This window comes from Martes martes (genome assembly GCF_963455335.1).
Source record: "Martes martes genome assembly, chromosome: 18".
Lineage (NCBI taxonomy): Eukaryota > Metazoa > Chordata > Mammalia > Carnivora > Mustelidae > Martes > Martes martes.
Window position 1 is genome coordinate 17070210 of NC_137906.1, and position 67102 is coordinate 17137311.

Here is a 67102-nt window from a genome sequence, read left to right on the forward strand (position 1 = left end):
CGTTTCCCTCAGGTGCAGAGAGCCTTCGGACGACCCAGCGGAGCAAGCGTTCGGAAAGCCCCGGGCTGCACAGCCGGCTCGCGGAGAGAGACGAACGGCCGCGCCGGCCTCCCACCAGCCTCTCTGGGGTGGCTCTCAGCAGGAAGCCCTGCCCGAAGCGGTCGGTGGAAGCGCAGAGCTCCTGTCAAGGGAGAGTGTCAGGAGGAGGCAGTGGCCCAGCAAGCCCCACTCCGTCCCGTGAAGAGAGAAGCGCTTGTGGCCCCTAGGAGCACAGAGCAAGGGCCAGACCCTCAGCTCCTTCTGCGCGCGTCACGGAGCGGTCCCTGTCAGCTCCCCCTTCCCCTCAGTCCCAGAGCCTTCCCTCAGACGCAGTGGAGGACGCCCACGCTCTGCCGGCTCGGGCCTCCACCCCGGGGACGTGTGGGTGCCGCCCGCGCCTCCGGTCCGGCGGCGGGCTTCAGGGAGTCAGGCACTTTGGAAGCATGGGCCGGGCACGAGAGCGAGACAGCGGGGCCCTGAATTCACAGCAACACCGTGCTCCGGGGAGAACGACGTCCGGGGAAAGACGAGTGCGGAGAGAGAAGCACGCAGGAGAGTGGAAGCGTCCCGCTTCGGGAGGCCGGAGCGCCCGGGCCGTGGGGCCGGGCTCTCCCGGGGCAGCGCTCCGAAGCGGAGGTGGGAAGCTGGTGGCTGCCTCGGCCTCTGTGGCATGGCCCGCGTTCCGGCCCCCTGGAGCTCCCTGGGAGAAACAAGAGAGGGGGGCATGCCAACAGCACCACCCCGCACTCGTCGCTCCACGGAGAAGCATGCCTTCGGAAAGCTGAGCCTGGAAAGCTCGAGTGAGCACCACAGCCTTCCCTCCGAGCGAGAAGCCTGGAGCCGAGCGGCCTTGGGCGTGCAGGCCTCTCTGGCCGAGAGCGAGAGAGTGGGCGCGGCGGGTGGAGGCGGAAGCCCAGGGAAGGCTGCCTGCAGGGCCTGGGGTCGGGGGCCGACCGAGATGTCGGCCCCTTCTCTCGGCCTCACCGTAGCCCCGCAGAAGGGCTGCGAAAGCGGCTCCTGCTGCGACGGTGAAGCGCCACATGGAGCAGGACAAACGGCCTAGTTCGGAGGGCGCGGGAGAACGTCTGACAGCAGCCTCGTTTCCCTCAGCTGCAGAGAGCCTTCGGACGACCCCAGCGGAGCAAGCGTTCGGAAAGCCCCGGGCTGCACAGCCGGCTCGCGGAGAGAGCCGAACGGCTGCGCCGGCCTCCCACCAGCCTCTCTGGGGTGGCTCTGAGCAGGGAGCCCTGCCCGAAGCGGGCGGTGGAAGCGCAGAGCTCCTGCCAAGGGAGAGCGTCAGGACGAGGCAGTGGCCCAGCAAGCCCCTCTCCGTCCCGTGAAGAGAGAAGCGCTTGTGGCCCCTAGGAGCACAGAGCAAGGGCCAGACCCTCAGCTCCTTCTGCGCGCGTCACGGAGCGGTCCCTGTCAGCTCCCCCTTCCCCTCAGTCCCAGAGCCTTCCCTCAGACGCAGTGGAGGACGCCCACGCTCTGCCGGCTCGGGCCTCCACCCCGGGGACGTGTGGGTGCCGTCCGCGCCTCGGGTCCGGCGGTGGGCTTCAGGGAGTCAGGCACTTTGGAAGCATGGGCCGGGCACGAGAGCGAGACAGCGGGGCCCTGAATTCACAGCAACACCGTGCTCCGGGGAGAACGACGTCCGGGGAAAGACGAGTGCGGAGAGAGAAGCACGCAGGAGAGTGGAAGCGTCCCGCTTCGGGAGGCCGGAGCGCCCGGGCCGTGGGGCCGGGCTCTCCCGGGGCAGCGCTCCGAAGCGGAGGTGGGAAGCTGGTGGCTACCTCGGCCTCTGTGGCATGGCCCGCGTTCCGGCCCCCTGGAGCTCCCTGGGAGAAACAAGAGAGGGGGGCATGCCAACAGCACCACCCCGCACTCGTCGCTCCACGGAGAAGCATGCCTTAGGAAAGCTGAGCCTGGAAAGCTCGAGTGAGCACCACAGCCTTCCCTCCGAGCGAGAAGCCTGGAGCAGAGCGGCCTTGGGCGTGCAGGCCTCTCTGGTCGAGAGCGAGAGAGTGGGCGCGGCGGGTGGAGGCGGAAGCCCAGGGAAGGCTGCCTGCAGGGCCTGGGGTCGGGGGCCGACCGAGATGTCGGCCCCTTCTCTCGGCCTCACCGTAGCCCCGCAGAAGGGCTGCGAAAGCGGCTCCTGCTGCGACGGTGAAGCGCCACATGGAGCAGGACAAACGGCCTAGTTGGGAGGGTGCGGGAGAACGTCAGACAGCAGCCTTGTTTCCCTCAGCGGCAGAGAGCCTTCGGACGACCCCAGCGGAGCAAGCGTTCGGAAAGCCCCGGGCTGCACAGCCGGCTCGCGGAGAGAGCCGAACGGCCGCGTCGGCCTCCCACCAGCCTCTCTGGGGTGGCTCTGAGCAGGGAGCCCTGCCCGAAGCGGGCGGTGGAAGCGCAGAGCTCCTGCCAAGGGAGAGCGTCAGGACGAGGCAGTGGCCCAGCAAGCCCCACTCCGTCCCGTGAAGAGAGAAGCGCTTGTGGCCCCTAGGAGCTCAGAGCAAGGCCAGACCCTCAGCTCCTTCTGCGCGCGTCACGGAGCGGTCCCTGTCAGCTCCCCCTTCCCCTCAGTCCCAGAGCCTTCCCTCAGACGCAGTGGAGGACGCCCACGCTCTGCCGGCTCGGGCCTCCACCCCGGGGACGTGTGGGTGCCGCCCGCGCCTCCGGTCCGGCGGCGGGCTTCAGGGAGTCAGGCACTTTGGAAGCATGGGCCGGGCACGAGAGCGAGACAGCGGGGCCCTGAATTCACAGCAACACCGTGCTCCGGGGAGAACGACGTCCGGGGAAAGACGAGTGCGGAGAGAGAAGCACGCAGGAGAGTGGAAGCGTCCCGCTTCGGGAGGCCGGAGCGCCCGGGCCGTGGGGCCGGGCTCTCCCAGGGCAGCGCTCCGAAGCGGAGGTGGGAAGCTGTTGGCTGCCTCGGCCTCTGTGGCATGGCCCGCGTTCCGGTCCCCTGGAGCTCCCTGGGAGAAACAAGAGAGGGGGGCATGCCAACAGCACCACCCCGCACTCGTCGCTCCACGGAGAAGCATGCCTTCGGAAAGCTGAGCCTGGAAAGCTCGAGTGAGCACCACAGCCTTCCCTCCGAGCGAGAAGCCTGGAGCCGAGCGGCCTTGGGCGTGCAGGCCTCTCTGGCCGAGAGCGAGAGAGTGGGCGCGGCGGGTGGAGGCGGAAGCCCAGGGAAGGCTGCCTGCAGGGCCTGGGGTCGGGGGCCGACCGAGATGTCGGCCCCTTCTCTCGGCCTCACCGTAGCCCCGCAGAAGGGCTGCGAAAGCGGCTCCTGCTGCGACGGTGAAGCGCCACATGGAGCAGGACAAACGGCCTAGTTGGGAGGGCGCGGGAGAACGTCTGACAGCAGCCTCGTTTCCCTCAGGTGCAGAGAGCCTTCGGACGACCCAGCGGAGCAAGCGTTCAGAAAGCCCCGGGCTGCACAGCCGGCTTGCGGAGAGAGCCGAACGGCCGCGCCGGCCTCCCACCAGCCTCTCTGGGGTGGCTCTGAGCAGGAAGCCCTGCCCGAAGCGGTCGGTGGAAGCGCAGAGCTCCTGTCAAGGGAGAGCGTCAGGACGAGGCAGTGGCCCAGCAAGCCCCACTCCGTCCCGTGAAGAGAGAAGCGCTTGTGGCCCCTAGGAGCACAGAGCAAGGGCCAGACCCTCAGCTCCTTCTGCGCGCGTCACGGAGCGGTCCCTGTCAGCTCCCCCTTCCCCTCAGTCCCAGAGCCTTCCCTCAGACGCAGTGGAGGACGCCCACGCTCTGCCGGCTCGGGCCTCCACCCCGGGGACGTGTGGGTGCCGCCCGCGCCTCCGGTCCGGCGGCGGGCTTCAGGGAGTCAGGCACTTTGGAAGCATGGGCCGGGCACGAGAGCGAGACAGCGGGGCCCTGAATTCACAGCAACACCGTGCTCCGGGGAGAACGACGTCCGGGGAAAGACGAGTGCGGAGAGAGAAGCACGCAGGAGAGTGGAAGCGTCCCGCTTCGGGAGGCCGGAGCGCCCGGGCCGTGGGGCCGGGCTCTCCCAGGGTAGCGCTCCGAAGCGGAGGTGGGAAGCTGTTGGCTGCCTCGGCCTCTGTGGCATGGCCCGCGTTCCGGCCCCCTGGAGCTCCCTGGGAGAAACAAGAGAGGGGGGCATGCCAACAGCACCACCCCGCACTCGTCGCTCCACGGAGAAGCATGCCTTCGGAAAGCTGAGCCTGGAAAGCTCGAGTGAGCACCACAGCCTTCCCTCCGAGCGAGAAGCCTGGAGCCGAGCGGCCTTGGGCGTGCAGGCTTCTCTGGCCGAGAGCGAGAGAGTGGGCGCGGCGGGTGGAGGCGGAAGCCCAGGGAAGGCTGCCTGCAGGGCCTGGGGTCGGGGGCCGACCGAGATGTCGGCCCCTTCTCTCGGCCTCACCGTAGCCCCGCAGAAGGGCTGCGAAAGCGGCTACTGCTGCGACGGTGAAGCGCCACATGGAGCAGGACAAACGGCCTAGTTGGGAGGGCGCGGGAGAACGTCAGACAGCAGCCTCGTTTCCCTCAGGTGCAGAGAGCCTTCGGACGACCCAGCGGAGCAAGCGTTCGGAAAGCCCCGGGCTGCACAGCCGGCTCGCGGAGAGAGCCGAACGGCCGCGCCGGCCTTCCACCAGCCTCTCTGGGGTGGCTCTGAGCAGGGAGCCCTGACCGAGACGGGCGGTGGAAGCGCAGAGCTCCTGCCAAGGGAGAGCGTCAGGACGAGGCAGTGGCCCAGCAAGCCCCACTCCGTCCCGTGAAGAGAGAAGCGCTTGTGGCCCCTAGGAGCACAGAGCAAGGGCCAGACCCTCAGCTCCTTCTGCGCGCGTCACGGAGCGGTCCCTGTCAGCTCCCCCTTCCCCTCAGTCCCAGAGCCTTCCCTCAGACGCAGTGGAGGACGCCCACGCTCTGCCGGCTCGGGCCTCCACCCCGGGGACGTGTGGGTGCCGTCCGCGCCTCCGGTCCGGCGGTGGGCTTCAGGGAGTCAGGCACTTTGGAAGCATGGGCCGGGCACGAGAGCGAGACAGCGGGGCCCTGAATTCACAGCAACACCGTGCTCCGGGGAGAACGACGTCCGGGGAAAGACGAGTGCGGAGAGAGAAGCACGCAGGAGAGTGGAAGCGTCCCGCTTCGGGAGGCCGGAGCGCCCGGGCCGTGGGGCCGGGCTCTCCCGGGGCAGCGCTCCGAAGCGGAGGTGGGAAGCTGGTGGCTACCTCGGCCTCTGTGGCATGGCCCGCGTTCCGGCCCCCTGGAGCTCCCTGGGAGAAACAAGAGAGGGGGGCATGCCAACAGCACCACCCCGCACTCGTCGCTCCACGGAGAAGCATGCCTTAGGAAAGCTGAGCCTGGAAAGCTCGAGTGAGCACCACAGCCTTCCCTCCGAGCGAGAAGCCTGGAGCAGAGCGGCCTTGGGCGTGCAGGCCTCTCTGGTCGAGAGCGAGAGAGTGGGCGCGGCGGGTGGAGGCGGAAGCCCAGGGAAGGCTGCCTGCAGGGCCTGGGGTCGGGGGCCGACCGAGATGTCGGCCCCTTCTCTCGGCCTCACCGTAGCCCCGCAGAAGGGCTGCGAAAGCGGCTCCTGCTGCGACGGTGAAGCGCCACATGGAGCAGGACAAACGGCCTAGTTGGGAGGGCGCGGGAGAACGTCAGACAGCAGCCTTGTTTCCCTCAGCGGCAGAGAGCCTTCGGACGACCCCAGCGGAGCAAGCGTTCGGAAAGCCCCGGGCTGCACAGCCGGCTCGCGGAGAGAGCCGAACGGCCGCGTCGGCCTCCCACCAGCCTCTCTGGGGTGGCTCTGAGCAGGGAGCCCTGCCCGAAGCGGGCGGTGGAAGCGCAGAGCTCCTGCCAAGGGAGAGCGTCAGGACGAGGCAGTGGCCCAGCAAGCCCCACTCCGTCCCGTGAAGAGAGAAGCGCTTGTGGCCCCTAGGAGCTCAGAGCAAGGCCAGACCCTCAGCTCCTTCTGCGCGCGTCACGGAGCGGTCCCTGTCAGCTCCCCCTTCCCCTCAGTCCCAGAGCCTTCCCTCAGACGCAGTGGAGGACGCCCACGCTCTGCCGGCTCGGGCCTCCACCCCGGGGACGTGTGGGTGCCGCCCGCGCCTCCGGTCCGGCGGCGGGCTTCAGGGAGTCAGGCACTTTGGAAGCATGGGCCGGGCACGAGAGCGAGACAGCGGGGCCCTGAATTCACAGCAACACCGTGCTCCGGGGAGAACGACGTCCGGGGAAAGACGAGTGCGGAGAGAGAAGCACGCAGGAGAGTGGAAGCGTCCCGCTTCGGGAGGCCGGAGCGCCCGGGCCGTGGGGCCGGGCTCTCCCAGGGTAGCGCTCCGAAGCGGAGGTGGGAAGCTGTTGGCTGCCTCGGCCTCTGTGGCATGGCCCGCGTTCCGGTCCCCTGGAGCTCCCTGGGAGAAACAAGAGAGGGGGGCATGCCAACAGCACCACCCCGCACTCGTCGCTCCACGGAGAAGCATGCCTTCGGAAAGCTGAGCCTGGAAAGCTCGAGTGAGCACCACAGCCTTCCCTCTGAGCGAGAAGCCTGGAGCCGAGCGGCCTTGGGCGTGCAGGCCTCTCTGGCCGAGAGCGAGAGAGTGGGCGCGGCGGGTGGAGGCGGAAGCCCAGGGAAGGCTGCCTGCAGGGCCTGGGGTCGGGGGCCGACCGAGATGTCGGCCCCTTCTCTCGGCCTCACCGTAGCCCCGCAGAAGGGCTGCGAAAGCGGCTCCTGCTGCGACGGTGAAGCGCCACATGGAGCAGGACAAACGGCCTAGTTCGGAGGGCGCGGGAGAACGTCTGACAGCAGCCTCGTTTCCCTCAGGTGCAGAGAGCCTTCGGACGACCCAGCGGAGCAAGCGTTCGGAAAGCCCCGGGCTGCACAGCCGGCTCGCGGAGAGAGACGAACGGCCGCGCCGGCCTCCCACCAGCCTCTCTGGGGTGGCTCTCAGCAGGAAGCCCTGCCCGAAGCGGTCGGTGGAAGCGCAGAGCTCCTGTCAAGGGAGAGTGTCAGGAGGAGGCAGTGGCCCAGCAAGCCCCACTCCGTCCCGTGAAGAGAGAAGCGCTTGTGGCCCCTAGGAGCACAGAGCAAGGGCCAGACCCTCAGCTCCTTCTGCGCGCGTCACGGAGCGGTCCCTGTCAGCTCCCCCTTCCCCTCAGTCCCAGAGCCTTCCCTCAGACGCAGTGGAGGACGCCCACGCTCTGCCGGCTCGGGCCTCCACCCCGGGGACGTGTGGGTGCCGCCCGCGCCTCCGGTCCGGCGGCGGGCTTCAGGGAGTCAGGCACTTTGGAAGCATGGGCCGGGCACGAGAGCGAGACAGCGGGGCCCTGAATTCACAGCAACACCGTGCTCCGGGGAGAACGACGTCCGGGGAAAGACGAGTGCGGAGAGAGAAGCACGCAGGAGAGTGGAAGCGTCCCGCTTCGGGAGGCCGGAGCGCCCGGGCCGTGGGGCCGGGCTCTCCCGGGGCAGCGCTCCGAAGCGGAGGTGGGAAGCTGGTGGCTGCCTCGGCCTCTGTGGCATGGCCCGCGTTCCGGCCCCCTGGAGCTCCCTGGGAGAAACAAGAGAGGGGGGCATGCCAACAGCACCACCCCGCACTCGTCGCTCCACGGAGAAGCATGCCTTCGGAAAGCTGAGCCTGGAAAGCTCGAGTGAGCACCACAGCCTTCCCTCCGAGCGAGAAGCCTGGAGCCGAGCGGCCTTGGGCGTGCAGGCCTCTCTGGCCGAGAGCGAGAGAGTGGGCGCGGCGGGTGGAGGCGGAAGCCCAGGGAAGGCTGCCTGCAGGGCCTGGGGTCGGGGGCCGACCGAGATGTCGGCCCCTTCTCTCGGCCTCACCGTAGCCCCGCAGAAGGGCTGCGAAAGCGGCTCCTGCTGCGACGGTGAAGCGCCACATGGAGCAGGACAAACGGCCTAGTTCGGAGGGCGCGGGAGAACGTCTGACAGCAGCCTCGTTTCCCTCAGCTGCAGAGAGCCTTCGGACGACCCCAGCGGAGCAAGCGTTCGGAAAGCCCCGGGCTGCACAGCCGGCTCGCGGAGAGAGCCGAACGGCTGCGCCGGCCTCCCACCAGCCTCTCTGGGGTGGCTCTGAGCAGGGAGCCCTGCCCGAAGCGGGCGGTGGAAGCGCAGAGCTCCTGCCAAGGGAGAGCGTCAGGACGAGGCAGTGGCCCAGCAAGCCCCTCTCCGTCCCGTGAAGAGAGAAGCGCTTGTGGCCCCTAGGAGCACAGAGCAAGGGCCAGACCCTCAGCTCCTTCTGCGCGCGTCACGGAGCGGTCCCTGTCAGCTCCCCCTTCCCCTCAGTCCCAGAGCCTTCCCTCAGACGCAGTGGAGGACGCCCACGCTCTGCCGGCTCGGGCCTCCACCCCGGGGACGTGTGGGTGCCGTCCGCGCCTCCGGTCCGGCGGTGGGCTTCAGGGAGTCAGGCACTTTGGAAGCATGGGCCGGGCACGAGAGCGAGACAGCGGGGCCCTGAATTCACAGCAACACCGTGCTCCGGGGAGAACGACGTCCGGGGAAAGACGAGTGCGGAGAGAGAAGCACGCAGGAGAGTGGAAGCGTCCCGCTTCGGGAGGCCGGAGCGCCCGGGCCGTGGGGCCGGGCTCTCCCGGGGCAGCGCTCCGAAGCGGAGGTGGGAAGCTGGTGGCTACCTCGGCCTCTGTGGCATGGCCCGCGTTCCGGCCCCCTGGAGCTCCCTGGGAGAAACAAGAGAGGGGGGCATGCCAACAGCACCACCCCGCACTCGTCGCTCCACGGAGAAGCATGCCTTAGGAAAGCTGAGCCTGGAAAGCTCGAGTGAGCACCACAGCCTTCCCTCCGAGCGAGAAGCCTGGAGCAGAGCGGCCTTGGGCGTGCAGGCCTCTCTGGTCGAGAGCGAGAGAGTGGGCGCGGCGGGTGGAGGCGGAAGCCCAGGGAAGGCTGCCTGCAGGGCCTGGGGTCGGGGGCCGACCGAGATGTCGGCCCCTTCTCTCGGCCTCACCGTAGCCCCGCAGAAGGGCTGCGAAAGCGGCTCCTGCTGCGACGGTGAAGCGCCACATGGAGCAGGACAAACGGCCTAGTTGGGAGGGTGCGGGAGAACGTCAGACAGCAGCCTTGTTTCCCTCAGCGGCAGAGAGCCTTCGGACGACCCCAGCGGAGCAAGCGTTCGGAAAGCCCCGGGCTGCACAGCCGGCTCGCGGAGAGAGCCGAACGGCCGCGTCGGCCTCCCACCAGCCTCTCTGGGGTGGCTCTGAGCAGGGAGCCCTGCCCGAAGCGGGCGGTGGAAGCGCAGAGCTCCTGCCAAGGGAGAGCGTCAGGACGAGGCAGTGGCCCAGCAAGCCCCACTCCGTCCCGTGAAGAGAGAAGCGCTTGTGGCCCCTAGGAGCTCAGAGCAAGGCCAGACCCTCAGCTCCTTCTGCGCGCGTCACGGAGCGGTCCCTGTCAGCTCCCCCTTCCCCTCAGTCCCAGAGCCTTCCCTCAGACGCAGTGGAGGACGCCCACGCTCTGCCGGCTCGGGCCTCCACCCCGGGGACGTGTGGGTGCCGCCCGCGCCTCCGGTCCGGCGGCGGGCTTCAGGGAGTCAGGCACTTTGGAAGCATGGGCCGGGCACGAGAGCGAGACAGCGGGGCCCTGAATTCACAGCAACACCGTGCTCCGGGGAGAACGACGTCCGGGGAAAGACGAGTGCGGAGAGAGAAGCACGCAGGAGAGTGGAAGCGTCCCGCTTCGGGAGGCCGGAGCGCCCGGGCCGTGGGGCCGGGCTCTCCCAGGGCAGCGCTCCGAAGCGGAGGTGGGAAGCTGTTGGCTGCCTCGGCCTCTGTGGCATGGCCCGCGTTCCGGTCCCCTGGAGCTCCCTGGGAGAAACAAGAGAGGGGGGCATGCCAACAGCACCACCCCGCACTCGTCGCTCCACGGAGAAGCATGCCTTCGGAAAGCTGAGCCTGGAAAGCTCGAGTGAGCACCACAGCCTTCCCTCCGAGCGAGAAGCCTGGAGCCGAGCGGCCTTGGGCGTGCAGGCCTCTCTGGCCGAGAGCGAGAGAGTGGGCGCGGCGGGTGGAGGCGGAAGCCCAGGGAAGGCTGCCTGCAGGGCCTGGGGTCGGGGGCCGACCGAGATGTCGGCCCCTTCTCTCGGCCTCACCGTAGCCCCGCAGAAGGGCTGCGAAAGCGGCTCCTGCTGCGACGGTGAAGCGCCACATGGAGCAGGACAAACGGCCTAGTTGGGAGGGCGCGGGAGAACGTCTGACAGCAGCCTCGTTTCCCTCAGGTGCAGAGAGCCTTCGGACGACCCAGCGGAGCAAGCGTTCAGAAAGCCCCGGGCTGCACAGCCGGCTTGCGGAGAGAGCCGAACGGCCGCGCCGGCCTCCCACCAGCCTCTCTGGGGTGGCTCTGAGCAGGAAGCCCTGCCCGAAGCGGTCGGTGGAAGCGCAGAGCTCCTGTCAAGGGAGAGCGTCAGGACGAGGCAGTGGCCCAGCAAGCCCCACTCCGTCCCGTGAAGAGAGAAGCGCTTGTGGCCCCTAGGAGCACAGAGCAAGGGCCAGACCCTCAGCTCCTTCTGCGCGCGTCACGGAGCGGTCCCTGTCAGCTCCCCCTTCCCCTCAGTCCCAGAGCCTTCCCTCAGACGCAGTGGAGGACGCCCACGCTCTGCCGGCTCGGGCCTCCACCCCGGGGACGTGTGGGTGCCGCCCGCGCCTCCGGTCCGGCGGCGGGCTTCAGGGAGTCAGGCACTTTGGAAGCATGGGCCGGGCACGAGAGCGAGACAGCGGGGCCCTGAATTCACAGCAACACCGTGCTCCGGGGAGAACGACGTCCGGGGAAAGACGAGTGCGGAGAGAGAAGCACGCAGGAGAGTGGAAGCGTCCCGCTTCGGGAGGCCGGAGCGCCCGGGCCGTGGGGCCGGGCTCTCCCAGGGTAGCGCTCCGAAGCGGAGGTGGGAAGCTGTTGGCTGCCTCGGCCTCTGTGGCATGGCCCGCGTTCCGGCCCCCTGGAGCTCCCTGGGAGAAACAAGAGAGGGGGGCATGCCAACAGCACCACCCCGCACTCGTCGCTCCACGGAGAAGCATGCCTTCGGAAAGCTGAGCCTGGAAAGCTCGAGTGAGCACCACAGCCTTCCCTCCGAGCGAGAAGCCTGGAGCCGAGCGGCCTTGGGCGTGCAGGCTTCTCTGGCCGAGAGCGAGAGAGTGGGCGCGGCGGGTGGAGGCGGAAGCCCAGGGAAGGCTGCCTGCAGGGCCTGGGGTCGGGGGCCGACCGAGATGTCGGCCCCTTCTCTCGGCCTCACCGTAGCCCCGCAGAAGGGCTGCGAAAGCGGCTACTGCTGCTACGGTGAAGCGCCACATGGAGCAGGACAAACGGCCTAGTTGGGAGGGCGCGGGAGAACGTCAGACAGCAGCCTCGTTTCCCTCAGGTGCAGAGAGCCTTCGGACGACCCAGCGGAGCAAGCGTTCGGAAAGCCCCGGGCTGCACAGCCGGCTCGCGGAGAGAGCCGAACGGCCGCGCCGGCCTTCCACCAGCCTCTCTGGGGTGGCTCTGAGCAGGGAGCCCTGACCGAGACGGGCGGTGGAAGCGCAGAGCTCCTTCCAAGGGAGAGCGTCAGGACGAGGCAGTGGCCCAGCAAGCCCCACTCCGTCCTGTGAAGAGAGAAGCGCTTGTGGCCCCTAGGAGCTCAGAGCAAGGCCAGACCCTCAGCTCCTTCTGCGCGCGTCACGGAGCGGTCCCTGTCAGCTCCCCCTTCCCCTCAGTCCCAGAGCCTTCCCTCAGACGCAGTGGAGGACGCCCACGCTCTGCCGGCTCGGGCCTCCACCCCGGGGACGTGTGGGTGCCGCCCGCGCCTCCGGTCCGGCGGCGGGCTTCAGGGAGTCAGGCACTTTGGAAGCATGGGCCGGGCACGAGAGCGAGACAGCGGGGCCCTGAATTCACAGCAACACCGTGCTCCGGGGAGAACGACGTCCGGGGAAAGACGAGTGCGGAGAGAGAAGCACGCAGGAGAGTGGAAGCGTCCCGCTTCGGGAGGCCGGAGCGCCCGGGCCGTGGGGCCGGGCTCTCCCAGGGCAGCGCTCCGAAGCGGAGGTGGGAAGCTGTTGGCTGCCTCGGCCTCTGTGGAATGGCCCGCGTTCCGGTCCCCTGGAGCTCCCTGGGAGAAACAAGAGAGGGGGGCATGCCAACAGCACCACCCCGCACTCGTCGCTCCATGGAGAAGCATGCCTTCGGAAAGCTGAGCCTGGAAAGCTCGAGTGAGCACCACAGCCTTCCCTCCGAGCGAGAAGCCTGGAGCAGAGCGGCCTTGGGCGTGCAGGCCTCTCTGGACGAGAGCGAGAGAGTGGGCGCGGCGGGTGGAGGCGGAAGCCCAGGGAAGGCTGCCTGCAGGGCCTGGGGTCGGGGGCCGACCGAGATGTCGGCCCCTTCTCTCGGCCTCACCGTAGCCCCGCAGAAGGGCTGCGAAAGCGGCTCCTGCTGCGACGGTGAAGCGCCACATGGAGCAGGACAAACGGCCTAGTTGGGAGGGCGCGGGAGAACGTCAGACAGCAGCCTTGTTTCCCTCAGCGGCAGAGAGCCTTCGGACGACCCCAGCGGAGCAAGCGTTCGGAAAGCCCCGGGCTGCACAGCCGGCTCGCGGAGAGAGCCGAACGGCCGCGTCGGCCTCCCACCAGCCTCTCTGGGGTGGCTCTGAGCAGGGAGCCCTGCCCGAAGCGGGCGGTGGAAGCGCAGAGCTCCTGCCAAGGGAGAGCGTCAGGACGAGGCAGTGGCCCAGCAAGCCCCACTCCGTCCCGTGAAGAGAGAAGCGCTTGTGGCCCCTAGGAGCTCAGAGCAAGGCCAGACCCTCAGCTCCTTCTGCGCGCGTCACGGAGCGGTCCCTGTCAGCTCCCCCTTCCCCTCAGTCCCAGAGCCTTCCCTCAGACGCAGTGGAGGACGCCCACGCTCTGCCGGCTCGGGCCTCCACCCCGGGGACCTGTGGGTGCCGCCCGCGCCTCCGGTCCGGCGGCGGGCTTCAGGGAGTCAGGCACTTTGGAAGCATGGGCCGGGCACGAGAGCGAGACAGCGGGGCCCTGAATTCACAGCAACACCGTGCTCCGGGGAGAACGACGTCCGGGGAAAGACGAGTGCGGAGAGAGAAGCACGCAGGAGAGTGGAAGCGTCCCGCTTCGGGAGGCCGGAGCGCCCGGGCCGTGGGGCCGGGCTCTCCCGGGGCAGCGCTCTGAAGCGGAGGTGGGAAGCTGGTGGCTGCCTCGGCCTCTGTGGCATGGCCCGCGTTCCGGCCCCCTGGAGCTCCCTGGGAGAAACAAGAGAGGGGGGCATGCCAACAGCACCACCCCGCACTCGTCGCTCCACGGAGAAGCATGCCTTCGGAAAGCTGAGCCTGGAAAGCTCGAGTGAGCACCACAGCCTTCCCTCCGAGCGAGAAGCCTGGAGCCGAGCGGCCTTGGGCGTGCAGGCCTCTCTGGCCGAGAGCGAGAGAGTGGGCGCGGCGGGTGGGGGCGGAAGCCCAGGGAAGGCTGCCTGCAGGGCCTGGGGTCGGGGGCCGACCGAGATGTCGGCCCCTTCTCTCGGCCTCACCGTAGCCCCGCAGAAGGGCTGCGAAAGCGGCTACTGCTGCGACGGTGAAGCGCCACATGGAGCAGGACAAACGGCCTAGTTGGGGGGGCGCGGGAGAACGTCAGACAGCAGCCTTGTTTCCCTGAGCGGCAGAGAGCCTTCGGACGACCCCAGCGGAGCAAGCGTTCGGAAAGCCCCGGGCTGCACAGCCGGCTCGCGGAGAGAGCCGAACGGCCGCGCCGGCCTCCCACCAGCCTCTCTGGGGTGGCTCTGAGCAGGGAGCCCTGCCCGAAGCGGGCGGTGGAAGCGCAGAGCTCCTGCCAAGGGAGAGCGTCAGGACGAGGCAGTGGCCCAGCAAGCCCCACTCCGTCCCGTGAAGAGAGAAGCGCTTGTGGCCCCTAGGAGCTCAGAGCAAGGCCAGACCCTCAGCTCCTTCTGCGCGCGTCACGGAGCGGTCCCTGTCAGCTCCCCCTTCCCCTCAGTCCCAGAGCCTTCCCTCAGACGCAGTGGAGGACGCCCACGCTCTGCCGGCTCGGGCCTCCACCCCGGGGACGTGTGGGTGCCGCCCGCGCCTCCGGTCCGGCGGCGGGCTTCAGGGAGTCAGGCACTTTGGAAGCATGGGCCGGGCACGAGAGCGAGACAGCGGGGCCCTGAATTCACAGCAACACCGTGCTCCGGGGAGAACGACGTCCGGGGAAAGACGAGTGCGGAGAGAGAAGCACGCAGGAGAGTGGAAGCGTCCCGCTTCGGGAGGCCGGAGCGCCCGGGCCGTGGGGCCGGGCTCTCCCGGGGCAGCGCTCCGAAGCGGAGGTGGGAAGCTGTTGGCTGCCTCGGCCTCTGTGGCATGGCCCGCGTTCCGGTCCCCTGGAGCTCCCTGGGAGAAACAAGAGAGGGGGGCATGCCAACAGCACCACCCCGCACTCGTCGCTCCACGGAGAAGCATGCCTTCGGAAAGCTGAGCCTGGAAAGCTCGAGTGAGCACCACAGCCTTCCCTCCGAGCGAGAAGCCTGGAGCCGAGCGGCCTTGGGCGTGCAGGCCTCTCTGGCCGAGAGCGAGAGAGTGGGCGCGGCGGGTGGAGGCGGAAGCCCAGGGAAGGCTGCCTGCAGGGCCTGGGGTCGGTGGCCGACCGAGATGTCGGCCCCTTCTCTCGGCCTCACCGTAGCCCCGCAGAAGGGCTGCGAAAGCGGCTCCTGCTGCGACGGTGAAGCGCCGCATGGAGCAGGACAAAGGGCCTAGTTCGGAGGGCGCGGGAGAACGTCTGACAGCAGCCTCGTTTCCCTCAGGTGCAGAGAGCCTTCGGACGACCCAGCGGAGCAAGCGTTCGGAAAGCCCCGGGCTGCACAGCCGGCTCGCGGAGAGAGCCGAACGGCCGCGCCGGCCTCCCACCAGCCTCTCTGGGGTGGCTCTGAGCAGGGAGCCCTGCCCGAGACGGGCGGTGGAAGCGCAGAGCTCCTGCCAAGGGAGAGCGTCAGGACGAGGCAGTGGCCCAGCAAGCCCCACTCCGTCCCGGGAAGAGAGAAGCGCTTGTGGCCCCTAGGAGCACAGAGCAAGGGCCAGACCCTCAGCTCCTTCTGCGCGCGTCACGGAGCGGTCCCTGTCAGCTCCCCCTTCCCCTCAGTCCCAGAGCCTTCCCTCAGACGCAGTGGAGGACGCCCACGCTCTGCCGGCTCGGGCCTCCACCCCGGGGACGTGTGGGTGCCGTCCGCGCCTCCGGTCCGGCGGTGGGCTTCAGGGAGTCAGGCACTTTGGAAGCATGGGCCGGGCACGAGAGCGAGACAGCGGGGCCCTGAATTCACAGCAACACCGTGCTCCGGGGAGAACGACGTCCGGGGAAAGACGAGTGCGGAGAGAGAAGCACGCAGGAGAGTGGAAGCGTCCCGCTTCGGGAGGCCGGAGCGCCCGGGCCGTGGGGCCGGGCTCTCCCGGGGCAGCGCTCCGAAGCGGAGGTGGGAAGCTGGTGGCTGCCTCGGCCTCTGTGGCATGGCCCGCGTTCCGGCCCCCTGGAGCTCCCTGGGAGAAACAAGAGAGGGGGGCATGCCAACAGCACCACCCCGCACTCGTCGCTCCACGGAGAAGCATGCCTTCGGAAAGCTGAGCCTGGAAAGCTCGAGTGAGCACCACAGCCTTCCCTCCGAGCGAGAAGCCTGGAGCCGAGCGGCCTTGGGCGTGCAGGCCTCTCTGGCCGAGAGCGAGAGAGTGGGCGCGGCGGGTGGAGGCGGAAGCCCAGGGAAGGCTGCCTGCAGGGCCTGGGGTCGGGGGCCGACCGAGATGTCGGCCCCTTCTCTCGGCCTCACCGTAGCCCCGCAGAAGGGCTGCGAAAGCGGCTCCTGCTGCGACGGTGAAGCGCCACATGGAGCAGGACAAACGGCCTAGTTCGGAGGGCGCGGGAGAATGTCTGACAGCAGCCTCGTTTCCCTCAGCTGCAGAGAGCCTTCGGACGGCCCCAGCGGAGCAAGCGTTCGGAAAGCCCCGGGCTGCACAGCCGGCTCGCGGAGAGAGCCGAACGGCTGCGCCGGCCTCCCACCAGCCTCTCTGGGGTGGCTCTGAGCAGGGAGCCCTGCCCGAAGCGGGCGGTGGAAGCGCAGAGCTCCTGCCAAGGGAGAGCGTCAGGACGAGGCAGTGGCCCAGCAAGCCCCACTCCGTCCCGTGAAGAGAGAAGCGCTTGTGGCCCCTAGGAGCACAGAGCAAGGGCCAGACCCTCAGCTCCTTCTGCGCGCGTCACGGAGCGGTCCCTGTCAGCTCCCCCTTCCCCTCAGTCCCAGAGCCTTCCCTCAGACGCAGTGGAGGACGCCCACGCTCTGCCGGCTCGGGCCTCCACCCCGGGGACCTGTGGGTGCCGCCCGCGCCTCCGGTCCGGCGGCGGGCTTCAGGGAGTCAGGCACTTTGGAAGCATGGGCCGGGCACGAGAGCGAGACAGCGGGGCCCTGAATTCACAGCAACACCGTGCTCCGGGGAGAACGACGTCCGGGGAAAGACGAGTGCGGAGAGAGAAGCACGCAGGAGAGTGGAAGCGTCCCGCTTCGGGAGGCCGGAGCGCCCGGGCCGTGGGGCCGGGCTCTCCCGGGGCAGCGCTCCGAAGCGGAGGTGGGAAGCTGGTGGCTGCCTCGGCCTCTGTGGCATGGCCCGCGTTCCGGCCCCCTGGAGCTCCCTGGGAGAAACAAGAGAGGGGGGCATGCCAACAGCACCACCCCGCACTCGTCGCTCCACGGAGAAGCATGCCTTCGGAAAGCTGAGCCTGGAAAGCTCGAGTGAGCACCACAGCCTTCCCTCCGAGCGAGAAGCCTGGAGCCGAGCGGCCTTGGGCGTGCAGGCCTCTCTGGCCGAGAGCGAGAGAGTGGGCGCGGCGGGTGGGGGCGGAAGCCCAGGGAAGGCTGCCTGCAGGGCCTGGGGTCGGGGGCCGACCGAGATGTCGGCCCCTTCTCTCGGCCTCACCGTAGCCCCGCAGAAGGGCTGCGAAAGCGGCTACTGCTGCGACGGTGAAGCGCCACATGGAGCAGGACAAACGGCCTAGTTGGGGGGGCGCGGGAGAACGTCAGACAGCAGCCTTGTTTCCCTGAGCGGCAGAGAGCCTTCGGACGACCCCAGCGGAGCAAGCGTTCGGAAAGCCCCGGGCTGCACAGCCGGCTCGCGGAGAGAGCCGAACGGCCGCGCCGGCCTCCCACCAGCCTCTCTGGGGTGGCTCTGAGCAGGGAGCCCTGCCCGAAGCGGGCGGTGGAAGCGCAGAGCTCCTGCCAAGGGAGAGCGTCAGGACGAGGCAGTGGCCCAGCAAGCCCCACTCCGTCCCGTGAAGAGAGAAGCGCTTGTGGCCCCTAGGAGCTCAGAGCAAGGCCAGACCCTCAGCTCCTTCTGCGCGCGTCACGGAGCGGTCCCTGTCAGCTCCCCCTTCCCCTCAGTCCCAGAGCCTTCCCTCAGACGCAGTGGAGGACGCCCACGCTCTGCCGGCTCGGGCCTCCACCCCGGGGACGTGTGGGTGCCGCCCGCGCCTCCGGTCCGGCGGCGGGCTTCAGGGAGTCAGGCACTTTGGAAGCATGGGCCGGGCACGAGAGCGAGACAGCGGGGCCCTGAATTCACAGCAACACCGTGCTCCGGGGAGAACGACGTCCGGGGAAAGACGAGTGCGGAGAGAGAAGCACGCAGGAGAGTGGAAGCGTCCCGCTTCGGGAGGCCGGAGCGCCCGGGCCGTGGGGCCGGGCTCTCCCGGGGCAGCGCTCCGAAGCGGAGGTGGGAAGCTGTTGGCTGCCTCGGCCTCTGTGGCATGGCCCGCGTTCCGGTCCCCTGGAGCTCCCTGGGAGAAACAAGAGAGGGGGGCATGCCAACAGCACCACCCCGCACTCGTCGCTCCACGGAGAAGCATGCCTTCGGAAAGCTGAGCCTGGAAAGCTCGAGTGAGCACCACAGCCTTCCCTCCGAGCGAGAAGCCTGGAGCCGAGCGGCCTTGGGCGTGCAGGCCTCTCTGGCCGAGAGCGAGAGAGTGGGCGCGGCGGGTGGAGGCGGAAGCCCAGGGAAGGCTGCCTGCAGGGCCTGGGGTCGGTGGCCGACCGAGATGTCGGCCCCTTCTCTCGGCCTCACCGTAGCCCCGCAGAAGGGCTGCGAAAGCGGCTCCTGCTGCGACGGTGAAGCGCCGCATGGAGCAGGACAAAGGGCCTAGTTCGGAGGGCGCGGGAGAACGTCTGACAGCAGCCTCGTTTCCCTCAGGTGCAGAGAGCCTTCGGACGACCCAGCGGAGCAAGCGTTCGGAAAGCCCCGGGCTGCACAGCCGGCTCGCGGAGAGAGCCGAACGGCCGCGCCGGCCTCCCACCAGCCTCTCTGGGGTGGCTCTGAGCAGGGAGCCCTGCCCGAGACGGGCGGTGGAAGCGCAGAGCTCCTGCCAAGGGAGAGCGTCAGGACGAGGCAGTGGCCCAGCAAGCCCCACTCCGTCCCGGGAAGAGAGAAGCGCTTGTGGCCCCTAGGAGCACAGAGCAAGGGCCAGACCCTCAGCTCCTTCTGCGCGCGTCACGGAGCGGTCCCTGTCAGCTCCCCCTTCCCCTCAGTCCCAGAGCCTTCCCTCAGACGCAGTGGAGGACGCCCACGCTCTCCCGGCTCGGGCCTCCACCCCGGGGACGTGTGGGTGCCGTCCGCGCCTCCGGTCCGGCGGTGGGCTTCAGGGAGTCAGGCACTTTGGAAGCATGGGCCGGGCACGAGAGCGAGACAGCGGGGCCCTGAATTCACAGCAACACCGTGCTCCGGGGAGAACGACGTCCGGGGAAAGACGAGTGCGGAGAGAGAAGCACGCAGGAGAGTGGAAGCGTCCCGCTTCGGGAGGCCGGAGCGCCCGGGCCGTGGGGCCGGGCTCTCCCGGGGCAGCGCTCCGAAGCGGAGGTGGGAAGCTGGTGGCTGCCTCGGCCTCTGTGGCATGGCCCGCGTTCCGGCCCCCTGGAGCTCCCTGGGAGAAACAAGAGAGGGGGGCATGCCAACAGCACCACCCCGCACTCGTCGCTCCACGGAGAAGCATGCCTTCGGAAAGCTGAGCCTGGAAAGCTCGAGTGAGCACCACAGCCTTCCCTCCGAGCGAGAAGCCTGGAGCCGAGCGGCCTTGGGCGTGCAGGCCTCTCTGGCCGAGAGCGAGAGAGTGGGCGCGGCGGGTGGAGGCGGAAGCCCAGGGAAGGCTGCCTGCAGGGCCTGGGGTCGGGGGCCGACCGAGATGTCGGCCCCTTCTCTCGGCCTCACCGTAGCCCCGCAGAAGGGCTGCGAAAGCGGCTCCTGCTGCGACGGTGAAGCGCCACATGGAGCAGGACAAACGGCCTAGTTCGGAGGGCGCGGGAGAATGTCTGACAGCAGCCTCGTTTCCCTCAGCTGCAGAGAGCCTTCGGACGGCCCCAGCGGAGCAAGCGTTCGGAAAGCCCCGGGCTGCACAGCCGGCTCGCGGAGAGAGCCGAACGGCTGCGCCGGCCTCCCACCAGCCTCTCTGGGGTGGCTCTGAGCAGGGAGCCCTGCCCGAAGCGGGCGGTGGAAGCGCAGAGCTCCTGCCAAGGGAGAGCGTCAGGACGAGGCAGTGGCCCAGCAAGCCCCACTCCGTCCCGTGAAGAGAGAAGCGCTTGTGGCCCCTAGGAGCACAGAGCAAGGGCCAGACCCTCAGCTCCTTCTGCGCGCGTCACGGAGCGGTCCCTGTCAGCTCCCCCTTCCCCTCAGTCCCAGAGCCTTCCCTCAGACGCAGTGGAGGACGCCCACGCTCTGCCGGCTCGGGCCTCCACCCCGGGGACCTGTGGGTGCCGCCCGCGCCTCCGGTCCGGCGGCGGGCTTCAGGGAGTCAGGCACTTTGGAAGCATGGGCCGGGCACGAGAGCGAGACAGCGGGGCCCTGAATTCACAGCAACACCGTGCTCCGGGGAGAACGACGTCCGGGGAAAGACGAGTGCGGAGAGAGAAGCACGCAGGAGAGTGGAAGCGTCCCGCTTCGGGAGGCCGGAGCGCCCGGGCCGTGGGGCCGGGCTCTCCCGGGGCAGCGCTCCGAAGCGGAGGTGGGAAGCTGTTGGCTGCCTCGGCCTCTGTGGCATGGCCCGCGTTCCGGCCCCCTGGAGCTCCCTGGGAGAAACAAGAGAGGGGGGCATGCCAACAGCACCACCCCGCACTCGTCGCTCCACGGAGAAGCATGCCTTCGGAAAGCTGAGCCTGGAAAGCTCGAGTGAGCACCACAGCCTTCCCTCCGAGCGAGAAGCCTGGAGCCGAGCGGCCTTGGGCGTGCAGGCCTCTCTGGCCGAGAGCGAGAGAGTGGGCGCGGCGGGTGGGGGCGGAAGCCCAGGGAAGGCTGCCTGCAGGGCCTGGGGTCGGGGGCCGACCGAGATGTCGGCCCCTTCTCTCGGCCTCACCGTAGCCCCGCAGAAGGGCTGCGAAAGCGGCTACTGCTGCGACGGTGAAGCGCCACATGGAGCAGGACAAACGGCCTAGTTGGGGGGGCGCGGGAGAACGTCAGACAGCAGCCTTGTTTCCCTGAGCGGCAGAGAGCCTTCGGACGACCCCAGCGGAGCAAGCGTTCGGAAAGCCCCGGGCTGCACAGCCGGCTCGCGGAGAGAGCCGAACGGCCGCGCCGGCCTCCCACCAGCCTCTCTGGGGTGGCTCTGAGCAGGGAGCCCTGCCCGAAGCGGGCGGTGGAAGCGCAGAGCTCCTGCCAAGGGAGAGCGTCAGGACGAGGCAGTGGCCCAGCAAGCCCCACTCCGTCCCGTGAAGAGAGAAGCGCTTGTGGCCCCTAGGAGCTCAGAGCAAGGCCAGACCCTCAGCTCCTTCTGCGCGCGTCACGGAGCGGTCCCTGTCAGCTCCCCCTTCCCCTCAGTCCCAGAGCCTTCCCTCAGACGCAGTGGAGGACGCCCACGCTCTGCCGGCTCGGGCCTCCACCCCGGGGACGTGTGGGTGCCGCCCGCGCCTCCGGTCCGGCGGCGGGCTTCAGGGAGTCAGGCACTTTGGAAGCATGGGCCGGGCACGAGAGCGAGACAGCGGGGCCCTGAATTCACAGCAACACCGTGCTCCGGGGAGAACGACGTCCGGGGAAAGACGAGTGCGGAGAGAGAAGCACGCAGGAGAGTGGAAGCGTCCCGCTTCGGGAGGCCGGAGCGCCCGGGCCGTGGGGCCGGGCTCTCCCGGGGCAGCGCTCCGAAGCGGAGGTGGGAAGCTGTTGGCTGCCTCGGCCTCTGTGGCATGGCCCGCGTTCCGGTCCCCTGGAGCTCCCTGGGAGAAACAAGAGAGGGGGGCATGCCAACAGCACCACCCCGCACTCGTCGCTCCACGGAGAAGCATGCCTTCGGAAAGCTGAGCCTGGAAAGCTCGAGTGAGCACCACAGCCTTCCCTCCGAGCGAGAAGCCTGGAGCCGAGCGGCCTTGGGCGTGCAGGCCTCTCTGGCCGAGAGCGAGAGAGTGGGCGCGGCGGGTGGAGGCGGAAGCCCAGGGAAGGCTGCCTGCAGGGCCTGGGGTCGGTGGCCGACCGAGATGTCGGCCCCTTCTCTCGGCCTCACCGTAGCCCCGCAGAAGGGCTGCGAAAGCGGCTCCTGCTGCGACGGTGAAGCGCCGCATGGAGCAGGACAAAGGGCCTAGTTCGGAGGGCGCGGGAGAACGTCTGACAGCAGCCTCGTTTCCCTCAGGTGCAGAGAGCCTTCGGACGACCCAGCGGAGCAAGCGTTCGGAAAGCCCCGGGCTGCACAGCCGGCTCGCGGAGAGAGCCGAACGGCCGCGCCGGCCTCCCACCAGCCTCTCTGGGGTGGCTCTGAGCAGGGAGCCCTGCCCGAGACGGGCGGTGGAAGCGCAGAGCTCCTGCCAAGGGAGAGCGTCAGGACGAGGCAGTGGCCCAGCAAGCCCCACTCCGTCCCGGGAAGAGAGAAGCGCTTGTGGCCCCTAGGAGCACAGAGCAAGGGCCAGACCCTCAGCTCCTTCTGCGCGCGTCACGGAGCGGTCCCTGTCAGCTCCCCCTTCCCCTCAGTCCCAGAGCCTTCCCTCAGACGCAGTGGAGGACGCCCACGCTCTCCCGGCTCGGGCCTCCACCCCGGGGACGTGTGGGTGCCGTCCGCGCCTCCGGTCCGGCGGTGGGCTTCAGGGAGTCAGGCACTTTGGAAGCATGGGCCGGGCACGAGAGCGAGACAGCGGGGCCCTGAATTCACAGCAACACCGTGCTCCGGGGAGAACGACGTCCGGGGAAAGACGAGTGCGGAGAGAGAAGCACGCAGGAGAGTGGAAGCGTCCCGCTTCGGGAGGCCGGAGCGCCCGGGCCGTGGGGCCGGGCTCTCCCGGGGCAGCGCTCCGAAGCGGAGGTGGGAAGCTGGTGGCTGCCTCGGCCTCTGTGGCATGGCCCGCGTTCCGGCCCCCTGGAGCTCCCTGGGAGAAACAAGAGAGGGGGGCATGCCAACAGCACCACCCCGCACTCGTCGCTCCACGGAGAAGCATGCCTTCGGAAAGCTGAGCCTGGAAAGCTCGAGTGAGCACCACAGCCTTCCCTCCGAGCGAGAAGCCTGGAGCCGAGCGGCCTTGGGCGTGCAGGCCTCTCTGGCCGAGAGCGAGAGAGTGGGCGCGGCGGGTGGAGGCGGAAGCCCAGGGAAGGCTGCCTGCAGGGCCTGGGGTCGGGGGCCGACCGAGATGTCGGCCCCTTCTCTCGGCCTCACCGTAGCCCCGCAGAAGGGCTGCGAAAGCGGCTCCTGCTGCGACGGTGAAGCGCCACATGGAGCAGGACAAACGGCCTAGTTCGGAGGGCGCGGGAGAATGTCTGACAGCAGCCTCGTTTCCCTCAGCTGCAGAGAGCCTTCGGACGGCCCCAGCGGAGCAAGCGTTCGGAAAGCCCCGGGCTGCACAGCCGGCTCGCGGAGAGAGCCGAACGGCTGCGCCGGCCTCCCACCAGCCTCTCTGGGGTGGCTCTGAGCAGGGAGCCCTGCCCGAAGCGGGCGGTGGAAGCGCAGAGCTCCTGCCAAGGGAGAGCGTCAGGACGAGGCAGTGGCCCAGCAAGCCCCACTCCGTCCCGTGAAGAGAGAAGCGCTTGTGGCCCCTAGGAGCACAGAGCAAGGGCCAGACCCTCAGCTCCTTCTGCGCGCGTCACGGAGCGGTCCCTGTCAGCTCCCCCTTCCCCTCAGTCCCAGAGCCTTCCCTCAGACGCAGTGGAGGACGCCCACGCTCTGCCGGCTCGGGCCTCCACCCCGGGGACCTGTGGGTGCCGCCCGCGCCTCCGGTCCGGCGGCGGGCTTCAGGGAGTCAGGCACTTTGGAAGCATGGGCCGGGCACGAGAGCGAGACAGCGGGGCCCTGAATTCACAGCAACACCGTGCTCCGGGGAGAACGACGTCCGGGGAAAGACGAGTGCGGAGAGAGAAGCACGCAGGAGAGTGGAAGCGTCCCGCTTCGGGAGGCCGGAGCGCCCGGGCCGTGGGGCCGGGCTCTCCCGGGGCAGCGCTCCGAAGCGGAGGTGGGAAGCTGTTGGCTGCCTCGGCCTCTGTGGCATGGCCCGCGTTCCGGCCCCCTGGAGCTCCCTGGGAGAAACAAGAGAGGGGGGCATGCCAACAGCACCACCCCGCACTCGTCGCTCCACGGAGAAGCATGCCTTCGGAAAGCTGAGCCTGGAAAGCTCGAGTGAGCACCACAGCCTTCCCTCCGAGCGAGAAGCCTGGAGCCGAGCGGCCTTGGGCGTGCAGGCCTCTCTGGCCGAGAGCGAGAGAGTGGGCGCGGCGGGTGGAGGCGGAAGCCCAGGGAAGGCTGCCTGCAGGGCCTGGGGTCGGGGGCCGACCGAGATGTCGGCCCCTTCTCTCGGCCTCACCGTAGCCCCGCAGAAGGGCTGCGAAAGCGGCTAATGCTGCGACGGTAAAGCGCCGCATGGAGCAGGACAAACGGCCTAGTTCGTAGGGCGCGGGAGAACGTCTGACAGCAGCCTCGTTTCCCTCAGCGGCAGAGAGCCTTCGGACGACCCCAGCGGAGCAAGCGTTCGGAAAGCCCCGGGCTGCACAGCCGGCTCGCGGAGAGAGCCGAACGGCCGCGTCGGCCTCCCACCAGCCTCTCTGGGGTGGCTCTGAGCAGGGAGCCCTGCCCGAAGCGGGCGGTGGAAGCGCAGAGCTCCTGCCAAGGGAGAGCGTCAGGACGAGGCAGTGGCCCAGCAAGCCCCACTCCGTCCCGTGAAGAGAGAAGCGCTTGTGGCCCCTAGGAGCTCAGAGCAAGGCCAGACCCTCAGCTCCTTCTGCGCGCGTCACGGAGCGGTCCCTGTCAGCTCCCCCTTCCCCTCAGTCCCAGAGCCTTCCCTCAGACGCAGTGGAGGACGCCCACGCTCTGCCGGCTCGGGCCTCCACCCCGGGGACGTGTGGGTGCCGCCCGCGCCTCCGGTCCGGCGGCGGGCTTCAGGGAGTCAGGCACTTTGGAAGCATGGGCCGGGCACGAGAGCGAGACAGCGGGGCCCTGAATTCACAGCAACACCGTGCTCCGGGGAGAACGACGTCCGGGGAAAGACGAGTGCGGAGAGAGAAGCACGCAGGAGAGTGGAAGCGTCCCGCTTCGGGAGGCCGGAGCGCCCGGGCCGTGGGGCCGGGCTCTCCCGGGGCAGCGCTCCGAAGCGGAGGTGGGAAGCTGGTGGCTGCCTCGGCCTCTGTGGCATGGCCCGCGTTCCGGCCCCCTGGAGCTCCCTGGGAGAAACAAGAGAGGGGGGCATGCCAACAGCACCACCCCGCACTCGTCGCTCCACGGAGAAGCATGCCTTCGGAAAGCTGAGCCTGGAAAGCTCGAGTGAGCACCACAGCCTTCCCTCCGAGCGAGAAGCCTGGAGCCGAGCGGCCTTGGGCGTGCAGGCCTCTCTGGCCGAGAGCGAGAGAGTGGGCGCGGCGGGTGGGGGCGGAAGCCCAGGGAAGGCTGCCTGCAGGGCCTGGGGTCGGGGGCCGACCGAGATGTCGGCCCCTTCTCTCGGCCTCACCGTAGCCCCGCAGAAGGGCTGCGAAAGCGGCTACTGCTGCGACGGTGAAGCGCCACATGGAGCAGGACAAACGGCCTAGTTGGGGGGGCGCGGGAGAACGTCAGACAGCAGCCTTGTTTCCCTGAGCGGCAGAGAGCCTTCGGACGACCCCAGCGGAGCAAGCGTTCGGAAAGCCCCGGGCTGCACAGCCGGCTCGCGGAGAGAGCCGAACGGCCGCGCCGGCCTCCCACCAGCCTCTCTGGGGTGGCTCTGAGCAGGGAGCCCTGCCCGAAGCGGGCGGTGGAAGCGCAGAGCTCCTGCCAAGGGAGAGCGTCAGGACGAGGCAGTGGCCCAGCAAGCCCCACTCCGTCCCGTGAAGAGAGAAGCGCTTGTGGCCCCTAGGAGCTCAGAGCAAGGCCAGACCCTCAGCTCCTTCTGCGCGCGTCACGGAGCGGTCCCTGTCAGCTCCCCCTTCCCCTCAGTCCCAGAGCCTTCCCTCAGACGCAGTGGAGGACGCCCACGCTCTGCCGGCTCGGGCCTCCACCCCGGGGACGTGTGGGTGCCGCCCGCGCCTCCGGTCCGGCGGCGGGCTTCAGGGAGTCAGGCACTTTGGAAGCATGGGCCGGGCACGAGAGCGAGACAGCGGGGCCCTGAATTCACAGCAACACCGTGCTCCGGGGAGAACGACGTCCGGGGAAAGACGAGTGCGGAGAGAGAAGCACGCAGGAGAGTGGAAGCGTCCCGCTTCGGGAGGCCGGAGCGCCCGGGCCGTGGGGCCGGGCTCTCCCGGGGCAGCGCTCCGAAGCGGAGGTGGGAAGCTGTTGGCTGCCTCGGCCTCTGTGGCATGGCCCGCGTTCCGGTCCCCTGGAGCTCCCTGGGAGAAACAAGAGAGGGGGGCATGCCAACAGCACCACCCCGCACTCGTCGCTCCACGGAGAAGCATGCCTTCGGAAAGCTGAGCCTGGAAAGCTCGAGTGAGCACCACAGCCTTCCCTCCGAGCGAGAAGCCTGGAGCCGAGCGGCCTTGGGCGTGCAGGCCTCTCTGGCCGAGAGCGAGAGAGTGGGCGCGGCGGGTGGAGGCGGAAGCCCAGGGAAGGCTGCCTGCAGGGCCTGGGGTCGGTGGCCGACCGAGATGTCGGCCCCTTCTCTCGGCCTCACCGTAGCCCCGCAGAAGGGCTGCGAAAGCGGCTCCTGCTGCGACGGTGAAGCGCCGCATGGAGCAGGACAAAGGGCCTAGTTCGGAGGGCGCGGGAGAACGTCTGACAGCAGCCTCGTTTCCCTCAGGTGCAGAGAGCCTTCGGACGACCCAGCGGAGCAAGCGTTCGGAAAGCCCCGGGCTGCACAGCCGGCTCGCGGAGAGAGCCGAACGGCCGCGCCGGCCTCCCACCAGCCTCTCTGGGGTGGCTCTGAGCAGGGAGCCCTGCCCGAGACGGGCGGTGGAAGCGCAGAGCTCCTGCCAAGGGAGAGCGTCAGGACGAGGCAGTGGCCCAGCAAGCCCCACTCCGTCCCGGGAAGAGAGAAGCGCTTGTGGCCCCTAGGAGCACAGAGCAAGGGCCAGACCCTCAGCTCCTTCTGCGCGCGTCACGGAGCGGTCCCTGTCAGCTCCCCCTTCCCCTCAGTCCCAGAGCCTTCCCTCAGACGCAGTGGAGGACGCCCACGCTCTGCCGGCTCGGGCCTCCACCCCGGGGACGTGTGGGTGCCGTCCGCGCCTCCGGTCCGGCGGTGGGCTTCAGGGAGTCAGGCACTTTGGAAGCATGGGCCGGGCACGAGAGCGAGACAGCGGGGCCCTGAATTCACAGCAACACCGTGCTCCGGGGAGAACGACGTCCGGGGAAAGACGAGTGCGGAGAGAGAAGCACGCAGGAGAGTGGAAGCGTCCCGCTTCGGGAGGCCGGAGCGCCCGGGCCGTGGGGCCGGGCTCTCCCGGGGCAGCGCTCCGAAGCGGAGGTGGGAAGCTGGTGGCTGCCTCGGCCTCTGTGGCATGGCCCGCGTTCCGGCCCCCTGGAGCTCCCTGGGAGAAACAAGAGAGGGGGGCATGCCAACAGCACCACCCCGCACTCGTCGCTCCACGGAGAAGCATGCCTTCGGAAAGCTGAGCCTGGAAAGCTCGAGTGAGCACCACAGCCTTCCCTCCGAGCGAGAAGCCTGGAGCCGAGCGGCCTTGGGCGTGCAGGCCTCTCTGGCCGAGAGCGAGAGAGTGGGCGCGGCGGGTGGAGGCGGAAGCCCAGGGAAGGCTGCCTGCAGGGCCTGGGGTCGGGGGCCGACCGAGATGTCGGCCCCTTCTCTCGGCCTCACCGTAGCCCCGCAGAAGGGCTGCGAAAGCGGCTCCTGCTGCGACGGTGAAGCGCCACATGGAGCAGGACAAACGGCCTAGTTCGGAGGGCGCGGGAGAATGTCTGACAGCAGCCTCGTTTCCCTCAGCTGCAGAGAGCCTTCGGACGGCCCCAGCGGAGCAAGCGTTCGGAAAGCCCCGGGCTGCACAGCCGGCTCGCGGAGAGAGCCGAACGGCTGCGCCGGCCTCCCACCAGCCTCTCTGGGGTGGCTCTGAGCAGGGAGCCCTGCCCGAAGCGGGCGGTGGAAGCGCAGAGCTCCTGCCAAGGGAGAGCGTCAGGACGAGGCAGTGGCCCAGCAAGCCCCACTCCGTCCCGTGAAGAGAGAAGCGCTTGTGGCCCCTAGGAGCACAGAGCAAGGGCCAGACCCTCAGCTCCTTCTGCGCGCGTCACGGAGCGGTCCCTGTCAGCTCCCCCTTCCCCTCAGTCCCAGAGCCTTCCCTCAGACGCAGTGGAGGACGCCCACGCTCTGCCGGCTCGGGCCTCCACCCCGGGGACCTGTGGGTGCCGCCCGCGCCTCCGGTCCGGCGGCGGGCTTCAGGGAGTCAGGCACTTTGGAAGCATGGGCCGGGCACGAGAGCGAGACAGCGGGGCCCTGAATTCACAGCAACACCGTGCTCCGGGGAGAACGACGTCCGGGGAAAGACGAGTGCGGAGAGAGAAGCACGCAGGAGAGTGGAAGCGTCCCGCTTCGGGAGGCCGGAGCGCCCGGGCCGTGGGGCCGGGCTCTCCCGGGGCAGCGCTCCGAAGCGGAGGTGGGAAGCTGGTGGCTGCCTCGGCCTCTGTGGCATGGCCCGCGTTCCGGCCCCCTGGAGCTCCCTGGGAGAAACAAGAGAGGGGGGCATGCCAACAGCACCACCCCGCACTCGTCGCTCCACGGAGAAGCATGCCTTCGGAAAGCTGAGCCTGGAAAGCTCGAGTGAGCACCACAGCCTTCCCTCCGAGCGAGAAGCCTGGAGCCGAGCGGCCTTGGGCGTGCAGGCCTCTCTGGCCGAGAGCGAGAGAGTGGGCGCGGCGGGTGGGGGCGGAAGCCCAGGGAAGGCTGCCTGCAGGGCCTGGGGTCGGGGGCCGACCGAGATGTCGGCCCCTTCTCTCGGCCTCACCGTAGCCCCGCAGAAGGGCTGCGAAAGCGGCTACTGCTGCGACGGTGAAGCGCCACATGGAGCAGGACAAACGGCCTAGTTGGGGGGGCGCGGGAGAACGTCAGACAGCAGCCTTGTTTCCCTGAGCGGCAGAGAGCCTTCGGACGACCCCAGCGGAGCAAGCGTTCGGAAAGCCCCGGGCTGCACAGCCGGCTCGCGGAGAGAGCCGAACGGCCGCGCCGGCCTCCCACCAGCCTCTCTGGGGTGGCTCTGAGCAGGGAGCCCTGCCCGAAGCGGGCGGTGGAAGCGCAGAGCTCCTGCCAAGGGAGAGCGTCAGGACGAGGCAGTGGCCCAGCAAGCCCCACTCCGTCCCGTGAAGAGAGAAGCGCTTGTGGCCCCTAGGAGCTCAGAGCAAGGCCAGACCCTCAGCTCCTTCTGCGCGCGTCACGGAGCGGTCCCTGTCAGCTCCCCCTTCCCCTCAGTCCCAGAGCCTTCCCTCAGACGCAGTGGAGGACGCCCACGCTCTGCCGGCTCGGGCCTCCACCCCGGGGACGTGTGGGTGCCGCCCGCGCCTCCGGTCCGGCGGCGGGCTTCAGGGAGTCAGGCACTTTGGAAGCATGGGCCGGGCACGAGAGCGAGACAGCGGGGCCCTGAATTCACAGCAACACCGTGCTCCGGGGAGAACGACGTCCGGGGAAAGACGAGTGCGGAGAGAGAAGCACGCAGGAGAGTGGAAGCGTCCCGCTTCGGGAGGCCGGAGCGCCCGGGCCGTGGGGCCGGGCTCTCCCGGGGCAGCGCTCCGAAGCGGAGGTGGGAAGCTGTTGGCTGCCTCGGCCTCTGTGGCATGGCCCGCGTTCCGGTCCCCTGGAGCTCCCTGGGAGAAACAAGAGAGGGGGGCATGCCAACAGCACCACCCCGCACTCGTCGCTCCACGGAGAAGCATGCCTTCGGAAAGCTGAGCCTGGAAAGCTCGAGTGAGCACCACAGCCTTCCCTCCGAGCGAGAAGCCTGGAGCCGAGCGGCCTTGGGCGTGCAGGCCTCTCTGGCCGAGAGCGAGAGAGTGGGCGCGGCGGGTGGAGGCGGAAGCCCAGGGAAGGCTGCCTGCAGGGCCTGGGGTCGGTGGCCGACCGAGATGTCGGCCCCTTCTCTCGGCCTCACCGTAGCCCCGCAGAAGGGCTGCGAAAGCGGCTCCTGCTGCGACGGTGAAGCGCCGCATGGAGCAGGACAAAGGGCCTAGTTCGGAGGGCGCGGGAGAACGTCTGACAGCAGCCTCGTTTCCCTCAGGTGCAGAGAGCCTTCGGACGACCCAGCGGAGCAAGCGTTCGGAAAGCCCCGGGCTGCACAGCCGGCTCGCGGAGAGAGCCGAACGGCCGCGCCGGCCTCCCACCAGCCTCTCTGGGGTGGCTCTGAGCAGGGAGCCCTGCCCGAGACGGGCGGTGGAAGCGCAGAGCTCCTGCCAAGGGAGAGCGTCAGGACGAGGCAGTGGCCCAGCAAGCCCCACTCCGTCCCGGGAAGAGAGAAGCGCTTGTGGCCCCTAGGAGCACAGAGCAAGGGCCAGACCCTCAGCTCCTTCTGCGCGCGTCACGGAGCGGTCCCTGTCAGCTCCCCCTTCCCCTCAGTCCCAGAGCCTTCCCTCAGACGCAGTGGAGGACGCCCACGCTCTGCCGGCTCGGGCCTCCACCCCGGGGACGTGTGGGTGCCGTCCGCGCCTCCGGTCCGGCGGTGGGCTTCAGGGAGTCAGGCACTTTGGAAGCATGGGCCGGGCACGAGAGCGAGACAGCGGGGCCCTGAATTCACAGCAACACCGTGCTCCGGGGAGAACGACGTCCGGGGAAAGACGAGTGCGGAGAGAGAAGCACGCAGGAGAGTGGAAGCGTCCCGCTTCGGGAGGCCGGAGCGCCCGGGCCGTGGGGCCGGGCTCTCCCGGGGCAGCGCTCCGAAGCGGAGGTGGGAAGCTGGTGGCTGCCTCGGCCTCTGTGGCATGGCCCGCGTTCCGGCCCCCTGGAGCTCCCTGGGAGAAACAAGAGAGGGGGGCATGCCAACAGCACCACCCCGCACTCGTCGCTCCACGGAGAAGCATGCCTTCGGAAAGCTGAGCCTGGAAAGCTCGAGTGAGCACCACAGCCTTCCCTCCGAGCGAGAAGCCTGGAGCCGAGCGGCCTTGGGCGTGCAGGCCTCTCTGGCCGAGAGCGAGAGAGTGGGCGCGGCGGGTGGAGGCGGAAGCCCAGGGAAGGCTGCCTGCAGGGCCTGGGGTCGGGGGCCGACCGAGATGTCGGCCCCTTCTCTCGGCCTCACCGTAGCCCCGCAGAAGGGCTGCGAAAGCGGCTCCTGCTGCGACGGTGAAGCGCCACATGGAGCAGGACAAACGGCCTAGTTCGGAGGGCGCGGGAGAATGTCTGACAGCAGCCTCGTTTCCCTCAGCTGCAGAGAGCCTTCGGACGGCCCCAGCGGAGCAAGCGTTCGGAAAGCCCCGGGCTGCACAGCCGGCTCGCGGAGAGAGCCGAACGGCTGCGCCGGCCTCCCACCAGCCTCTCTGGGGTGGCTCTGAGCAGGGAGCCCTGCCCGAAGCGGGCGGTGGAAGCGCAGAGCTCCTGCCAAGGGAGAGCGTCAGGACGAGGCAGTGGCCCAGCAAGCCCCACTCCGTCCCGTGAAGAGAGAAGCGCTTGTGGCCCCTAGGAGCACAGAGCAAGGGCCAGACCCTCAGCTCCTTCTGCGCGCGTCACGGAGCGGTCCCTGTCAGCTCCCCCTTCCCCTCAGTCCCAGAGCCTTCCCTCAGACGCAGTGGAGGACGCCCACGCTCTGCCGGCTCGGGCCTCCACCCCGGGGACCTGTGGGTGCCGCCCGCGCCTCCGGTCCGGCGGCGGGCTTCAGGGAGTCAGGCACTTTGGAAGCATGGGCCGGGCACGAGAGCGAGACAGCGGGGCCCTGAATTCACAGCAACACCGTGCTCCGGGGAGAACGACGTCCGGGGAAAGACGAGTGCGGAGAGAGAAGCACGCAGGAGAGTGGAAGCGTCCCGCTTCGGGAGGCCGGAGCGCCCGGGCCGTGGGGCCGGGCTCTCCCGGGGCAGCGCTCCGAAGCGGAGGTGGGAAGCTGTTGGCTGCCTCGGCCTCTGTGGCATGGCCCGCGTTCCGGCCCCCTGGAGCTCCCTGGGAGAAACAAGAGAGGGGGGCATGCCAACAGCACCACCCCGCACTCGTCGCTCCACGGAGAAGCATGCCTTCGGAAAGCTGAGCCTGGAAAGCTCGAGTGAGCACCACAGCCTTCCCTCCGAGCGAGAAGCCTGGAGCCGAGCGGCCTTGGGCGTGCAGGCCTCTCTGGCCGAGAGCGAGAGAGTGGGCGCGGCGGGTGGAGGCGGAAGCCCAGGGAAGGCTGCCTGCAGGGCCTGGGGTCGGGGGCCGACCGAGATGTCGGCCCCTTCTCTCGGCCTCACCGTAGCCCCGCAGAAGGGCTGCGAAAGCGGCTAATGCTGCGACGGTAAAGCGCCGCATGGAGCAGGACAAACGGCCTAGTTCGTAGGGCGCGGGAGAACGTCTGACAGCAGCCTCGTTTCCCTCAGCTGCAGAGAGCCTTCGGACGACCCCAGTGGAGCAAGCGTTCGGAAAGCCCCGGGCTGCACAGCCGGCTCGCGGAGAGAGCCGAACGGCCGCGCCGGCCTTCCACCAGCCTCTCTGGGGTGGCTCTGAGCAGGGAGCCCTGCCCGAGACGGGCGGTGGAAGCGCAGAGCTCCTGCCAAGGGAGAGCGTCAGGACGAGGCAGTGGCCCAGCAAGCCCCACTCCGTCCCGTGAAGAGAGAAGCGCTTGTGGCCCCTAGGAGCTCAGAGCAAGGCCAGACCCTCAGCTCCTTCTGCGCGCGTCACGGAGCGGTCCCTGTCAGTCCCCCTTCCCCTCAGTCCCAGAGCCTTCCCTCAGACGCAGTGGAGGACGCCCACGCTCTGCCGGCTCGGGCCTCCACCCCGGGGACGTGTGGGTGCCGCCCGCGCCTCCGGTCCGGCGGCGGGCTTCAGGGAGTCAGGCACTTTGGAAGCATGGGCCGGGCACGAGAGCGAGACAGCGGGGCCCTGAATTCACAGCAACACCGTGCTCCGGGGAGAACGACGTCCGGGGAAAGACGAGTGCGGAGAGAGAAGCACGCAGGAGAGTGGAAGCGTCCCGCTTCGGGAGGCCGGAGCGCCCGGGCCGTGGGGCCGGGCTCTCCCAGGGCAGCGCTCCGAAGCGGAGGTGGGAAGCTGTTGGCTGCCTCGGCCTCTGTGGCATGGCCCGCGTTCCGGTCCCCTGGAGCTCCCTGGGAGAAACAAGAGAAGGGGGCATGCCAACAGCACCACCCCGCACTCGTCGCTCCACGGAGAAGCATGCCTTCGGAAAGCTGAGCCTGGAAAGCTCGAGTGAGCACCACAGCCTTCCCTCCGAGCGAGAAGCCTGGAGCCGAGCGGCCTTGGGCGTGCAGGCCTCTCTGGCCGAGAGCGAGAGAGTGGGCGCGGCGGGTGGAGGCGGAAGCCCAGGGAAGGCTGCCTGCAGGGCCTGGGGTCGGGGGCCGACCGAGATGTCGGCCCCTTCTCTCGGCCTCACCGTAGCCCCGCAGAAGGGCTGCGAAAGCGGCTCCTGCTGCGACGGTGAAGCGCCACATGGAGCAGGACAAACGGCCTAGTTGGGAGGGCGCGGGAGAACGTCTGACAGCAGCCTCGTTTCCCTCAGGTGCAGAGAGCCTTCGGACGACCCAGCGGAGCAAGCGTTCAGAAAGCCCCGGGCTGCACAGCCGGCTCGCGGAGAGAGCCGAACGGCCGCGCCGGCCTCCCACCAGCCTCTCTGGGGTGGCTCTGAGCAGGAAGCCCTGCCCGAAGCGGTCGGTGGAAGCGCAGAGCTCCTGTCAAGGGAGAGCGTCAGGACGAGGCAGTGGCCCAGCAAGCCCCACTCCGTCCCGTGAAGAGAGAAGCGCTTGTGGCCCCTAGGAGCACAGAGCAAGGGCCAGACCCTCAGCTCCTTCTGCGCGCGTCACGGAGCGGTCCCTGTCAGCTCCCCCTTCCCCTCAGTCCCAGAGCCTTCCCTCAGACGCAGTGGAGGACGCCCACGCTCTGCCGGCTCGGGCCTCCACCCCGGGGACGTGTGGGTGCCGCCCGCGCCTCCGGTCCGGCGGCGGGCTTCAGGGAGTCAGGCACTTTGGAAGCATGGGCCGGGCACGAGAGCGAGACAGCGGGGCCCTGAATTCACAGCAACACCGTGCTCCGGGGAGAACGACGTCCGGGGAAAGACGAGTGCGGAGAGAGAAGCACGCAGGAGAGTGGAAGCGTCCCGCTTCGGGAGGCCGGAGCGCCCGGGCCGTGGGGCCGGGCTCTCCCGGGGCAGCGCTCCGAAGCGGAGGTGGGAAGCTGGTGGCTGCCTCGGCCTCTGTGGCATGGCCCGCGTTCCGGCCCCCTGGAGCTCCCTGGGAGAAACAAGAGAGGGGGGCATGCCAACAGCACCACCCCGCACTCGTCGCTCCACGGAGAAGCATGCCTTCGGAAAGCTGAGCCTGGAAAGCTCGAGTGAGCACCACAGCCTTCCCTCCGAGCGAGAAGCCTGGAGCCGAGCGGCCTTGGGCGTGCAGGCCTCTCTGGCCGAGAGCGAGAGAGTGGGCGCGGCGGGTGGGGGCGGAAGCCCAGGGAAGGCTGCCTGCAGGGCCTGGGGTCGGGGGCCGACCGAGATGTCGGCCCCTTCTCTCGGCCTCACCGTAGCCCCGCAGAAGGGCTGCGAAAGCGGCTAATGCTGCGACGGTAAAGCGCCGCATGGAGCAGGACAAACGGCCTAGTTCGTAGGGCGCGGGAGAACGTCTGACAGCAGCCTCGTTTCCCTCAGCTGCAGAGAGCCTTCGGACGACCCCAGTGGAGCAAGCGTTCGGAAAGCCCCGGGCTGCACAGCCGGCTCGCGGAGAGAGCCGAACGGCCGCGCCGGCCTTCCACCAGCCTCTCTGGGGTGGCTCTGAGCAGGGAGCCCTGCCCGAGACGGGCGGTGGAAGCGCAGAGCTCCTGCCAAGGGAGAGCGTCAGGACGAGGCAGTGGCCCAGCAAGCCCCACTCCGTCCTGTGAAGAGAGAAGCGCTTGTGGCCCCTAGGAGCTCAGAGCAAGGCCAGACCCTCAGCTCCTTCTGCGCGCGTCACGGAGCGGTCCCTGTCAGCTCCCCCTTCCCCTCAGTCCCAGAGCCTTCCCTCAGACGCAGTGGAGGACGCCCACGCTCTGCCGGCTCGGGCCTCCACCCCGGGGACGTGTGGGTGCCGCCCACGCCTCCGGTCCGGCGGCGGGCTTCAGGGAGTCAGGCACTTTGGAAGCATGGGCCGGGCACGAGAGCGAGACAGCGGGGCCCTGAATTCACAGCAACACCGTGCTCCGGGGAGAACGACGTCCGGGGAAAGACGAGTGCGGAGAGAGAAGCACGCAGGAGAGTTGAAGCGTCCCGCTTCGGGAGGCCGGAGCGCCCGGGCCGTGGGGCCGGGCTCTCCCGGGGCAGCGCTCCGAAGCGGAGGTGGGAAGCTGGTGGCTGCCTCGGCCTCTGTGGCATGGCCCGCGTTCCGGTCCCCTGGAGCTCCCTGGGAGAAACAAGAGAGGGGGGCATGCCAACAGCACCACCCCGCACTCGTCGCTCCACGGAGAAGCATGCCTTCGGAAAGCTGAGCCTGGAAAGCTCGAGTGAGCACCACAGCCTTCCCTCCGAGCGAGAAGCCTGGAGCCGAGCGGCCTTGGGCGTGCAGGCCTCTCTGGCCGAGAGCGAGAGAGTGGGCGCGGCGGGTGGAGCTGGAAGCCCAGGGAAGGCTGCCTGCAGGGCCTGGGGTCGGGGGCCGACCGAGATGTCGGCCCCTTCTCTCGGCCTCACCGTAGCCCCGCAGAAGGGCTGCGAAAGCGGCTACTGCTGCGACGGTGAAGCGCCACATGGAGCAGGACAAACGGCCTAGTTCGGAGGGCGCGGGAGAACGTCTGACAGCAGCCTCGTTTCCCTCAGCTGCAGAGAGCCTTCGGAAGACCCCAGCGGAGCAAGCGTTCGGAAAGCCCCGGGCTGCACAGCCGGCTCGCGGAGAGAGCCGAACGGCCGCGCCGGCCTCCCACCAGCCTCTCTGGGGTGGCTCTGAGCAGGGAGCCCTGCCCGAAGCGGGCGGTGGAAGCGCAGAGCTCCTGCCAAGGGAGAGCGTCAGGACGAGGCAGTGGCCCAGCAAGCCCCACTCCGTCCCGTGAAGAGAGAAGCGCTTGTGGCCCCTAGGAGCTCAGAGCAAGGCCAGACCCTCAGCTCCTTCTGCGCGCGTCACGGAGCGGTCCCTGTCAGCTCCCCCTTCCCCTCAGTCCCAGAGCCTTCCCTCAGACGCAGTGGAGGACGCCCACGCTCTGCCGGCTCGGGCCTCCACCCCGGGGACGTGTGGGTGCCGCCCGCGCCTCCGGTCCGGCGGCGGGCTTCAGGGAGTCAGGCACTTTGGAAGCATGGGCCGGGCACGAGAGCGAGACAGCGGGGCCCTGAATTCACAGCAACACCGTGCTCCGGGGAGAACGACGTCCGGGGAAAGACGAGTGCGGAGAGAGAAGCACGCAGGAGAGTGGAAGCGTCCCGCTTCGGGAGGCCGGAGCGCCCGGGCCATGGGGCCGGGCTCTCCCGGGGCAGCGCTCCGAAGCGGAGGTGGGAAGCTGGTGGCTGCCTCGGCCTCTGTGGCATGGCCCGCGTTCCGGTCCCCTGGAGCTCCCTGGGAGAAACAAGAGAGGGGGGCATGCCAACAGCACCACCCCGCACTCGTCGCTCCACGGAGAAGCATGCCTTCGGAAAGCTGAGCCTGGAAAGCTCGAGTGAGCACCACAGCCTTCCCTCCGAGCGAGAAGCCTGGAGCCGAGCGGCCTTGGGCGTGCAGGCCTCTCTGGCCGAGAGCGAGAGAGTGGGCGCGGCGGGTGGAGGCGGAAGCCCAGGGAAGGCTGCCTGCAGGGCCTGGGGTCGGTGGCCGACCGAGATGTCGGCCCCTTCTCTCGGCCTCACCGTAGCCCCGCAGAAGGGCTGCGAAAGCGGCTCCTGCTGCGACGGTGAAGCGCGGCATGGAGCAGGACAAACGGCCTAGTTCGTAGGGCGCGGGAGAACGTCTGACAGCAGCCTCGTTTCCCTCAGGTGCAGAGAGCCTTCGGACGACCCCAGTGGAGCAAGCGTTCGGAAAGCCCCGGGCTGCACAGCCGGCTCGCGGAGAGAGCCGAACGGCCGCGCCGGCCTCCCACCAGCCTCTCTGGGGTGGCTCTGAGCAGGGAGCCCTGCCCGAGACGGGCGGTGGAAGCGCAGAGCTCCTGCCAAGGGAGAGCGTCAGGACGAGGCAGTGGCCCAGCAAGCCCCACTCCGTCCCGTGAAGAGAGAAGCGCTTGTGGCCCCTAGGAGCACAGAGCAAGGGCCAGACCCTCAGCTCCTTCTGCGCGCGTCACGGAGCGGTCCCTGTCAGCTCCCCCTTCCCCTCAGTCCCAGAGCCTTCCCTCAGACGCAGTGGAGGACGCCCACGCTCTGCCGGCTCGGGCCTCCACCCCGGGGACGTGTGGGTGCCGCCCGCGCCTCCGGTCCGGCGGCGGGCTTCAGGGAGTCAGGCACTTTGGAAGCATGGGCCGGGCACGAGAGCGAGACAGCGGGGCCCTGAATTCACAGCAACACCGTGCTCCGGGGAGAACGACGTCCGGGGAAAGACGAGTGCGGAGAGAGAAGCACGCAGGAGAGTGGAAGCGTCCCGCTTCGGGAGGCCGGAGCGCCCGGGCCGTGGGGCCGGGCTCTCCCGGGGCAGCGCTCCGAAGCGGAGGTGGGAAGCTGGTGGCTGCCTCGGCCTCTGTGGCATGGCCCGCGTTCCGGCCCCCTGGAGCTCCCTGGGAGAAACAAGAGAGGGGGGCATGCCAACAGCACCACCCCGCACTCGTCGCTCCACGGAGAAGCATGCCTTCGGAAAGCTGAGCCTGGAAAGCTCGAGTGAGCACCACAGCCTTCCCTCCGAGCGAGAAGCCTGGAGCCGAGCGGCCTTGGGCGTGCAGGCCTCTCTGGCCGAGAGCGAGAGAGTGGGCGCGGCGGGTGGGGGCGGAAGCCCAGGGAAGGCTGCCTGCAGGGCCTGGGGTCGGGGGCCGACCGAGATGTCGGCCCCTTCTCTCGGCCTCACCGTAGCCCCGCAGAAGGGCTGCGAAAGCGGCTAATGCTGCGACGGTAAAGCGCCGCATGGAGCAGGACAAACGGCCTAGTTCGTAGGGCGCGGGAGAACGTCTGACAGCAGCCTCGTTTCCCTCAGCTGCAGAGAGCCTTCGGACGACCCCAGTGGAGCAAGCGTTCGGAAAGCCCCGGGCTGCACAGCCGGCTCGCGGAGAGAGCCGAACGGCCGCGCCGGCCTTCCACCAGCCTCTCTGGGGTGGCTCTGAGCAGGGAGCCCTGCCCGAGACGGGCGGTGGAAGCGCAGAGCTCCTGCCAAGGGAGAGCGTCAGGACGAGGCAGTGGCCCAGCAAGCCCCACTCCGTCCTGTGAAGAGAGAAGCGCTTGTGGCCCCTAGGAGCTCAGAGCAAGGCCAGACCCTCAGCTCCTTCTGCGCGCGTCACGGAGCGGTCCCTGTCAGCTCCCCCTTCCCCTCAGTCCCAGAGCCTTCCCTCAGACGCAGTGGAGGACGCCCACGCTCTGCCGGCTCGGGCCTCCACCCCGGGGACGTGTGGGTGCCGCCCACGCCTCCGGTCCGGCGGCGGGCTTCAGGGAGTCAGGCACTTTGGAAGCATGGGCCGGGCACGAGAGCGAGACAGGGGGGCCCTGAATTCACAGCAACACCGTGCTCCGGGGAGAACGACGTCCGGGGAAAGACGAGTGCGGAGAGAGAAGCACGCAGGAGAGTTGAAGCGTCCCGCTTCGGGAGGCCGGAGCGCCCGGGCCGTGGGGCCGGGCTCTCCCGGGGCAGCGCTCCGAAGCGGAGGTGGGAAGCTGGTGGCTGCCTCGGCCTCTGTGGCATGGCCCGCGTTCCGGTCCCCTGGAGCTCCCTGGGAGAAACAAGAGAGGGGGGCATGCCAACAGCACCACCCCGCACTCGTCGCTCCACGGAGAAGCATGCATTCGGAAAGCTGAGCCTGGAAAGCTCGAGTGAGCACCACAGCCTTCCCTCCGAGCGAGAAGCCTGGAGCCGAGCGGCCTTGGGCGTGCAGGCCTCTCTGGCCGAGAGCGAGAGAGTGGGCGCGGCGGGTGGAGCTGGAAGCCCAGGGAAGGCTGCCTGCAGGGCCTGGGGTCGGGGGCCGACCGAGATGTCGGCCCCTTCTCTCGGCCTCACCGTAGCCCCGCAGAAGGGCTGCGAAAGCGGCTACTGCTGCGACGGTGAAGCGCCACATGGAGCAGGACAAACGGCCTAGTTCGGAGGGCGCGGGAGAACGTCTGACAGCAGCCTCGTTTCCCTCAGCTGCAGAGAGCCTTCGGAAGACCCCAGCGGAGCAAGCGTTCGGAAAGCCCCGGGCTGCATAGCCGGCTCGCGGAGAGAGCCGAACGGCCGCGCCGGCCTCCCACCAGCCTCTCTGGGGTGGCTCTGAGCAGGGAGCCCTGCGCGAAGCGGGCGGTGGAAGCGCAGATCTCCTGCCAAGGGAGAGCGTCAGGACGAGGCAGTGGCCCAGCAAGCCCCACTCCGTCCCGTGAAGAGAGAAGCGCTTGTGGCCCCTAGGAGCTCAGAGCAAGGCCAGACCCTCAGCTCCTTCTGCGCGCGTCACGGAGCGGTCCCTGTCAGCTCCCCCTTCCCCTCAGTCCCAGAGCCTTCCCTCAGACGCAGTGGAGGACGCCCACGCTCTGCCGGCTCGGGCCTCCACCCCGGGGACGTGTGGGTGCCGCCCACGCCTCCGGTCCGGCGGCGGGCTTCAGGGAGTCAGGCACTTTGGAAGCATGGGCCGGGCACGAGAGCGAGACAGGGGGGCCCTGAATTCACAGCAACACCGTGCTCCGGGGAGAACGACGTCCGGGGAAAGACGAGTGCGGAGAGAGAAGCACGCAGGAGAGTTGAAGCGTCCCGCTTCGGGAGGCCGGAGCGCCCGGGCCGTGGGGCCGGGCTCTCCCGGGGCAGCGCTCCGAAGCGGAGGTGGGAAGCTGGTGGCTGCCTCGGCCTCTGTGGCATGGCCCGCGTTCCGGTCCCCTGGAGCTCCCTGGGAGAAACAAGAGAGGGGGGCATGCCAACAGCACCACCCCGCACTCGTCGCTCCACGGAGAAGCATGCATTCGGAAAGCTGAGCCTGGAAAGCTCGAGTGAGCACCACAGCCTTCCCTCCGAGCGAGAAGCCTGGAGCCGAGCGGCCTTGGGCGTGCAGGCCTCTCTGGCCGAGAGCGAGAGAGTGGGCGCGGCGGGTGGAGCTGGAAGCCCAGGGAAGGCTGCCTGCAGGGCCTGGGGTCGGGGGCCGACCGAGATGTCGGCCCCTTCTCTCGGCCTCACCGTAGCCCCGCAGAAGGGCTGCGAAAGCGGCTACTGCTGCGACGGTGAAGCGCCACATGGAGCAGGACAAACGGCCTAGTTCGGAGGGCGCGGGAGAACGTCTGACAGCAGCCTCGTTTCCCTCAGCTGCAGAGAGCCTTCGGAAGACCCCAGCGGAGCAAGCGTTCGGAAAGCCCCGGGCTGCATAGCCGGCTCGCGGAGAGAGCCGAACGGCCGCGCCGGCCTCCCACCAGCCTCTCTGGGGTGGCTCTGAGCAGGGAGCCCTGCGCGAAGCGGGCGGTGGAAGCGCAGAGCTCCTGCCAAGGGAGAGCGTCAGGACGAGGCAGTGGCCCAGCAAGCCCCACTCCGTCCCGTGAAGAGAGAAGCGCTTGTGGCCCCTAGGAGCTCAGAGCAAGGCCAGACCCTCAGCTCCTTCTGCGCGCGTCACGGAGCGGTCCCTGTCAGCTCCCCCTTCCCCTCAGTCCCAGAGCCTTCCCTCAGACGCAGTGGAGGACGCCCACGCTCTGCCGGCTCGGGCCTCCACCCCGGGGACGTGTGGGTGCCGCCCGCGCCTCCGGTCCGGCGGCGGGCTTCAGGGAGTCAGGCACTTTGGAAGCATGGGCCGGGCACGAGAGCGAGACAGCGGGGCCCTGAATTCACAGCAACACCGTGCTCCGGGGAGAACGACGTCCGGGGAAAGACGAGTGCGGAGAGAGAAGCACGCAGGAGAGTGGAAGCGTCCCGCTTCGGGAGGCCGGAGCGCCCGGGCCGTGGGGCCGGGCTCTCCCGGGGCAGCGCTCCGAAGCGGAGGTGGGAAGCTGGTGGCTGCCTCGGCCTCTGTGGCATGGCCCGCGTTCCGGTCCCCTGGAGCTCCCTGGGAGAAACAAGAGAGGGGGGCATGCCAACAGCACCACCCCGCACTCGTCGCTCCACGGAGAAGCATGCCTTCGGAAAGCTGAGCCTGGAAAGCTCGAGTGAGCACCACAGCCTTCCCTCCGAGCGAGAAGCCTGGAGCCGAGCGGCCTTGGGCGTGCAGGCCTCTCTGGCCGAGAGCGAGAGAGTGGGCGCGGCGGGTGGAGGCGGAAGCCCAGGGAAGGCTGCCTGCAGGGCCTGGGGTCGGTGGCCGACCGAGATGTCGGCCCCTTCTCTCGGCCTCACCGTAGCCCCGCAGAAGGGCTGCGAAAGCGGCTCCTGCTGCGACGGTGAAGCGCGGCATGGAGCAGGACAAACGGCCTAGTTCGTAGGGCGCGGGAGAACGTCTGACAGCAGCCTCGTTTCCCTCAGGTGCAGAGAGCCTTCGGACGACCCCAGTGGAGCAAGCGTTCGGAAAGCCCCGGGCTGCACAGCCGGCTCGCGGAGAGAGCCGAACGGCCGCGCCGGCCTCCCACCAGCCTCTCTGGGGTGGCTCTGAGCAGGGAGCCCTGCCCGAGACGGGCGGTGGAAGCGCAGAGCTCCTGCCAAGGGAGAGCGTCAGGACGAGGCAGTGGCCCAGCAAGCCCCACTCCGTCCCGTGAAGAGAGAAGCGCTTGTGGCCCCTAGGAGCACAGAGCAAGGGCCAGACCCTCAGCTCCTTCTGCGCGCGTCACGGAGCGGTCCCTGTCAGCTCCCCCTTCCCCTCAGTCCCAGAGCCTTCCCTCAGACGCAGTGGAGGACGCCCACGCTCTGCCGGCTCGGGCCTCCACCCCGGGGACGTGTGGGTGCCGCCCGCGCCTCCGGTCCGGCGGCGGGCTTCAGGGAGTCAGGCACTTTGGAAGCATGGGCCGGGCACGAGAGCGAGACAGCGGGGCCCTGAATTCACAGCAACACCGTGCTCCGGGGAGAACGACGTCCGGGGAAAGACGAGTGCGGAGAGAGAAGCACGCAGGAGAGTGGAAGCGTCCCGCTTCGGGAGGCCGGAGCGCCCGGGCCGTGGGGCCGGGCTCTCCCGGGGCAGCGCTCCGAAGCGGAGGTGGGAAGCTGGTGGCTGCCTCGGCCTCTGTGGCATGGCCCGCGTTCCGGCCCCCTGGAGCTCCCTGGGAGAAACAAGAGAGGGGGGCATGCCAACAGCACCACCCCGCACTCGTCGCTCCACGGAGAAGCATGCCTTCGGAAAGCTGAGCCTGGAAAGCTCGAGTGAGCACCACAGCCTTCCCTCCGAGCGAGAAGCCTGGAGCCGAGCGGCCTTGGGCGTGCAGGCCTCTCTGGCCGAGAGCGAGAGAGTGGGCGCGGCGGGTGGGGGCGGAAGCCCAGGGAAGGCTGCCTGCAGGGCCTGGGGTCGGGGGCCGACCGAGATGTCGGCCCCTTCTCTCGGCCTCACCGTAGCCCCGCAGAAGGGCTGCGAAAGCGGCTACTGCTGCGACGGTGAAGCGCCACATGGAGCAGGACAAACGGCCTAGTTGGGGGGGCGCGGGAGAACGTCAGACAGCAGCCTCTTTTCCCTCAGGTGCAGAGAGCCTTCGGACGACCCAGCGGAGCAAGCGTTCGGAAAGCCCCGGGCTGCACAGCCGGCTCGCGGAGAGAGCCGAACGGCCGCGCCGGCCTCCCACCAGCCTCTCTGGGGTGGCTCTGAGCAGGGAGCCCTGCCCGAAGCGGGCGGTGGAAGCGCAGAGCTCCTGCCAAGGGAGAGCGTCAGGACGAGGCAGTGGCCCAGCAAGCCCCACTCCGTCCCGTGAAGAGAGAAGCGCTTGTGGCCCCTAGGAGCTCAGAGCAAGGCCAGACCCTCAGCTCCTTCGGCGCGCGTCACGGAGCGGTCCCTGTCAGCTCCCCCTTCCCCTCAGTCCCAGAGCCTTCCCTCAGACGCAGTGGAGGACGCCCACGCTCTGCCGGCTCGGGCCTCCACCCCGGGGACGTGTGGGTGCCGCCCGCGCCTCCGGTCCGGCGGCGGGCTTCAGGGAGTCAGGCACTTTGGAAGCATGGGCCGGGCACGAGAGCGAGACAGCGGGGCCCTGAATTCACAGCAACACCGTGCTCCGGGGAGAACGACGTCCGGGGAAAGACGAGTGCGGAGAGAGAAGCACGCAGGAGAGTGGAAGCGTCCCGCTTCGGGAGGCCGGAGCGCCCGGGCCGTGGGGCCGGGCTCTCCCGGGGCAGCGCTCCGAAGCGGAGGTGGGAAGCTGTTGGCTGCCTCGGCCTCTGTGGCATGGCCCGCGTTCCGGTCCCCTGGAGCTCCCTGGGAGAAACAAGAGAGGGGGGCATGCCAACAGCACCACCCCACACTCGTCGCTCCACGGAGAAGCATGCCTTCGGAAAGCTGAGCCTGGAAAGCTCGAGTGAGCACCACAGCCTTCCCTCCGAGCGAGAAGCCTGGAGCCGAGCGGCCTTGGGCGTGCAGGCCTCTCTGGCCGAGAGCGAGAGAGTGGGCGCGGCGGGTGGAGGCGGAAGCCCAGGGAAGGCTGCCTGCAGGGCCTGGGGTCGGGGGCCGACCGAGATGTCGGCCCCTTCTCTCGGCCTCACCGTAGCCCCGCAGAAGGGCTGCGAAAGCGGCTCCTGCTGCGACGGTGAAGCGCCGCATGGAGCAGGACAAACGGCCTAGTTCGTAGGGCGCGGGAGAACGTCTGACAGCAGCCTCGTTTCCCTCAGGTGCAGAGAGCCTTCGGACGACCCCAGTGGAGCAAGCGTTCGGAAAGCCCCGGGCTGCACAGCCGGCTCGCGGAGAGAGCCGAACGGCCGCGCCGGCCTCCCACCAGCCTCTCTGGGGTGGCTCTGAGCAGGGAGCCCTGCCCGAGACGGGCGGTGGAAGCGCAGAGCTCCTGCCAAGGGAGAGCGTCAGGACGAGGCAGTGGCCCAGCAAGCCCCACTCCGTCCCGTGAAGAGAGAAGCGCTTGTGGCCCCTAGGAGCACAGAGCAAGGGCCAGACCCTCAGCTCCTTCTGCGCGCGTCACGGAGCGGTCCCTGTCAGCTCCCCCTTCCCCTCAGTCCCAGAGCCTTCCCTCAGACGCAGTGGAGGACGCCCACGCTCTGCCGGCTCGGGCCTCCACCCCGGGGACGTGTGGGTGCCGCCCGCGCCTCCGGTCCGGCGGCGGGCTTCAGGGAGTCAGGCACTTTGGAAGCATGGGCCGGGCACGAGAGCGAGACAGCGGGGCCCTGAATTCACAGCAACACAGTGCTCCGGGGAGAACGACGTCCGGGGAAAGACGAGTGCGGAGAGAGAAGCACGCAGGAGAGTGGAAGCGTCCCGCTTCGGGAGGCCGGAGCGCCCGGGCCGTGGGGCCGGGCTCTCCCGGGGCAGCGCTCCGAAGCGGAGGTGGGAAGCTGGTGGCTGCCTCGGCCTCTGTGGCATGGCCCGCGTTCCGGCCCCCTGGAGCTCCCTGGGAGAAACAAGAGAGGGGGGCATGCCAACAGCACCACCCCGCACTCGTCGCTCCACGGAGAAGCATGCCTTCGGAAAGCTGAGCCTGGAAAGCTCGAGTGAGCACCACAGCCTTCCCTCCGAGCGAGAAGCCTGGAGCCGAGCGGCCTTGGGCGTGCAGGCCTCTCTGGCCGAGAGCGAGAGAGTGGGCGCGGCGGGTGGGGGCGGAAGCCCAGGGAAGGCTGCCTGCAGGGCCTGGGGTCGGGGGCCGACCGAGATGTCGGCCCCTTCTCTCGGCCTCACCGTAGCCCCGCAGAAGGGCTGCGAAAGCGGCTACTGCTGCGACGGTGAAGCGCCACATGGAGCAGGACAAACGGCCTAGTTGGGGGGGCGCGGGAGAACGTCAGACAGCAGCCTTGTTTCCCTGAGCGGCAGAGAGCCTTCGGACGACCCCAGCGGAGCAAGCGTTCGGAAAGCCCCGGGCTGCACAGCCGGCTCGCGGAGAGAGCCGAACGGCCGCGCCGGCCTCCCACCAGCCTCTCTGGGGTGGCTCTGAGCAGGGAGCCCTGCCCGAAGCGGGCGGTGGAAGCGCAGAGCTCCTGCCAAGGGAGAGCGTCAGGACGAGGCAGTGGCCCAGCAAGCCCCACTCCGTCCCGTGAAGAGAGAAGCGCTTGTGGCCCCTAGGAGCACAGAGCAAGGGCCAGACCCTCAGCTCCTTCTGCGCGCGTCACGGAGCGGTCCCTGTCAGCTCCCCCTTCCCCTCAGTCCCAGAGCCTTCCCTCAGACGCAGTGGAGGACGCCCACGCTCTGCCGGCTCGGGCCTCCACCCCGGGGACGTGTGGGTGCCGCCCGCGCCTCCGGTCCGGCGGCGGGCTTCAGGGAGTCAGGCACTTTGGAAGCATGGGCCGGGCACGAGAGCGAGACAGCGGGGCCCTGAATTCACAGCAACACAGTGCTCCGGGGAGAACGACGTCCGGGGAAAGACGAGTGCGGAGAGAGAAGCACGCAGGAGAGTGGAAGCGTCCCGCTTCGGGAGGCCGGAGCGCCCGGGCCGTGGGGCCGGGCTCTCCCGGGGCAGCGCTCCGAAGCGGAGGTGGGAAGCTGGTGGCTGCCTCGGCCTCTGTGGCATGGCCCGCGTTCCGGCCCCCTGGAGCTCCCTGGGAGAAACAAGAGAGGGGGGCATGCCAACAGCACCACCCCGCACTCGTCGCTCCACGGAGAAGCATGCCTTCGGAAAGCTGAGCCTGGAAAGCTCGAGTGAGCACCACAGCCTTCCCTCCGAGCGAGAAGCCTGGAGCCGAGCGGCCTTGGGCGTGCAGGCCTCTCTGGCCGAGAGCGAGAGAGTGGGCGCGGCGGGTGGGGGCGGAAGCCCAGGGAAGGCTGCCTGCAGGGCCTGGGGTCGGGGGCCGACCGAGATGTCGGCCCCTTCTCTCGGCCTCACCGTAGCCCCGCAGAAGGGCTGCGAAAGCGGCTACTGCTGCGACGGTGAAGCGCCACATGGAGCAGGACAAACGGCCTAGTTGGGGGGGCGCGGGAGAACGTCAGACAGCAGCCTTGTTTCCCTGAGCGGCAGAGAGCCTTCGGACGACCCCAGCGGAGCAAGCGTTCGGAAAGCCCCGGGCTGCACAGCCGGCTCGCGGAGAGAGCCGAACGGCCGCGCCGGCCTCCCACCAGCCTCTCTGGGGTGGCTCTGAGCAGGGAGCCCTGCCCGAAGCGGGCGGTGGAAGCGCAGAGCTCCTGCCAAGGGAGAGCGTCAGGACGAGGCAGTGGCCCAGCAAGCCCCACTCCGTCCCGTGAAGAGAGAAGCGCTTGTGGCCCCTAGGAGCTCAGAGCAAGGCCAGACCCTCAGCTCCTTCTGCGCGCGTCACGGAGCGGTCCCTGTCAGCTCCCCCTTCCCCTCAGTCCCAGAGCCTTCCCTCAGACGCAGTGGAGGACGCCCACGCTCTGCCGGCTCGGGCCTCCACCCCGGGGACGTGTGGGTGCCGCCCGCGCCTCCGGTCCGGCGGCGGGCTTCAGGGAGTCAGGCACTTTGGAAGCATGGGCCGGGCACGAGAGCGAGACAGCGGGGCCCTGAATTCACAGCAACACCGTGCTCCGGGGAGAACGACGTCCGGGGAAAGACGAGTGCGGAGAGAGAAGCACGCAGGAGAGTGGAAGCGTCCCGCTTCGGGAGGCCGGAGCGCCCGGGCCGTGGGGCCGGGCTCTCCCGGGGCAGCGCTCCGAAGCGGAGGTGGGAAGCTGTTGGCTGCCTCGGCCTCTGTGGCATGGCCCGCGTTCCGGTCCCCTGGAGCTCCCTGGGAGAAACAAGAGAGGGGGGCATGCCAACAGCACCACCCCGCACTCGTCGCTCCACGGAGAAGCATGCCTTCGGAAAGCTGAGCCTGGAAAGCTCGAGTGAGCACCACAGCCTTCCCTCCGAGCGAGAAGCCTGGAGCCGAGCGGCCTTGGGCGTGCAGGCCTCTCTGGCCGAGAGCGAGAGAGTGGGCGCGGCGGGTGGAGGCGGAAGCCCAGGGAAGGCTGCCTGCAGGGCCTGGGGTCGGGGGCCGACCGAGATGTCGGCCCCTTCTCTCGGCCTCACCGTAGCCCCGCAGAAGGGCTGCGAAAGCGGCTCCTGCTGCGACGGTGAAGCGCCGCATGGAGCAGGACAAACGGCCTAGTTCGTAGGGCGCGGGAGAACGTCTGACAGCAGCCTCGTTTCCCTCAGGTGCAGAGAGCCTTCGGACGACCCCAGTGGAGCAAGCGTTCGGAAAGCCCCGGGCTGCACAGCCGGCTCGCGGAGAGAGCCGAACGGCCGCGCCGGCCTCCCACCAGCCTCTCTGGGGTGGCTCTGAGCAGGGAGCCCTGCCCGAGACGGGCGGTGGAAGCGCAGAGCTCCTGCCAAGGGAGAGCGTCAGGACGAGGCAGTGGCCCAGCAAGCCCCACTCCGTCCCGTGAAGAGAGAAGCGCTTGTGGCCCCTAGGAGCACAGAGCAAGGGCCAGACCCTCAGCTCCTTCTGCGCGCGTCACGGAGCGGTCCCTGTCAGCTCCCCCTTCCCCTCAGTCCCAGAGCCTTCCCTCAGACGCAGTGGAGGACGCCCACGCTCTGCCGGCTCGGGCCTCCACCCCGGGGACGTGTGGGTGCCGCCCGCGCCTCCGGTCCGGCGGCGGGCTTCAGGGAGTCAGGCACTTTGGAAGCATGGGCCGGGCACGAGAGCGAGACAGCGGGGCCCTGAATTCACAGCAACACAGTGCTCCGGGGAGAACGACGTCCGGGGAAAGACGAGTGCGGAGAGAGAAGCACGCAGGAGAGTGGAAGCGTCCCGCTTCGGGAGGCCGGAGCGCCCGGGCCGTGGGGCCGGGCTCTCCCGGGGCAGCGCTCCGAAGCGGAGGTGGGAAGCTGGTGGCTGCCTCGGCCTCTGTGGCATGGCCCGCGTTCCGGCCCCCTGGAGCTCCCTGGGAGAAACAAGAGAGGGGGGCATGCCAACAGCACCACCCCGCACTCGTCGCTCCACGGAGAAGCATGCCTTCGGAAAGCTGAGCCTGGAAAGCTCGAGTGAGCACCACAGCCTTCCCTCCGAGCGAGAAGCCTGGAGCCGAGCGGCCTTGGGCGTGCAGGCCTCTCTGGCCGAGAGCGAGAGAGTGGGCGCGGCGGGTGGGGGCGGAAGCCCAGGGAAGGCTGCCTGCAGGGCCTGGGGTCGGGGGCCGACCGAGATGTCGGCCCCTTCTCTCGGCCTCACCGTAGCCCCGCAGAAGGGCTGCGAAAGCGGCTACTGCTGCGACGGTGAAGCGCCACATGGAGCAGGACAAACGGCCTAGTTGGGGGGGCGCGGGAGAACGTCAGACAGCAGCCTTGTTTCCCTGAGCGGCAGAGAGCCTTCGGACGACCCCAGCGGAGCAAGCGTTCGGAAAGCCCCGGGCTGCACAGCCGGCTCGCGGAGAGAGCCGAACGGCCGCGCCGGCCTCCCACCAGCCTCTCTGGGGTGGCTCTGAGCAGGGAGCCCTGCCCGAAGCGGGCGGTGGAAGCGCAGAGCTCCTGCCAAGGGAGAGCGTCAGGACGAGGCAGTGGCCCAGCAAGCCCCACTCCGTCCCGTGAAGAGAGAAGCGCTTGTGGCCCCAAGGAGCTCAGAGCAAGGCCAGACCCTCAGCTCCTTCTGCGCGCGTCACGGAGCGGTCCCTGTCAGCTCCCCCTTCCCCTCAGTCCCAGAGCCTTCCCTCAGACGCAGTGGAGGACGCCCACGCTCTGCCGGCTCGGGCCTCCACCCCGGGGACGTGTGGGTGCCGCCCGCGCCTCCGGTCCGGCGGCGGGCTTCAGGGAGTCAGGCACTTTGGAAGCATGGGCCGGGCACGAGAGCGAGACAGCGGGGCCCTGAATTCACAGCAACACCGTGCTCCGGGGAGAACGACGTCCGGGGAAAGACGAGTGCGGAGAGAGAAGCACGCAGGAGAGTGGAAGCGTCCCGCTTCGGGAGGCCGGAGCGCCCGGGCCGTGGGGCCGGGCTCTCCCGGGGCAGCGCTCCGAAGCGGAGGTGGGAAGCTGTTGGCTGCCTCGGCCTCTGTGGCATGGCCCGCGTTCCGGTCCCCTGGAGCTCCCTGGGAGAAACAAGAGAGGGGGGCATGCCAACAGCACCACCCCGCACTCGTCGCTCCACGGAGAAGCATGCCTTCGGAAAGCTGAGCCTGGAAAGCTCGAGTGAGCACCACAGCCTTCCCTCCGAGCGAGAAGCCTGGAGCCGAGCGGCCTTGGGCGTGCAGGCCTCTCTGGCCGAGAGCGAGAGAGTGGGCGCGGCGGGTGGAGGCGGAAGCCCAGGGAAGGCTGCCTGCAGGGCCTGGGGTCGGTGGCCGACCGAGATGTCGGCCCCTTCTCTCGGCCTCACCGTAGCCCCGCAGAAGGGCTGCGAAAGCGGCTCCTGCTGCGACGGTGAAGCGCGGCATGGAGCAGGACAAACGGCCTAGTTCGTAGGGCGCGGGAGAACGTCTGACAGCAGCCTCGTTTCCCTCAGGTGCAGAGAGCCTTCGGACGACCCCAGTGGAGCAAGCGTTCGGAAAGCCCCGGGCTGCACAGCCGGCTCGCGGAGAGAGCCGAACGGCCGGGCCGGCCTCCCACCAGCCTCTCTGGGGTGGCTCTGAGCAGGGAGCCCTGCCCGAGACGGGCGGTGGAAGCGCAGAGCTCCTGCCAAGGGAGAGCGTCAGGACGAGGCAGTGGCCCAGCAAGCCCCACTCCGTCCCGTGAAGAGAGAAGCGCTTGTGGCCCCTAGGAGCACAGAGCAAGGGCCAGACCCTCAGCTCCTTCTGCGCGCGTCACGGAGCGGTCCCTGTCAGCTCCCCCTTCCCCTCAGTCCCAGAGCCTTCCCTCAGACGCAGTGGAGGACGCCCACGCTCTGCCGGCTCGGGCCTCCACCCCGGGGACGTGTGGGTGCCGCCCGCGCCTCCGGTCCGGCGGCGGGCTTCAGGGAGTCAGGCACTTTGGAAGCATGGGCCGGGCACGAGAGCGAGACAGCGGGGCCCTGAATTCACAGCAACACCGTGCTCCGGGGAGAACGACGTCCGGGGAAAGACGAGTGCGGAGAGAGAAGCACGCAGGAGAGTGGAAGCGTCCCGCTTCGGGAGGCCGGAGCGCCCGGGCCGTGGGGCCGGGCTCTCCCGGGGCAGCGCTCCGAAGCGGAGGTGGGAAGCTGGTGGCTGCCTCGGCCTCTGTGGCATGGCCCGCGTTCCGGTCCCCTGGAGCTCCCTGGGAGAAACAAGAGAGGGGGGCATGCCAACAGCACCACCCCGCACTCGTCGCTCCACGGAGAAGCATGCCTTCGGAAAGCTGAGCCTGGAAAGCTCGAGTGAGCACCACAGCCTTCCCTCCGAGCGAGAAGCCTGGAGCCGAGCGGCCTTGGGCGTGCAGGCCTCTCTGGCCGAGAGCGAGAGAGTGGGCGCGGCGGGTGGAGGCGGAAGCCCAGGGAAGGCTGCCTGCAGGGCCTGGGGTCGGTGGCCGACCGAGATGTCGGCCCCTTCTCTCGGCCTCACCGTAGCCCCGCAGAAGGGCTGCGAAAGCGGCTCCTGCTTCGACGGTGAAGCGCGGCATGGAGCAGGACAAACGGCCTAGTTCGTAGGGCGCGGGAGAACGTCTGACAGCAGCCTCGTTTCCCTCAGGTGCAGAGAGCCTTCGGACGACCCCAGTGGAGCAAGCGTTCGGAAAGCCCCGGGCTGCACAGCCGGCTCGCGGAGAGAGCCGAACGGCCGCGCCGGCCTCCCACCAGCCTCTCTGGGGTGGCTCTGAGCAGGGAGCCCTGCCCGAGACGGGCGGTGGAAGCGCAGAGCTCCTGCCAAGGGAGAGCGTCAGGACGAGGCAGTGGCCCAGCAAGCCCCACTCCGTCCCGTGAAGAGAGAAGCGCTTGTGGCCCCTAGGAGCACAGAGCAAGGGCCAGACCCTCAGCTCCTTCTGCGCGCGTCACGGAGCGGTCCCTGTCAGCTCCCCCTTCCCCTCAGTCCCAGAGCCTTCCCTCAGACGCAGTGGAGGACGCCCACGCTCTGCCGGTTCGGGCCTCCACCCCGGGGACGTGTGGGTGCCGCCCGCGCCTCCGGTCCGGCGGCGGGCTTCAGGGAGTCAGGCACTTTGGAAGCATGGGCCGGGCACGAGAGCGAGACAGCGGGGCCCTGAATTCACAGCAACACCGTGCTCCGGGGAGAACGACGTCCGGGGAAAGACGAGTGCGGAGAGAGAAGCACGCAGGAGAGTGGAAGCGTCCCGCTTCGGGAGGCCGGAGCGCCCGGGCCGTGGGGCCGGGCTCTCCCGGGGCAGCGCTCCGAAGCGGAGGTGGGAAGCTGGTGGCTGCCTCGGCCTCTGTGGCATGGCCCGCGTTCCGGCCCCCTGGAGCTCCCTGGGAGAAACAAGAGAGGGGGGCATGCCAACAGCACCACCCCGCACTCGTCGCTCCACGGAGAAGCATGCCTTCGGAAAGCTGAGCCTGGAAAGCTCGAGTGAGCACCACAGCCGTCCCTCCGAGCGAGAAGCCTGGAGCCGAGCGGCCTTGGGCGTGCAGGCCTCTCTGGCCGAGAGCGAGAGAGTGGGCGCGGCGGGTGGGGGCGGAAGCCCAGGGAAGGCTGCCTGCAGGGCCTGGGGTCGGGGGCCGACCGAGATGTCGGCCCCTTCTCTCGGCCTCACCGTAGCCCCGCAGAAGGGCTGCGAAAGCGGCTCCTGCTGCGACGGTGAAGCGCCGCATGGAGCAGGACAAACGGCCTAGTTCGTAGGGCGCGGGAGAACGTCTGACAGCAGCCTCGTTTCCCTCAGGTGCAGAGAGCCTTCGGACGACCCCAGTGGAGCAAGCGTTCGGAAAGCCCCGGGCTGCACAGCCGGCTCGCGGAGAGAGCCGAACGGCCGCGCCAGCCTCCCGCCAGCCTCTCTGGGGTGGCTCTGAGCAGGGAGCCCTGCCCGAGACGGGCGGTGGAAGCGCAGAGCTCCTGCCAAGGGAGAGCGTCAGGACGAGGCAGTGGCCCAGCAAGCCCCACTCCGTCCCGTGAAGAGAGAAGCGCTTGTGGCCCCTAGGAGCACAGAGCAAGGGCCAGACCCTCAGCTCCTTCTGCGCGCGTCACGGAGCGGTCCCTGTCAGCTCCCCCTTCCCCTCAGTCCCAGAGCCTTCCCTCAGACGCAGTGGAGGACGCCCACGCTCTGCCGGCTCGGGCCTCCACCCCGGGGACGTGTGGGTGCCGCCCGCGCCTCCGGTCCGGCGGCGGGCTTCAGGGAGTCAGGCACTTTGGAAGCATGGGCCGGGCACGAGAGCGAGACAGCGGGGCCCTGAATTCACAGCAACACCGTGCTCCGGGGAGAACGACGTCCGGGGAAAGACGAGTGCGGAGAGAGAAGCACGCAGGAGAGTGGAAGCGTCCCGCTTCGGGAGGCCGGAGCGCCCGGGCCGTGGGGCCGGGCTCTCCCGGGGCAGCGCTCCGAAGCGGAGGTGGGAAGCTGGTGGCTGCCTCGGCCTCTGTGGCATGGCCCGCGTTCCGGCCCCCTGGAGCTCCCTGGGAGAAACAAGAGAGGGGGGCATGCCAACAGCACCACCCCGCACTCGTCGCTCCACGGAGAAGCATGCCTTCGGAAAGCTGAGCCTGGAAAGCTCGAGTGAGCACCACAGCCTTCCCTCCGAGCGAGAAGCCTGGAGCCGAGCGGCCTTGGGCGTGCAGGCCTCTCTGGCCGAGAGCGAGAGAGTGGGCGCGGCGGGTGGAGGCGGAAGCCCAGGGAAGGCTGCCTGCAGGGCCTGGGGTCTGGGGCCGACCGAGATGTCGGCTCCTTCTCTCGGCCTCACCGTAGCCCCACAGAAGGGCTGCGAAAGCGGCTCCTGCTGCGACGGTGAAGCGCCACATGGAGCAGGACAAACGGCCTAGTTCGGAGGGCGCGGGAGAACGTCTGACAGCAGCCTCGTTTCCCTCAGCTGCAGAGAGCCTTCGGACGACCCAGCGGAGCAAGCGTTCGGAAAGCCCCGGGCTGCACAGCCGGCTCGCGGAGAGAGCCGAACGGCCGCGCCGGCCTCCCACCAGCCTCTCTGGGGTGGCTCTGAGCAGGGAGCCCTGCCCGAAGCGGTCGGTGGAAGCGCAGAGCTCCTATCAAGGGAGAGTGTCAGGAGGAGGCAGTGGCCCAGCAAGCCCCACTCCGTCCCGTGAAGAGAGAAGCGCTTGTGGCCCCTAGGAGCACAGAGCAAGGGCCAGACCCTCAGCTCCTTCTGCGCGCGTCACGGAGCGGTCCCTGTCAGCTCCCCCTTCCCCTCAGTCCCAGAGCCTTCCCTCAGACGCAGTGGAGGACGCCCACGCTCTGCCGGCTCGGGCCTCCACCCCGGGGACGTGTGGGTGCCGCCCGCGCCTCCGGTCCGGCGGCGGGCTTCAGGGAGTCAGGCACTTTGGAAGCATGGGCCGGGCACGAGAGCGAGACAGCGGGGCCCTGAATTCACAGCAACACCGTGCTCCGGGGAGAACGACGTCCGGGGAAAGACGAGTGCGGAGAGAGAAGCACGCAGGAGAGTGGAAGCGTCCCGCTTCGGGAGGCCGGAGCGCCCGGGCCGTGGGGCCGGGCTCTCCCGGGGCAGCGCTCCGAAGCGGAGGTGGGAAGCTGGTGGCTGCCTCGGCCTCTGTGGCATGGCCCGCGTTCCGGCCCCCTGGAGCTCCCTGGGAGAAACAAGAGAGGGGGGCATGCCAACAGCACCACCCCGCACTCGTCGCTCCACGGAGAAGCATGCCTTAGGAAAGCTGAGCCTGGAAAGCTCGAGTGAGCACCACAGCCTTCCCTCCGAGCGAGAAGCCTGGAGCCGAGCGGCCTTGGGCGTGCAGGCCTCTCTGGCCAAGAGCGAGAGAGTGGGCGCGGCGGGTGGAGGCGGAAGCCCAGGGAAGGCTGCCTGCAGGGCCTGGGGTCGGGGGCCGACCGAGATGTCGGCCCCTTCTCTCGGCCTCACCGTAGCCCCGCAGAAGGGCTGCGAAAGCGGCTCCTGCTGCGACGGTGAAGCGCCACATGGAGCAGGACAAACGGCCTAGTTCGGAGGGCGCGGGAGAACGTCTGACAGCAGCCTCGTTTCCCTCAGGTGCAGAGAGCCTTCGGACGACCCCAGTGGAGCAAGCGTTCGGAAAGCCCCGGGCTGCACAGCCGGCTCGCGGAGAGAGCCGAACGGCCGCGCCGGCCTCCCACCAGCCTCTCTGGGGTGGCTCTGAGCAGGGAGCCCTGCCCGAGACGGGCGGTGGAAGCGCAGAGCTCCTGCCAAGGGAGAGCGTCAGGACGAGGCAGTGGCCCAGCAAGCCCCACTCCGTCCCGTGAAGAGAGAAGCGCTTGTGGCCCCTAGGAGCACAGAGCAAGGGCCAGACCCTCAGCTCCTTCTGCGCGCGTCACGGAGCGGTCCCTGTCAGCTCCCCCTTCCGCTCAGTCCCAGAGCCTTCCCTCAGACGCAGTGGAGGACGCCCACGCTCTGCCGGCTCGGGCCTCCACCCCGGGGACGTGTGGGTGCCGCCCGCGCCTCCGGTCCGGCGGCGGGCTTCAGGGAGTCAGGCACTTTGGAAGCATGGGCCGGGCACGAGAGCGAGACAGCGGGGCCCTGAATTCACAGCAACACCGTGCTCCGGGGAGAACGACGTCCGGGGAAAGACGAGTGCGGAGAGAGAAGCACGCAGGAGAGTGGAAGCGTCCCGCTTCGGGAGGCCGGAGCGCCCGGGCCGTGGGGCCGGGCTCTCCCGGGGTAGCGCTCCGAAGCGGAGGTGGGAAGCTGTTGGCTGCCACGGCCTCTGTGGCATGGCCCGCGTTCCGGTCCCCTGGAGCTCCCTGGGAGAAACAAGAGAGGGGGGCATGCCAACAGCACCACCCCGCACTCGTCGCTCCACGGAGAAGCATGCCTTCGGAAAGCTGAGCCTGGAAAGGTCGAGTGAGCACCACAGCCTTCCCTCCGAGCGAGAAGCCTGGAGCCGAGCGGCCTTGGGCGTGCAGGCCTCTCTGGCCGAGAGCGAGAGAGTGGGCGCGGCGGGTGGAGGCGGAAGCCCAGGGAAGGCTGCCTGCAGGGCCTGGGGTCGGGGGCCGACCGAGATGTCGGCCCCTTCTCTCGGCCTCACCGTAGCCCCGCAGAAGGGCTGCGAAAGCGGCTCCTGCTGCGACGGTGAAGCGCCACATGGAGCAGGACAAAGGGCCTAGTTCGGAGGGCGCGGGAGAACGTCTGACAGCAGCCTCGTTTCCCTCAGGTGCAGAGAGCCTTCGGACGACCCAGCGGAGCAAGCGTTCGGAAAGCCCCGGGCTGCACAGCCGGCTCGCGGAGAGAGCCGAACGGCCGCGCCGGCCTCCCACCAGCCTCTCTGGGTTGGCTCTGAGCAGGGAGCCCTGCCCGAAGCGGGCGGTGGAAGCGCAGAGCTCCTGCCAAGGGAGAGCGTCAGGACGAGGCAGTGGCCCAGCAAGCCCCACTCCGTCCCGGGAAGAGAGAAGCGCTTGTGGCCCCTAGGAGCACAGAGCAAGGGCCAGACCCTCAGCTCCTTCTGCGCGCGTCACGGAGCGGTCCCTGTCAGCTCCCCCTTCCCCTCAGTCCCAGAGCCTTCCCTCAGACGCAGTGGAGGACGCCCACGCTCTGCCGGCTCGGGCCTCCACCCCGGGGACGTGTGGGTGCCGCCCGCGCCTCCGGTCCGGCGGCGGGCTTCAGGGAGTCAGGCACTTTGGAAGCATGGGCCGGGCACGAGAGCGAGACAGCGGGGCCCTGAATTCACAGCAACACCGTGCTCCGGGGAGAACGACGTCCGGGGAAAGACGAGTGCGGAGAGAGAAGCACGCAGGAGAGTGGAAGCGTCCCGCTTCGGGAGGCCGGAGCGCCCGGGCCGTGGGGCCGGGCTCTCCCGGGGCAGCGCTCCGAAGCGGAGGTGGGAAGCTGGTGGCTGCCTCGGCCTCTGTGGCATGGCCCGCGTTCCGGCCCCCTGGAGCTCCCTGGGAGAAACAAGAGAGGGGGGCATGCCAACAGCACCACCCCGCACTCGTCGCTCCACGGAGAAGCATGCCTTCGGAAAGCTGAGCCTGGAAAGCTCGAGTGAGCACCACAGCCTTCCCTCCGAGCGAGAAGCCTGGAGCCGAGCGGCCTTGGGCGTGCAGGCCTCTCTGGCCGAGAGCGAGAGAGTGGGCGCGGCGGGTGGAGGCGGAAGCCCAGGGAAGGCTGCCTGCAGGGCCTGGGGTCGGGGGCCGACCGAGATGTCGGCCCCTTCTCTCGGCCTCACCGTAGCCCCGCAGAAGGGCTGCGAAAGCGGCTCCTGCTGCGACGGTGAAGCGCCACATGGAGCAGGACAAACGGCCTAGTTCGGAGGGCGCGGGAGAACGTCTGACAGCAGCCTCGTTTCCCTCAGCTGCAGAGAGCCTTCGGACGGCCCCAGCGGAGCAAGCGTTCGGAAAGCCCCGGGCTGCACAGCCGGCTCGCGGAGAGAGCCGAACGGCTGCGCCGGCCTCCCACCAGCCTCTCTGGGGTGGCTCTGAGCAGGGAGCCCTGCCCGAAGCGGGCGGTGGAAGCGCAGAGCTCCTGCCAAGGGAGAGCGTCAGGACGAGGCAGTGGCCCAGCAAGCCCCACTCCGTCCCGTGAAGAGAGAAGCGCTTGTGGCCCCTAGGAGCACAGAGCAAGGGCCAGACCCTCAGCTCCTTCTGCGCGCGTCACGGAGCGGTCCCTGTCAGCTCCCCCTTCCCCTCAGTCCCAGAGCCTTCCCTCAGACGCAGTGGAGGACGCCCACGCTCTGCCGGCTCGGGCCTCCACCCCGGGGACGTGTGGGTGCCGCCCGCGCCTCCGGTCCGGCGGCGGGCTTCAGGGAGTCAGGCACTTTGGAAGCATGGGCCGGGCACGAGAGCGAGACAGCGGGGCCCTGAATTCACAGCAACACCGTGCTCCGGGGAGAACGACGTCCGGGGAAAGACGAGTGCGGAGAGAGAAGCACGCAGGAGAGTGGAAGCGTCCCGCTTCGGGAGGCCGGAGCGCCCGGGCCGTGGGGCCGGGCTCTCCCAGGGTAGCGCTCCGAAGCGGAGGTGGGAAGCTGTTGGCTGCCTCGGCCTCTGTGGCATGGCCCGCGTTCCGGTCCCCTGGAGCTCCCTGGGAGAAACAAGAGAGGGGGGCATGCCAACAGCACCACCCCGCACTCGTCGCTCCACGGAGAAGCATGCCTTCGGAAAGCTGAGCCTGGAAAGCTCGAGTGAGCACCACAGCCTTCCCTCCGAGCGAGAAGCCTGGAGCCGAGCGGCCTTGGGCGTGCAGGCCTCTCTGGCCGAGAGCGAGAGAGTGGGCGCGGCGGGTGGGGGCGGAAGCCCAGGGAAGGCTGCCTGCAGGGCCTGGGGTCGGGGGCCGACCGAGATGTCGGCCCCTTCTCTCGGCCTCACCGTAGCCCCGCAGAAGGGCTGCGAAAGCGGCTACTGCTGCGACGGTGAAGCGCCACATGGAGCAGGACAAACGGCCTAGTTGGGGGGGCGCGGGAGAACGTCAGACAGCAGCCTTGTTTCCCTGAGCGGCAGAGAGCCTTCGGACGACCCCAGCGGAGCAAGCGTTCGGAAAGCCCCGGGCTGCACAGCCGGCTCGCGGAGAGAGCCGAACGGCCGCGCCGGCCTCCCACCAGCCTCTCTGGGGTGGCTCTGAGCAGGGAGCCCTGCCCGAAGCGGGCGGTGGAAGCGCAGAGCTCCTGCCAAGGGAGAGCGTCAGGACGAGGCAGTGGCCCAGCAAGCCCCACTCCGTCCCGTGAAGAGAGAAGCGCTTGTGGCCCCTAGGAGCTCAGAGCAAGGCCAGACCCTCAGCTCCTTCTGCGCGCGTCACGGAGCGGTCCCTGTCAGCTCCCCCTTCCCCTCAGTCCCAGAGCCTTCCCTCAGACGCAGTGGAGGACGCCCACGCTCTGCCGGCTCGGGCCTCCACCCCGGGGACGTGTGGGTGCCGCCCGCGCCTCCGGTCCGGCGGCGGGCTTCAGGGAGTCAGGCACTTTGGAAGCATGGGCCGGGCACGAGAGCGAGACAGCGGGGCCCTGAATTCACAGCAACACCGTGCTCCGGGGAGAACGACGTCCGGGGAAAGACGAGTGCGGAGAGAGAAGCACGCAGGAGAGTGGAAGCGTCCCGCTTCGGGAGGCCGGAGCGCCCGGGCCGTGGGGCCGGGCTCTCCCGGGGCAGCGCTCCGAAGCGGAGGTGGGAAGCTGTTGGCTGCCTCGGCCTCTGTGGCATGGCCCGCGTTCCGGTCCCCTGGAGCTCCCTGGGAGAAACAAGAGAGGGGGGCATGCCAACAGCACCACCCCGCACTCGTCGCTCCACGGAGAAGCATGCCTTCGGAAAGCTGAGCCTGGAAAGCTCGAGTGAGCACCACAGCCTTCCCTCCGAGCGAGAAGCCTGGAGCCGAGCGGCCTTGGGCGTGCAGGCCTCTCTGGCCGAGAGCGAGAGAGTGGGCGCGGCGGGTGGAGGCGGAAGCCCAGGGAAGGCTGCCTGCAGGGCCTGGGGTCGGTGGCCGACCGAGATGTCGGCCCCTTCTCTCGGCCTCACCGTAGCCCCGCAGAAGGGCTGCGAAAGCGGCTCCTGCTGCGACGGTGAAGCGCCGCATGGAGCAGGACAAAGGGCCTAGTTCGGAGGGCGCGGGAGAACGTCTGACAGCAGCCTCGTTTCCCTCAGGTGCAGAGAGCCTTCGGACGACCCAGCGGAGCAAGCGTTCGGAAAGCCCCGGGCTGCACAGCCGGCTCGCGGAGAGAGCCGAACGGCCGCGCCGGCCTCCCACCAGCCTCTCTGGGGTGGCTCTGAGCAGGGAGCCCTGCCCGAGACGGGCGGTGGAAGCGCAGAGCTCCTGCCAAGGGAGAGCGTCAGGACGAGGCAGTGGCCCAGCAAGCCCCACTCCGTCCCGGGAAGAGAGAAGCGCTTGTGGCCCCTAGGAGCACAGAGCAAGGGCCAGACCCTCAGCTCCTTCTGCGCGCGTCACGGAGCGGTCCCTGTCAGCTCCCCCTTCCCCTCAGTCCCAGAGCCTTCCCTCAGACGCAGTGGAGGACGCCCACGCTCTGCCGGCTCGGGCCTCCACCCCGGGGACGTGTGGGTGCCGTCCGCGCCTCCGGTCCGGCGGCGGGCTTCAGGGAGTCAGGCACTTTGGAAGCATGGGCCGGGCACGAGAGCGAGACAGCGGGGCCCTGAATTCACAGCAACACCGTGCTCCGGGGAGAACGACGTCCGGGGAAAGACGAGTGCGGAGAGAGAAGCACGCAGGAGAGTGGAAGCGTCCCGCTTCGGGAGGCCGGAGCGCCCGGGCCGTGGGGCCGGGCTCTCCCGGGGCAGCGCTCCGAAGCGGAGGTGGGAAGCTGGTGGCTGCCTCGGCCTCTGTGGCATGGCCCGCGTTCCGGCCCCCTGGAGCTCCCTGGGAGAAACAAGAGAGGGGGGCATGCCAACAGCACCACCCCGCACTCGTCGCTCCACGGAGAAGCATGCCTTCGGAAAGCTGAGCCTGGAAAGCTCGAGTGAGCACCACAGCCTTCCCTCCGAGCGAGAAGCCTGGAGCCGAGCGGCCTTGGGCGTGCAGGCCTCTCTGGCCGAGAGCGAGAGAGTGGGCGCGGCGGGTGGAGGCGGAAGCCCAGGGAAGGCTGCCTGCAGGGCCTGGGGTCGGGGGCCGACCGAGATGTCGGCCCCTTCTCTCGGCCTCACCGTAGCCCCGCAGAAGGGCTGCGAAAGCGGCTCCTGCTGCGACGGTGAAGCGCCACATGGAGCAGGACAAACGGCCTAGTTCGGAGGGCGCGGGAGAATGTCTGACAGCAGCCTCGTTTCCCTCAGCTGCAGAGAGCCTTCGGACGGCCCCAGCGGAGCAAGCGTTCGGAAAGCCCCGGGCTGCACAGCCGGCTCGCGGAGAGAGCCGAACGGCTGCGCCGGCCTCCCACCAGCCTCTCTGGGGTGGCTCTGAGCAGGGAGCCCTGCCCGAAGCGGGCGGTGGAAGCGCAGAGCTCCTGCCAAGGGAGAGCGTCAGGACGAGGCAGTGGCCCAGCAAGCCCCACTCCGTCCCGTGAAGAGAGAAGCGCTTGTGGCCCCTAGGAGCACAGAGCAAGGGCCAGACCCTCAGCTCCTTCTGCGCGCGTCACGGAGCGGTCCCTGTCAGCTCCCCCTTCCCCTCAGTCCCAGAGCCTTCCCTCAGACGCAGTGGAGGACGCCCACGCTCTGCCGGCTCGGGCCTCCACCCCGGGGACCTGTGGGTGCCGCCCGCGCCTCCGGTCCGGCGGCGGGCTTCAGGGAGTCAGGCACTTTGGAAGCATGGGCCGGGCACGAGAGCGAGACAGCGGGGCCCTGAATTCACAGCAACACCGTGCTCCGGGGAGAACGACGTCCGGGGAAAGACGAGTGCGGAGAGAGAAGCACGCAGGAGAGTGGAAGCGTCCCGCTTCGGGAGGCCGGAGCGCCCGGGCCGTGGGGCCGGGCTCTCCCGGGGCAGCGCTCCGAAGCGGAGGTGGGAAGCTGGTGGCTGCCTCGGCCTCTGTGGCATGGCCCGCGTTCCGGCCCCCTGGAGCTCCCTGGGAGAAACAAGAGAGGGGGGCATGCCAACAGCACCACCCCGCACTCGTCGCTCCACGGAGAAGCATGCCTTCGGAAAGCTGAGCCTGGAAAGCTCGAGTGAGCACCACAGCCTTCCCTCCGAGCGAGAAGCCTGGAGCCGAGCGGCCTTGGGCGTGCAGGCCTCTCTGGCCGAGAGCGAGAGAGTGGGCGCGGCGGGTGGGGGCGGAAGCCCAGGGAAGGCTGCCTGCAGGGCCTGGGGTCGGGGGCCGACCGAGATGTCGGCCCCTTCTCTCGGCCTCACCGTAGCCCCGCAGAAGGGCTGCGAAAGCGGCTACTGCTGCGACGGTGAAGCGCCACATGGAGCAGGACAAACGGCCTAGTTGGGGGGGCGCGGGAGAACGTCAGACAGCAGCCTTGTTTCCCTGAGCGGCAGAGAGCCTTCGGACGACCCCAGCGGAGCAAGCGTTCGGAAAGCCCCGGGCTGCACAGCCGGCTCGCGGAGAGAGCCGAACGGCCGCGCCGGCCTCCCACCAGCCTCTCTGGGGTGGCTCTGAGCAGGGAGCCCTGCCCGAAGCGGGCGGTGGAAGCGCAGAGCTCCTGCCAAGGGAGAGCGTCAGGACGAGGCAGTGGCCCAGCAAGCCCCACTCCGTCCCGTGAAGAGAGAAGCGCTTGTGGCCCCTAGGAGCTCAGAGCAAGGCCAGACCCTCAGCTCCTTCTGCGCGCGTCACGGAGCGGTCCCTGTCAGCTCCCCCTTCCCCTCAGTCCCAGAGCCTTCCCTCAGACGCAGTGGAGGACGCCCACGCTCTGCCGGCTCGGGCCTCCACCCCGGGGACGTGTGGGTGCCGCCCGCGCCTCCGGTCCGGCGGCGGGCTTCAGGGAGTCAGGCACTTTGGAAGCATGGGCCGGGCACGAGAGCGAGACAGCGGGGCCCTGAATTCACAGCAACACCGTGCTCCGGGGAGAACGACGTCCGGGGAAAGACGAGTGCGGAGAGAGAAGCACGCAGGAGAGTGGAAGCGTCCCGCTTCGGGAGGCCGGAGCGCCCGGGCCGTGGGGCCGGGCTCTCCCGGGGCAGCGCTCCGAAGCGGAGGTGGGAAGCTGTTGGCTGCCTCGGCCTCTGTGGCATGGCCCGCGTTCCGGTCCCCTGGAGCTCCCTGGGAGAAACAAGAGAGGGGGGCATGCCAACAGCACCACCCCGCACTCGTCGCTCCACGGAGAAGCATGCCTTCGGAAAGCTGAGCCTGGAAAGCTCGAGTGAGCACCACAGCCTTCCCTCCGAGCGAGAAGCCTGGAGCCGAGCGGCCTTGGGCGTGCAGGCCTCTCTGGCCGAGAGCGAGAGAGTGGGCGCGGCGGGTGGAGGCGGAAGCCCAGGGAAGGCTGCCTGCAGGGCCTGGGGTCGGTGGCCGACCGAGATGTCGGCCCCTTCTCTCGGCCTCACCGTAGCCCCGCAGAAGGGCTGCGAAAGCGGCTCCTGCTGCGACGGTGAAGCGCCGCATGGAGCAGGACAAAGGGCCTAGTTCGGAGGGCGCGGGAGAACGTCTGACAGCAGCCTCGTTTCCCTCAGGTGCAGAGAGCCTTCGGACGACCCAGCGGAGCAAGCGTTCGGAAAGCCCCGGGCTGCACAGCCGGCTCGCGGAGAGAGCCGAACGGCCGCGCCGGCCTCCCACCAGCCTCTCTGGGGTGGCTCTGAGCAGGGAGCCCTGCCCGAGACGGGCGGTGGAAGCGCAGAGCTCCTGCCAAGGGAGAGCGTCAGGACGAGGCAGTGGCCCAGCAAGCCCCACTCCGTCCCGGGAAGAGAGAAGCGCTTGTGGCCCCTAGGAGCACAGAGCAAGGGCCAGACCCTCAGCTCCTTCTGCGCGCGTCACGGAGCGGTCCCTGTCAGCTCCCCCTTCCCCTCAGTCCCAGAGCCTTCCCTCAGACGCAGTGGAGGACGCCCACGCTCTGCCGGCTCGGGCCTCCACCCCGGGGACGTGTGGGTGCCGTCCGCGCCTCCGGTCCGGCGGTGGGCTTCAGGGAGTCAGGCACTTTGGAAGCATGGGCCGGGCACGAGAGCGAGACAGCGGGGCCCTGAATTCACAGCAACACCGTGCTCCGGGGAGAACGACGTCCGGGGAAAGACGAGTGCGGAGAGAGAAGCACGCAGGAGAGTGGAAGCGTCCCGCTTCGGGAGGCCGGAGCGCCCGGGCCGTGGGGCCGGGCTCTCCCGGGGCAGCGCTCCGAAGCGGAGGTGGGAAGCTGGTGGCTGCCTCGGCCTCTGTGGCATGGCCCGCGTTCCGGCCCCCTGGAGCTCCCTGGGAGAAACAAGAGAGGGGGGCATGCCAACAGCACCACCCCGCACTCGTCGCTCCACGGAGAAGCATGCCTTCGGAAAGCTGAGCCTGGAAAGCTCGAGTGAGCACCACAGCCTTCCCTCCGAGCGAGAAGCCTGGAGCCGAGCGGCCTTGGGCGTGCAGGCCTCTCTGGCCGAGAGCGAGAGAGTGGGCGCGGCGGGTGGAGGCGGAAGCCCAGGGAAGGCTGCCTGCAGGGCCTGGGGTCGGGGGCCGACCGAGATGTCGGCCCCTTCTCTCGGCCTCACCGTAGCCCCGCAGAAGGGCTGCGAAAGCGGCTCCTGCTGCGACGGTGAAGCGCCACATGGAGCAGGACAAACGGCCTAGTTCGGAGGGCGCGGGAGAATGTCTGACAGCAGCCTCGTTTCCCTCAGCTGCAGAGAGCCTTCGGACGGCCCCAGCGGAGCAAGCGTTCGGAAAGCCCCGGGCTGCACAGCCGGCTCGCGGAGAGAGCCGAACGGCTGCGCCGGCCTCCCACCAGCCTCTCTGGGGTGGCTCTGAGCAGGGAGCCCTGCCCGAAGCGGGCGGTGGAAGCGCAGAGCTCCTGCCAAGGGAGAGCGTCAGGACGAGGCAGTGGCCCAGCAAGCCCCACTCCGTCCCGTGAAGAGAGAAGCGCTTGTGGCCCCTAGGAGCACAGAGCAAGGGCCAGACCCTCAGCTCCTTCTGCGCGCGTCACGGAGCGGTCCCTGTCAGCTCCCCCTTCCCCTCAGTCCCAGAGCCTTCCCTCAGACGCAGTGGAGGACGCCCACGCTCTGCCGGCTCGGGCCTCCACCCCGGGGACCTGTGGGTGCCGCCCGCGCCTCCGGTCCGGCGGCGGGCTTCAGGGAGTCAGGCACTTTGGAAGCATGGGCCGGGCACGAGAGCGAGACAGCGGGGCCCTGAATTCACAGCAACACCGTGCTCCGGGGAGAACGACGTCCGGGGAAAGACGAGTGCGGAGAGAGAAGCACGCAGGAGAGTGGAAGCGTCCCGCTTCGGGAGGCCAGAGCGCCCGGGCCGTGGGGCCGGGCTCTCCCGGGGCAGCGCTCCGAAGCGGAGGTGGGAAGCTGGTGGCTGCCTCGGCCTCTGTGGCATGGCCCGCGTTCCGGCCCCCTGGAGCTCCCTGGGAGAAACAAGAGAGGGGGGCATGCCAACAGCACCACCCCGCACTCGTCGCTCCACGGAGAAGCATGCCTTCGGAAAGCTGAGCCTGGAAAGCTCGAGTGAGCACCACAGCCTTCCCTCCGAGCGAGAAGCCTGGAGCCGAGCGGCCTTGGGCGTGCAGGCCTCTCTGGCCGAGAGCGAGAGAGTGGGCGCGGCGGGTGGGGGCGGAAGCCCAGGGAAGGCTGCCTGCAGGGCCTGGGGTCGGGGGCCGACCGAGATGTCGGCCCCTTCTCTCGGCCTCACCGTAGCCCCGCAGAAGGGCTGCGAAAGCGGCTAATGCTGCGACGGTAAAGCGCCGCATGGAGCAGGACAAACGGCCTAGTTCGTAGGGCGCGGGAGAACGTCTGACAGCAGCCTCGTTTCCCTCAGCTGCAGAGAGCCTTCGGACGACCCCAGTGGAGCAAGCGTTCGGAAAGCCCCGGGCTGCACAGCCGGCTCGCGGAGAGAGCCGAACGGCCGCGCCGGCCTTCCACCAGCCTCTCTGGGGTGGCTCTGAGCAGGGAGCCCTGCCCGAGACGGGCGGTGGAAGCGCAGAGCTCCTGCCAAGGGAGAGCGTCAGGACGAGGCAGTGGCCCAGCAAGCCCCACTCCGTCCCGTGAAGAGAGAAGCGCTTGTGGCCCCTAGGAGCTCAGAGCAAGGCCAGACCCTCAGCTCCTTCTGCGCGCGTCACGGAGCGGTCCCTGTCAGCTCCCCCTTCCCCTCAGTCCCAGAGCCTTCCCTCAGACGCAGTGGAGGACGCCCACGCTCTGCCGGCTCGGGCCTCCACCCCGGGGACGTGTGGGTGCCGCCCGCGCCTCCGGTCCGGCGGCGGGCTTCAGGGAGTCAGGCACTTTGGAAGCATGGGCCGGGCACGAGAGCGAGACAGCGGGGCCCTGAATTCACAGCAACACCGTGCTCCGGGGAGAACGACGTCCGGGGAAAGACGAGTGCGGAGAGAGAAGCACGCAGGAGAGTGGAAGCGTCCCGCTTCGGGAGGCCGGAGCGCCCGGGCCGTGGGGCCGGGCTCTCCCAGGGCAGCGCTCCGAAGCGGAGGTGGGAAGCTGTTGGCTGCCTCGGCCTCTGTGGAATGGCCCGCGTTCCGGTCCCCTGGAGCTCCCTGGGAGAAACAAGAGAGGGGGGCATGCCAACAGCACCACCCCGCACTCGTCGCTCCATGGAGAAGCATGCCTTCGGAAAGCTGAGCCTGGAAAGCTCGAGTGAGCACCACAGCCTTCCCTCCGAGCGAGAAGCCTGGAGCAGAGCGGCCTTGGGCGTGCAGGCCTCTCTGGTCGAGAGCGAGAGAGTGGGCGCGGCGGGTGGAGGCGGAAGCCCAGGGAAGGCTGCCTGCAGGGCCTGGGGTCGGGGGCCGACCGAGATGTCGGCCCCTTCTCTCGGCCTCACCGTAGCCCCGCAGAAGGGCTGCGAAAGCGGCTCCTGCTGCGACGGTGAAGCGCCACATGGAGCAGGACAAACGGCCTAGTTGGGAGGGCGCGGGAGAACGTCAGACAGCAGCCTTGTTTCCCTCAGCGGCAGAGAGCCTTCGGACGACCCCAGCGGAGCAAGCGTTCGGAAAGCCCCGGGCTGCACAGCCGGCTCGCGGAGAGAGCCGAACGGCCGCGTCGGCCTCCCACCAGCCTCTCTGGGGTGGCTCTGAGCAGGGAGCCCTGCCCGAAGCGGGCGGTGGAAGCGCAGAGCTCCTGCCAAGGGAGAGCGTCAGGACGAGGCAGTGGCCCAGCAAGCCCCACTCCGTCCCGTGAAGAGAGAAGCGCTTGTGGCCCCTAGGAGCTCAGAGCAAGGCCAGACCCTCAGCTCCTTCTGCGCGCGTCACGGAGCGGTCCCTGTCAGCTCCCCCTTCCCCTCAGTCCCAGAGCCTTCCCTCAGACGCAGTGGAGGACGCCCACGCTCTGCCGGCTCGGGCCTCCACCCCGGGGACGTGTGGGTGCCGCCCGCGCCTCCGGTCCGGCGGCGGGCTTCAGGGAGTCAGGCACTTTGGAAGCATGGGCCGGGCAGGAGAGCGAGACAGCGGGGCCCTGAATTCACAGCAACACCGTGCTCCGGGGAGAACGACGTCCGGGGAAAGACGAGTGCGGAGAGAGAAGCACGCAGGAGAGTGGAAGCGTCCCGCTTCGGGAGGCCGGAGCTCCCGGGCCGTGGGGCCGGGCTCTCCCAGGGCAGCGCTCCGAAGCGGAGGTGGGAAGCTGTTGGCTGCCTCGGCCTCTGTGGCATGGCCCGCGTTCCGGTCCCCTGGAGCTCCCTGGGAGAAACAAGAGAGGGGGGCATGCCAACAGCACCACCCCGCACTCGTCGCTCCACGGAGAAGCATGCCTTCGGAAAGCTGAGCCTGGAAAGCTCGAGTGAGCACCACAGCCTTCCCTCCGAGCGAGAAGCCTGGAGCCGAGCGGCCTTGGGCGTGCAGGCCTCTCTGGCCGAGAGCGAGAGAGTGGGCGCGGCGGGTGGAGGCGGAAGCCCAGGGAAGGCTGCCTGCAGGGCCTGGGGTCGGGGGCCGACCGAGATGTCGGCCCCTTCTCTCGGCCTCACCGTAGCCCCGCAGAAGGGCTGCGAAAGCGGCTCCTGCTGCGACGGTGAAGCGCCACATGGAGCAGGACAAACGGCCTAGTTGGGAGGGCGCGGGAGAACGTCTGACAGCAGCCTCGTTTCCCTCAGGTGCAGAGAGCCTTCGGACGACCCAGCGGAGCAAGCGTTCAGAAAGCCCCGGGCTGCACAGCCGGCTCGCGGAGAGAGCCGAACGGCCGCGCCGGCCTCCCACCAGCCTCTCTGGGGTGGCTCTGAGCAGGAAGCCCTGCCCGAAGCGGTCGGTGGAAGCGCAGAGCTCCTGTCAAGGGAGAGCGTCAGGACGAGGCAGTGGCCCAGCAAGCCCCACTCCGTCCCGTGAAGAGAGAAGCGCTTGTGGCCCCTAGGAGCACAGAGCAAGGGCCAGACCCTCAGCTCCTTCTGCGCGCGTCACGGAGCGGTCCCTGTCAGCTCCCCCTTCCCCTCAGTCCCAGAGCCTTCCCTCAGACGCAGTGGAGGACGCTCACGCTCTGCCGGCTCGGGCCTCCACCCCGGGGACGTGTGGGTGCCGCCCGCGCCTCCGGTCCGGCGGCGGGCTTCAGGGAGTCAGGCACTTTGGAAGCATGGGCCGGGCACGAGAGCGAGACAGCGGGGCCCTGAATTCACAGCAACACCGTGCTCCGGGGAGAACGACGTCCGGGGAAAGACGAGTGCGGAGAGAGAAGCACGCAGGAGAGTGGAAGCGTCCCGCTTCGGGAGGCCGGAGCGCCCGGGCCGTGGGGCCGGGCTCTCCCGGGGCAGCGCTCCGAAGCGGAGGTGGGAAGCTGGTGGCTGCCTCGGCCTCTGTGGCATGGCCCGCGTTCCGGCCCCCTGGAGCTCCCTGGGAGAAACAAGAGAGGGGGGCATGCCAACAGCACCACCCCGCACTCGTCGCTCCACGGAGAAGCATGCCTTCGGAAAGCTGAGCCTGGAAAGCTCGAGTGAGCACCACAGCCTTCCCTCCGAGCGAGAAGCCTGGAGCCGAGCGGCCTTGGGCGTGCAGGCCTCTCTGGCCGAGAGCGAGAGAGTGGGCGCGGCGGGTGGGGGCGGAAGCCCAGGGAAGGCTGCCTGCAGGGCCTGGGGTCGGGGGCCGACCGAGATGTCGGCCCCTTCTCTCGGCCTCACCGTAGCCCCGCAGAAGGGCTGCGAAAGCGGCTAATGCTGCGACGGTAAAGCGCCGCATGGAGCAGGACAAACGGCCTAGTTCGTAGGGCGCGGGAGAACGTCTGACAGCAGCCTCGT